Below are 72,089 nucleotides of genomic sequence, written 5' to 3' on the forward strand. Positions count from 1 at the left end.
GCGCTTTTGAGGGCTGGTCGATTTTTTGAGCCTAGAGGTCGTCCAGGTCGTCGTTTTGGAGGGTTTGTGGTGACTTTTTCAACTCCATTTGCAGGTAGCAGGATGGCTTCTGGAGTATTTGTTTGGTTATTGATTATTGAGGGTTCGTTAGGTGTTTCTTCTTTCTCTTGGGGCTCCGATTTCTCTTCTGGACGTCCTGTTGGGTTATATGAGAGTGCATCTGCGTATTGATCTCCGACGTTGGTCCGATGGCGACTTTGAAATGAAATTCGTTGATTTTTGATCGCCATTTTCGTTGTCTGTCTGTGAGATCGTGTGTATCTCGTAGCCAGGCTACGCAGGCTCTTTTTGTTTGAACGGTGAATCTTTTACCGTATAGATAAGGCCGGAACTGTTGGATGGCGTAGACTACGGCGAGGCATTCTTTTTCGTCTGTAGTGTAGCGTAGTTCTGCATCTCGTAGGATTCTGGATGTACAAGCTACGATTTTTCCATTTTTGTTGAGGTCTTCTGCTGAGTTAGTGGAGTCTGTTTCCTGGCTCAGGATACCTGCTATACCTTCTTCCGAAGAACTGATCGCTAAAACGAAGGGCTTGTCGAGATCTGGGTATGAAAGGGTTGAATTTTCACACAGGGCGTTTTTGATATCTTGATTGCCCTTTCAGCCTCTTCGGACCATTTAAAAGGTTTTGTTTTTCGAGTTAAATCGGTTAACGGTTTAGCTCGAACGGCGTAGTTGTCGATAAATCTGCGATAGTAGTTTGCCAGGCCGAGGAATTTTCTCATCTCTCGTTGATTACGTGGATTCGGAGCGTCTCGGATAGCTTGGATTTTCTTAGGATCAGGTTTCACTCCGTCTCGAGAGATTACGTGTCCGAGATAGTCGACTTCTGTGCATAGAAATTTGCATTTGTCTGGTTGAAGTGTGAGCCCTGCATCTCGGAGTACCTGGAATAATCGTCTGAGGCGTACTCCGTGTTCTTCTAGAGTCCTAGCATGGAGGATGATGTCGTCTAAATAGATTAATATCCACGGTAGGCAGTTTAGGGTTGAGTTCATCATCCTTTGGAAGGTGGCTGGGGCTCCTTCTAGTCCGAAGGGCATTCTTTCGTACTCGAAATGCCCGAACGGGGTGGAGAAGGCTGTTTTATGGGCGTCTTCGGGGTCCATTTTGATCTGGTGGAATCCACTGGCAAGGTCGAAGACGCTGAAGAGCAGAGAGTCTCCTAGCTGGTCCAAGATGCCGATTATGGAAGGTAGTGGATATGCATCTCCCACTGAGACTTTATTTAAGTCCCTGAAGTCGATTACCATTCTCTATTTCTTTGCCCCTGTTTTGGGGTCTGCTTTCTTCGGAACTACCCACACCGGAGAATTATAAGGAGATTTGGAATTTCCTATAATTCCCTGTTCCATTAAATTGTCGACTTGTCGCTGTATCTCGTCTTGATGTTGCTTGGGGAAGCGGTATTGTTTTACGTGGACTGGCTTGTCAGACGTAGTTGGAATTTTACAAGTCGCTCGGTTTGAGCATCCTAGTTTATCCCCAGGGAGATGAAAGATGTCGGTAAAGTCGTGTATTATTTCTGTAATTTGTTCACGTTGTTCTGTGTTAAGATCTTTTAGAGGAAATTTATTTAAAATTTCTGTTGCTCGTTGTTCAATTGTCTTAATATCCGCTGGACGGTCGTCTTGGGAGTCACTGGAGCTGTTGGGAGGATCTTCAACGTGAAATTCATAATCTTCGAGGATTTGTGGCTCCAGTTCGATGGTGACGGGTTCGTTAGTCGTATTAAACACCATACAGGTAGCTGTTTCGCCGTCTACAGTGACTAAGGCTTCGCCCATAAACAAGCCTACTGGAAGATCTATTCGCGGTAGATATCCGTGAGTTAGTCCTGAATTTTTGATGGGGACTGGAGCTATCATTTTTGTCCTGGGGGGCACGGTGAAGGTAGATGGCTCGTAGATGTCCAAGCTGAAAGGTATAGGTTCTAGTGGTCGAGCCATGACGGTGAGAGTTTGTTCGTAGTACGAGATCTCGGCTTTCTCGCGGTCTAGCCAGTCGTTTCCGATTATCCCCACTCCGGGGACCGGTAGGTCTTCTCGGCTTACTTGACACTGGACTGGTAGGCCAAAAATTTTCAATTCGACGGTACCGAGTGTTTGTACTGCTTCTCCGCTGATTCCTCTGGCGATGAGTCGGTTATTTGGATTGATGTAAGTTCCGGGTTGGAGTGCTGATTGATTGATGATGGTGACGTCTCCTCCTGTATCGATGATAAATCTCTGGTATTTTCCTAGCAGGACCGGACAGGATAAGTCGATCTTTGGGCCCCCGCCTACTGCGAGTAATTGAGACTCACAGGATCCTCTCTTGATGACAAAAGGTATCGGGCGGACCGGCTGACTTCTCAGTACCATCGTGTGCCAATAGAATGAGATGTTGGCTTGTTCTTTGGCGAGAAATTCGCTACCGAGGATGGCTACGTAGCCTCCTAGTCTGCGAGGTACTATCCGGAACGGGATGGACTTGTCAAACAGCGTGAGTGTGACGAGTCCAATGATCGGTTGTTTATTAGTTCCGATCCCCCCCACTTGTCCGAGATTGTCGTAAGTGAAAGTGGTGTCGTCAGCTAAGGCTTCGATGCTGATAAAATTATAGTTTGCTCCGGAATCAATCAGTATTTCACAGTTGTTGTTGAGAAATTTGGGATTTTTAACTGTGATTACTGGTCCTCGGCCGGTGACTAGGGCGATTCCGTCTACTGGTTGTATTGACGGTACATGGCTGCCGTCATTTGTTGAGGTAATTGGGGCTGGCTCGTCTTTACCTCGGTCTGACGAGCGCCCATCAAGTTTAAAGAAGGTTCTAAAGGGTCTTCTTCCTTCTTTAGATTTCTTTTTGGGCATCCTGGGCAGTTGCAAATCTCTGAGCTCTTAATGTGTCTTTCGAGTAGTACTGGTGATGACTCAGGATATATTTCTGTAGGTGTAACTGGAGGCGGCCCTTGCGGTGGCGTGGATTGTACTACTCCATGGGTTCTTGTTTGTGGGTATTGGGGGCGTTGAATTCTAGGGTAATATTCGGGTTTTTGAGATGAATACTGGGTTTTGGCTTGAGAGGAATATTGCGGATTATACTGAGGGTTGTATGGGAGGCGGGAGGTGTAGGGTTTATAAGAAGGATTATAATTTACGGAATAATTTGGATTCTGGTAAGTGTTTTGATATTTTTTTGGGTTATAATTAGGGTTTGTCGAGAACGCCATGGCTTGCGGTGCTTCGCAATCTGACTCTTCACAGTCGGCATTTCCACAAGGAGGTAACCCATACCAGGTCGCAGTTGGCTCTGAGTATCCTTCGTAGGAAGCTTCTTCTTCGGCGGCGAAATTCGGTGCGCCCTGCGAGTGATATGCAAAAGCAACTGGTTTTGGATTAGTATAGAGTTCAGTTTCCGGTTTGGTCCAGGGGTGTCCGTGAACCGGAGCGTGTGATTGTTGACCTTGATTGTTTTGAAAGTATCCTCGTGGACCGTTGTTACGAGGATAATGATTTCCGTGTCGGTCTTGAGGAAATTCTCGTTGAGAGGGCTTTGGATTTTGAAGCCTCATGTTGTTGTCGTACTTCAGCGCTTGGTCCTGGATTGACTCGAAAAGGGCGGTCAGAGTTGCATACTGACGAGTTGAGGCGAGGCATTTTAGGTAATCTGGCAGAGACTCGAAAAATAAATCGACTGCTAATCGGTGAGCTTGATTTGTGATTGCCTCGCGGTCGTCATCCGGGACTGCTGCTTGGATTTTCCGGAGGATGGACCGTAGTCGATAATAGAAGCTTTCTACTGCCTCATAAGTTCCTCTCTGGGCTGAGGTTAGTTTTGCGAGGTTTATGCGGAGAGGATCTCCCAGTCGGAAGTGACTGCGTAGAACGCTGACGAGTTCTTGTACGGTGTGGATTTCCATATCTTCGACGACGTTCCTTGCACGACCCTTCAGCTTCCGGAGGATGCGTCCGATGAAGGGTTGTTGGTTGTTTTCAGGCATCATGTGTAGCCAATCTTTTAAACGGTTGTCGAATTCTTCGTAACTGACATCTCCGTCTCCGGTGAAGGTGGGAAGAGCTTCTTCCATTTCTTTGGTGATTTTGTAATAATTTTTCTCAGGTTCTTCCCGTGTGAGATCAAACAATTTGACTCCAGGTCGATTGGCGTTGTTGGCTTCCTCTTCCTCTCTACGGCGTCGTTCAGCTTCTCTGGCTGCTGCGGCCGCTGCAGCTGCGGCTGCAGTTTGTTCTGGGTTAGGAGGTGCCATGATGATTGTTGTTTTCTCGACTGGGTAAGTATTTTAAACAGTCCGGATGGAGCTGGGACGTTGCTTATTATTTTGGGCTTCTTGGATGATGGTTCTTCGACCAGGCAATTCAACTGGATTACTGGGATTTGATTTATCCAGTTGATAACTTTCGTACGTGCGTTAATAGGGACTGATTCGTTCAGATCTGGTAACGGTCTTTCCTCTATATTCCTCGATGGAATTCGGATTTGTCGGGTTTTAATACAATTTTCCGGTTTATTAATGAGAGTAGCCTTCCTTTCTCTTATGACCGGGGTAGAGGAGTTGACAAACGTAGGATCTTCCCAATAGCGAGATTCTATTATGGGGCGGTGATAGATTTGGCCACTAAAGAAATCTGAATAGGCCTTTCTTATTTGAAATTTAAAACCGCTACGTGAATGTCGTACCATTAATTATTTTCTTTTGGGCGCTATAATTAGCACTCCAAGGTTTGATCAGAAAGGTAAATAGATTGAAAAAATTGAATTGAAAAAAATAATTTTGAAAAAATTAATTAATAATTTTGAATTTTTAAGACAAAAATTTTTTTTTTTTTTTTTTTTTTTTTTTGGTCAATTGATATTATAAAGTCTTGTCCTGTATAATTTTGAATCAAGATTTTCTATGATTTCTCGTTGCTCGATAGACAGCAGCGAGAAAGAAAACTTGAGTCGCAAAAATGTAAAGAGTTGATTTGCGGTTTGCTAAATCGGCAGATCAATCTCAAGAACAGTCTCGTTGCTCGATAGACAGCAGCAAGGTGTCTTAAAACCGATTTCCGTATCAAGGCACTGCCAGTATCGCAGCAGAACCTCGTAAGCAAATCGTAAGTTTTACTCAACACTAGGTTACAGCTGTTAGTATGATATAGTGACACACTGACCGAGATATCAACGTACTTCGCAAAAATTTCCGCGTCAGCAAAAGAAAGTATGTAAGTGTAAGAGTACAATGACAAATAAAGTGCAAGCGTTGTACTTTTCATCGAAGGGGAGAGACCCTGTTTGTTATATGAGGCAACGCCGGATATAACAGTAGGAATTTTCGGTAACTGAAAAAATAATTCGGACTGCCCAGACCGGGACTCGAACCCGAATCGTTTAGTTACGCGCAAAAGACTCTACCAGTTAAGCTATCCGAGACATTGTCTGTAACTACCATTCAGTCACCTAATAAGACCTACCGAGTAATAAACACCACCGTCCATTTTACGGTAAAGAGCCATAATTTATAGCTAAATTTGTCATTAAAGACAAAGGCTTTAGGCGAGGAAGTTTGCCCTCAGAATTCGCGTAAATTCGAAGAAAAATTCTGATTGGCTGTTGATTTGTTTATTGCAATTTCATACTCCGCGAGTTTATAATGTCAGAAAAAAATGCCAAATTCATGTGAGTCACACCTGTCAGAGTAGGTTATAGACGCAACACGTGGGTAAATACATTATATTGAGGTTACACATAAATATGTTTTGGATAATTAATATTCTAAACATGTAAAATAGAAAAAAAAACAGATTTTTTTAAAGAAATAAAAAGAAAGCTACAATGATTATTTTTCAGGTTGAATTCTTGACTCAATAAAAAAAAAATTCATAAAAAATAATTTTTTTTTTATTATTAAATTACTATAGCTCAAGCAGAAATTAAGCAATATCGAATTCACAATTTTTTGCTCGAATTAGATAAATTATTGAGAATTATAATTATAATTTCTTTTCCAAATTTTCGAATCATTTTTCAACTGATATGTTGATACACAATGATTAAATAGAAAAAAAATTCTCTTACCGGTGACGTTAGCTGAGTAGTCAAACGAAGGCGAACGACCTAAGTCACCGACCGAACGTGGGTTCGAATCCCAAGCTGGTTTTAGAAACAAGCTTAGATGAGATTTGACCCTTGCCGCTTAGGTTAAAATTTTCAAAATCCAAAAAGACCTCAACGTATCACTCCCAATAATTAAAGTTAGCGACATCACCACAACAGTGAAAACCAACTCCAAATAAACATTAAATAACTAAATGAAAATTCTCTATAATAAGATACTGTTTTATTTTTCACGTCAAACTACCGTCAACAAAGCAACCCGGCATCTTTGGATTGAATTTTGAAAGTAAAAAAAAATGTCAATTTGTTTTTGAATTTTTAGGGCATCGTTCAACTGATATGGAAACTGACAATAATCATAGAGAGAAAAATTATCTATAAAAAAGTTGTAACAGGGCTATTTACCCTGTGACGGTAAAACCGCACACACGTGATAATTATTCGACGCAGCACTGGCGCGTCTCGATCTTCGGGACCCATTAGCATTAAGTGGGGGAAATTTTGGGTTTCTTGGTCAGTTGAGTAGCTGCGGTGAGTTAGAAGTAGTGCAGTGCTCAGTTCAACAACATCAGCAGCCAAAAAGTCCAAGAAGGAAACCAGTTTTGAACAAAGAGTTTCCTCAGCACAAATTTAACCAGGTATTGAGACTTTCACATTTTTGATGAGCCAAGGGGGTCGTTTACCCGGCTCATCAATTTTACTACTTCTCATTTATTAATCAAATTATCGAAATCCTCCGGTAGTTATAAGCGGGAGTGTTAAGTTAGTTGTAAGTGAGTGGTGTACGTGCAAAGGCACGAGTTGTTATTCTATTTTGTTGTTAAATAAATACCGGTTATTTTTGTTAAATAGAAATTAATTTATTTCAGACCACCTTCTTCCACTCTCTCTCCTTGTAGGTTATAAGCTCAGCTCTGGTTTCCGGTTCCAGAAACCGAGATACAAAATCCTGGTGGCGCCTTTGTTAATTTAGAATCATTTATTTATTCTATTGCTTGTATTTAGATTATTAAAGGGGCCAATGAGCGGGAATAAAACACCCGTTACACTGGCGCCCAATATTGAAAAACCCCATGAGAGAGAAGGAAGGCCTGGGAATAAATAAATTTTTATTTAATTATTTAAAATTTAAAAATTAAATAAATTTCAGTCATTAGCCGTTAGGAAAATTTTAGTTGAGAAAAAAAAAAAGTTACTTGAGTCTTGAAAAAGTGATACTTGAGTTTATTGAATTTTATTTAAAAATTTTTTTTTTTAAGTATTTATCTTTTTCTTAATTTTATAATTAAGAAATTAAAATTTATTATAACCGGAAGTGTCATCGATACCCAATAGCTTGTGGTAGTACTACTACGTGTCACAGCTATTCAGGGAATTAAAAATTTACATTAACAAAGACAACATACCCAATAGCTGTGGTAATATTAACTATGAGTCACAGCTATTCAGGGGATTAAAATTATCTACAACAAAGAAAGTATCCGCATTAGCTTGTGGTAGATTTTTCTACGAGTCACAGCTACTCAGGGGATTATAGATAATAATAATAATTACCAAATAAAACTCGATAGCACTAAACACCTTGTAATAAAAATTTTTCTACGCAGTAAAGTCGAAAAGTTACTCGAACAAAATTTTACACGACGCTACCGAGGTTAGTGACGTCAGCACCTTTGTCTAGTTCGGAAAATTTTTTTTTTGGCATTGTCTTCGCGCGCTTGGTAACAACGCGTTAGTGAAGCATTCTTCACTTATTATAAAATTTAATTCGCTTACTAAAATTTTTCTTTCTTTTAAAATAAAATAATACAATAATTTTCCTTATTTTAATCTTTTGAGTATTTCGGTAAATTAAAATTAAATTTTCTAGTTATTATCTAAATACAATTGCAATAATTTAATTTAAATATTGAAATAATTATTTATAATTATTATAAACTTAAATTTCTCCTGCATAACATTAATTTTTTTCTCGAGATTTATTTTTGGAAATTTTTATTTTGAAATTTAATTCCGAAATTGTTCGAAATTTAATTAGAAAATTAATTTTTGAAAATTATTTTAAACATTTCTTTTTGGGATTTATTTTTTCCGAAATTTTTTTTTTTTAGAAAATTATTTTTCAAAATTTTATTTTAACGAATTAAGAATTTAAATGCTTTAGGAATCTATTTTGAATTTTGTTTTAGTAGATTATATTTTTTATATTTTTTTGAATAATTATTATTCAAAAAGATTTCAGAATTTTTTTTAAGAAATTTAGCTTTCGAAATTTAATTACAAATTCTATTTTGATAATTATTTGGAAATTTATTTAGATTTGAATATTTTCCTGAAACTTATTTTGGAAATTTAATTTTGAAATTAAATTGATAAATTATTTTCAATATTATGTAGAAATTTAATTTATGTAATTTATTATTTTTTTTGAAATTCATTGGAATTTTTTTTGTAGATTTAAATTAAAATTTTTTTTTTGTAGATTCTATTTTACAGAAATCTTATTCGATAATTTACAAATTTTAGAATTTTTTTTTACTTCATGTAATTATTTGTGGACAATTTATTTTCGAAATTTAATTGTTTTTTTTTGAATTTTATTTTTTTTGAAATTTATTTAGTAACTTAAATTGTTTCAAAATTTATTTTGGATATTTACTTTTTTGAAATTATATTAAAGAAATAGAATATTTTGAAATTTATTTTTCGGAATTTAATCTATAATTGAAATTTATTAGAAATTTAATTTTTTGAAATTTATTTTTGAATTCTGTTCGAAAATTTTATTTATTTTAAGGAAATTGTATTTGAAATTTATTCAGAAATTTTATTTTTTTGATAATTTATTTTTGTGAAATCTATTTTTATTGATTTATTTTGAAAATTATTTTGAAATTCTTTTGGAATATAGTCTAGATTATATTTTGGAACTTTTTTTTTTTTTTTTTTTCTTTATTTATTTAGTAGTCGCATAAACAGCATGGTCATGAGCGACTTCAAAATTACAACAATGATAAATGATTATATTTATATTTTAAATACACATAGACAATACTAAATGGGTATTTTAAGCAACTATACATGGTTTATTTAAGATTTCAAATCATATTGTATCTGGTGAACCAATAATAGTAATTATTTGGCCTATATTTAGAATTTATGGCTAGCTTATATTTTTGTGAGAATTTTGAATAACTTTAATGTTTTTATCACATCCTGGAGGTACTTCTCGTCGCTCAGGCACTTGGGCAGGTCCATTGGGGTGGTGTTGAGTGGGCATTCGGCCAGTATGTGGTGTACAGTTATTGGTGCATTGCATTTTGGACATTTAGTACAGGTCTCTCGTGCCATCAGGTGGTTATGAGTAATATAGGTGTGCCCTATTCTTAGGTGGGTGATTATGGTTTGGATTTTGCGATTTGGTGACTTTGGAGGTATTTCCCATACATTAGCTCTTACTTGGTGTAAGAGTGATTCTGAGCTCATCCAGTTTCCATTCCATCTGGCCCATATGTAATCATTGACTACTTTTTTAAACTCGTCAGGTGTGGCTTGTTTATTTGTTGTTAAGGTCCCTTCTGTTAGGGCTTTTTTTGCCGCCTGGTCTGCTTCTTCATTGCCCTGGAGACCTTGATGAGATGGTAGCCATGCTAGTATCGTGTGGTATTGTCTGTACTTTAGTTGGTGCAGTTTACTTTGGATTTTTATTATTCTGGGGTCTTTGTTAGTGGTATTTGAAATGGCGTCGAGTGCTGATTTTGAATCAGTTAAAATTATGGCTTTTTGGATGTTGTTCTCGGTTATATGGTCGATTGCTTTTTTGATTGCTATTACTTCGCAAGAAAAGATGTTAGTAAAATCTGGTAGACGGTACATGTAGGTTTGGTCGTCATGGATAATTGCACAACCTTTTTTTCCATTTTTTACTGAGCCATCGGTGTATAGTTTGCAGTATCCATTGTATTTATCATACATTTCTGTAGTGAGGTTGCTATAGGTTTGTTTAGTTGTGAGGTCTTTGCCGAATGAATTATTGTACACATGGAGATCAATTAGGGGCTCAACCAGTTCCCATGGTGGAATTGGGTGTATCGTACGCTTGTGGACTGCTATATTGGTGAACATTGGATCATTGATGATGTTATTAAGTCGGTCACCTACTGGAAGGTAGTTTTTCTTCGTTTGTCTAATTTCTGCTTGTATTGTTGTTGGATTTGGAGTGTGGAATGGATTATTTGAGTGACATGGGCTGTGGGCCATATATTTGAGAGTTAGTGCTGTTCTTCTCAGGTCTAATGGAAGTTCCTGGCTTTCAGCAAGGATGCTTAGTCTTGGACTGGTGCGAAATGCACCGGTTGCTATTCTCAACGCCGTAGTTTGGATAGAGTCCAGCGGTTTGAGTGTGCTTTTTGTAGCTGAGCCGTAGATTGTTGCTGCATAGTCCAGTTTGGAGCGGATCACTGCTTTGTATGTTGTAATTAGTACTTCTTTGGATGCCCCACGGTTGTTTGCTGCTAGTGTTTTTAGAATATTTAGTCTTCTTTTACATTGGACCTGGAGGTCTTGTACATAGGGTTTCCATGTAAGTTTGGGATCAAATGTTATTCCAAGTAGTTTCAGTCTGGTCGTTTTTGGGAGCTCTGTGTCTCCCAGTACGAGTTTTGTTATTGGGGTTTTTCTTAGTCTCGAGAATACCATGTATTCAGATTTCGAGGTTGAGAATTTAAATCCTGTTAACTTACAGCATTCGGTTATTCTGTTGAGGCCGTCCTGAAGAATTGCTATATTTGAATTGATTCCACCGGTGCATAGAAGAGAGATGTCGTCAGCAAACGCTCTGGTTTTGATAGGTTTAGGCATCATCGATATTATGGGGTTAATAGCTATTAAGAAGAGTGTCACGCTTAAGACTGATCCTTGTGGGAAGCCACTGGTTAGTTCTAGCAGTTGGGAGAGAGTTGTTCCAATGCGTACTTGTATTTTTCTGTTGGTGAGGAAATTTTTTATAAAATGGATTATATGGCCATTAAACCCTTGTTCAATTAATAGCTCCATAACTCGGTAGGCCCAGGCCATGTCGTATGCTTTCTCGATGTCGAGAGAGACCACTATTGCTTGTAGATTATTTGATAAGGCGTTACTGATGTCCGATTGAATTTGGTTGAGGTGGTCTGAGGTGGATCTGAAGTTGCGGAATCCATATTGATTGTTGGATATGAAATCTTGTGCTTCTAAGGCCCATTTGAGCCGGCAGTTAATTATTTTTTCAAAAATTTTACATGTACAGCAAGTTAAGGAGATAGGGCGGTAGTTGGATGCGTTGGAGTGGTCTTTATTTGGCTTGGCTATTGGGATAACTATTGCTTGTTTCCAAATACTAGGGAATGTATGTGTTGTCCAGATTTTATTGTAAAGCTTCAGCAGGTATTGTAGTCCGTTTTCAGGTAGATTTTTTATCAGCGCTGCTGGTATGTTGTCTGGTCCTGGCGTGTCTTTTTTACATTGCCTAAGGGCTATTTTAAGGTCATTCGTGTTGAACTCCTTATTTATTGATATCATGTGTTGTGTTGGCTCTTTATTGGTTGTAATTAGTTCGTCTATGGTAGTATCGTTTTCTTTATTGTGTTTATACTCAAGAAATTCCTCGGTATGGTTGTTGTCGCTGGAGTTATTCGCAAAGGTATTTGCTAAGATGTCAGCGATGTCCGAGCTTGTTGCGGTGATTTCATTGTTTCCATTTTTTAATGGTGTTACGTGGAATTTGGTTGTTTTACCTTGGAATTTTTTATAAAAATTCCAAAAGGTGGTGATGGAGGTGTTGCAATTAAAGGAGGTGAGTAGGTTTTGCCAGGATGATTGGTAGCTTTCTTTGATGGTTCTTCGGCACTTTGCTCTTGCTTTTTTGTAAGTTATTTTATTGTCTTCATTAGGTTGTTTTTTTAATCGGTTGAAAGCTTTTTTTTTCTCTTTTAATGCATTACTGCAATTTTGGTTCCACCATGGTATCTGTTTTTTGTATTTGACGTTTCCACAGGTGGTTTTAGGTATTGCTGTTACAGCGGCTTTGTTGATGGCGTTCATGAATTCGTCAAGTATTGAGTCAATGGGATCTGTGGAAGCACAGGGGTCGATGATATTATTTATAAGTTCTTGAGCTGCTGATTTATATGACAGCCAGTTTGCTTTTTTAAGATTCCATTTTGATGTGGTAGGGTTTGGTTCGTAGCTTAGGTCAGTGATCAGTTTTATGTTGATTGGGTAGTGGTCGCTGTCGTACAGATTGTTTAGGGCCACCCATTCAATTTTACTAGCTATTGTTGGGCTACACAGTGAGAGATCGATGCAGCTATCTGTTCCAGATCTTACTGAGAAGTGAGTCGGGCTACCGTCATTTAGTAATAAGAGATCGGTGTCATCAATTAGTTGTTCTGTTATTTTCCCTCTTTGGTCTGTGAAGTTTGATCCCCACAGGCGGTTGTGACTATTGAAGTCTCCTAAGAGCATGTAAGGTTCTGGTAAGCTGTTTATAATCTTGGTGATTTCTACTGGGTTTAAAGGTTGACTATTTGGTAAGTAAATGTTGCATATTGAGATTTTAGTTGGTGATTTAATTGTAATAGCTATTGCTTCAATTGGTGTATTTAGGGGTATTTCCTCGGCTGTCATATTTTCTTTAACATATATAGCGACCCCGCCGCTTGAATTTATATAATCTGAGCGGTTTTTTTGAAATTTAGTATATCCTTTCAGAGTGCCATTTGATTTATCATTGAAATTGGTTTCTTGGAGGCATAGGATGTTAGAAAGGGAATCGTTTTGTAACATTTTTAGGTGCTCAAATCTTGTGAAGAACCCATTTATGTTCCACTGAATTATATTTAGATGTTGATGAGTGTTGGCCATTTAACGTGATTTATAATGTAGCGTGGGCTTCCTCAGTTTCAGTAGTGTTAGCATCTGATGCCTGGGAGTCATAGTTGGATTCGGTGTCATCGGCAAGTTTTGTCCCAAGTTTTTTCATTACACAACTGAATCTGTATTTTGCCCTTTGGCTCTGTAGTCGTTCATAAAGGTCTGTTAGCATGATTATTAATTGAGTGGGTTCTACCATATAGTCTGCTGCTGCTGTTTTCGGATGAACTTTGTTTATTACTTTGTCCATGAAGTTACATAGCTGTAAGTAAGACAGTGGATATTTGTGTGCATTGTTTTTTATTTCATTTTCGAGTTCGTTTAGTATCAGTGGGTCTTTGGAATTTTCATTGGATTTATTTTTCTTTGTTTTCCTTCTTTCTACATTGCTCAGCCGCTTCGATATCCTAGTCTAAGAGCCGGTGGGAGATCGACCTTCACCGATCTGATAACCAGATGAGACATATTTTTTATCAAATATAATTTATAAACAAATATGCCTATAATTACTTGCCTATCTGAAAGTGCTCATGGCTATTTTTAATTAAATTAACTTTAATCGATTTTTTTTCATCACTTTCATTCTTTTGATAACCAAATGAATTTTATTTCATTGTTAGTTTTTAACACACAGAATATGCCTCAGTAGGCTTGCCTACTCATTTTTGTGTATAGCTACCTGGCAAGCCAATGTGAACAGGTAAGTCAATATAGGTGACTCCATCGTTCTGCTAACTTATCGAAAGTTATATCAAATTTTAGATTATTTTATTACAAAATCAGTCATATAGACTTGCCTGCAAAAAATCATACTTAAAGCACTATTGCCTAGCTAAAAACTTTTAGAGTTTTAGCCATCTGATAGGTGCGAGAGAGAAAGTAGAGCGTCCGAAGTCTATGTGGTAGAACAGGACACAACATAGCAGCTGCAAGCTACCTGACCGTTGAATGTATCCGAGTGCGCATGCTCGTGTATAGTCAAAAATCATTTATTAGTGACAACACGTGCTAAATAAATATTTGAATTTCATTTTTTATGTATTTTTTATACTTTTGTAATAAATGGTTCTAACATGTACCTGAAGATCCGATCGTTTTTTATGGACGAAAATAAAAAAAAAACTTTTTTTGCTTTTGAAACTGAAAATAGTTTTCGGCTCCAAAAATACAAATAGCCCTAAAAATGATATATTGACCCCTCTAAAAGCAAAACTACCCTCACAGCCACCCCGAAGACTTCAGAATTTTTTCAAAACTTCTAAAAATCCTTGCGAGGGTCCTTGAGGCTGCCGATTTTTAGAGCACTTTTAGTACCCCCTACATAATACAAAAATCATTGAGCCGACACCTCCGGAACTACCCTTCCAGCCATCACTCAAAGACCCATTATGAATTGAAATGTAGAAAAAATCCTTTCAAGGGTCCTTGGAGGCTGCCGATTTTTAGAGCAGCCTGATTATTTTATATATTGTGGGGTAGAAGTGCTCTTAAAAATCGGCAGCCCTAAAGACTTATGAATTGAAAGGATTTTTTCTACATTTTTTTTCAATTCATAAGTCTTTAGGGTGGCTGGAAGAGTAGTTCTGGGGGTGTTAGCGGCCTGATTATTTTTTATATATTGTGGGGGGATACTAGGAGTACTCTAAAAAATCGGCAGCCTCCAAGGACCCTTGAAAGGATTTTTTCTACATTTTTTTTCAATTTATGAGTCTTTAGGGTGGCTGGAAGGGTAGTTCCGGGGGTGTTAGCGGCCTGATGATTTTTTATATTTTGTAGAGGGGTACAAGGAGTACTCTAAAAAATCGGTAGCCTCCAAGGACCCTTCGAAGGATTTTTTTTGAAATTTTAATAAAAACCTCTAAGTCTTCAGGGTGGCTGGAGGGGAGTTCCGGGGTGTTAGCAACCTGATTATTTTATATATATTGTAGGGGTGTACTAGGAGTGCTCTGAAAAATCGGCAGCCTCCAAGGACCCTTGAAAGGATTTTTTTTTAATTTTTGAAAAAAATTCATAAGTCTTTAGGGTGGCTGGAAGAGTAGTTCCGGGGGTGTTAGCGGCCTAATGATTTTTGTATTATGTGGAGGGGTACTAGGAGTGCTCTAAAAAATCGGCAGCCTCCAAGGACCCTTGGAAGGATTTTTTCGGAATTTTTGAAAAAAAATTAATTTTAAAATTAGTTTTTTTTTATTTATTCATTGATATATTAATGTAATAAAATATTAATATATTAACTTATTTATTTTTGAGTTTTGCATAGCTGTAAGTACGTATAGTGTGAAATAATATAAAAATTGTGATCGAAATTAGTTATAATAAATTGGAGTTCAAAATCAATGACAAGTGTAAATAAATGCTGTCTCTGTCACTCACATGTACACGAGCATGCGCACTCGGATACATTCAACGGTCAGGTAGCTTGCAGCTGCTATGTTGTGTCCTGTTCTACCACATAGACTTCGGACGCTCTACTTTCTCTCTCGCACCTATCAGATGGCTAAAACTCTAAAAGTTTTTAGCTAGGCAATAGTGCTTTAAGTATGATTTTTTGCAGGCAAGTCTATATGACTGATTTTGTAATAAAATAATCTAAAATTTGATATAACTTTCGATAAGTTAGCAGAACGATGGAGTCACCTATATTGACTTACCTGTTCACATTGGCTTGCCAGGTAGCTATACACAAAAATGAGTAGGCAAGCCTACTGAGGCATATTCTGTGTGTTAAAAACTAACAGTGAAATAAAATTCATTTGGTTATCAAAAGAATGAAAGTGATGAAAAAAAATCGATTAAAGTTAATTTAATTAAAAATAGCCATGAGCACTTTCAGATAGGCAAGTAATTATAGGCATATTTGTTTATAAATTATATTCGATAAAAAATATGTCTCATCTGGTTATCAGATCGGTGAAGGTCGATCTCCCACGGTCTCCTCTACTATCCCGAGCGTCCCCGCTGGTGTTTTGAAAGGTGTATTTTCATTTCCTACTGTGGAGAGAGTCGATTCGGTGTCAGAGTGTAAGCGTTTGTTAGCTGTTTTTTGAGTCTCGGGGGGTTCATCGATCTGCATTAGTTGATTGTCTTCGGGGGTGTTAGTCGACACGGTTGGTGTTTGAGGTTCTGTTATCATTACCTTATCTACACGGTCTGCTGTACTTGTTTTTTGCTTTCCTAGTATATTATCGGCTACTTTCTTTCTTAACTCGGGAAATTGTTTATTTACATTTATTTGAATGTTGTTTAAAATAGTTTCCTCCTTCTCGATATTTTCAGGGCAGTTTTTTGCCTGGTGGCCGATTTCGTTGCATGTAAAGCATTTTACATTTAAAGCATTTGTTAATTAATTAAAATTTGTTTTTTTTTCTTTTTCATAAATTATTTTTATTTTGAAATCTGTTTTATTCAGCAAATTTATTTTTCTCAAAATTTACTATTTTCAAATTTAAATAACTTATTGACAACTTGCATATTTTTTGGGAGATCATTTTAATTCATTTTTGTTTAATTGAATCATATTACCAAGGTTCAAAAAAAAAAACTTTTTACGGACAAAACAAATAATACTTTACAATGTTACCTCCAAGTGGACCAAGAACTAGGTCTCAAGGACTCGTTGAAGAGCCAGAAAGTGACTCTCGTCGAGTTTCTTTCGGAAGAGGCCGTGGTACAATGTCACCATTGACCACAGTGAACCCCGGAATCCACGTTGGACAAAGACCCTTGAGGGGGCGTACTCGTATACCCAGGTCAAGCGTAATGCCTGTACCTTCGGGGAAGTCGAGTCAATTACACCCGGATCTCAATCAACAAAGATCCGCGGGAAACAGGGTCACACATTCGAATATTGTCGAGGTCCTAGGAGGCTAGTTTGTAATATCTGCTATAAAGTAGGACATATGAGACAGACTTGTCCTTTAGCTGCTCTGGCGAATTTATAACCTCTATCAGAGTTAGTAAACACTGGGTCAATTTTACGACATCAAAAAAATAGTCAGTGGTAGCTCGTAGTTTCCCACGTGCCTTACCAAGATAAACTGAAGACTGAGGAAAAAGATTTGCATCATAGAGAGACATTCGAATACCAATCTGGGTTTATCCCCGAAAAGAGATGCGGGATTTATACCAATCTTTTCTCGTGGGCCAGATTCGGTGAATGATTATGGATTGTTAATTTTGTTACTGATGAAAATATAAGTTGTTAAAAAAAAAAAAAAAAAAAAATAAAGATGATCATCGCACAGCGATTTGTTGAACCACTCTGTACAGAGGAGATAATAAAAGTGAGTATTCTACTGGAAAACCCATCACTGGGTCTTTCAGTTACTATATTGGAATCTTGTATATTTTTCACGGAACAAAAATTTGAAGGAAAACTCAGAAACAGAACAAGCATCAGTTCCTGAGTGAGAATGAGACGTTGAAAACCAGTGCAAACCATCAGTTAGTCAACGAGTAGTCTCACCAACTATCAACACGTCTTTACAAACATAATGATACTATCAATGCTCCAAGAGACATTAGATAGAGATAGTGAGAGATCTTATATAAAATGAAAGAGTGTATGAAAATATTTAAACATCTAGTTGTTGGTGATCTACAAGAAGATCAGACCAAGGAAGGAGTGCTTCTTGCTAATCGCTTTACTGGTAAAGTAAGAGTGGAGCACGTTTCATAATTCACGTCAGACCGTTGGAGAACCATAATTGTGTATTTTACCCGACCTAGGTTATTTCTTGGTCCTGGGGATAGACTTCGAGGTGAAATTAAGGTGTACGAGGTACTAGTCTCGTGTCATCTAGTTTATCAAGAACCCGGAAAAGACAAGGAGCATTTGATTATTGTCTCAATTGTCAGCTCCGTGGTATAAAAACCAGATTTACAACTACAGTAGGAGCACCTAGCTGAAGTTTGGTGAGGGGAAGGCTGAGATGCTATCTCGAGCTCACGAAGCTGATGACCTGAAGTGTCCGTACTGTTCGAACTAAGGTGGGGTCGGAGACGTCTTTTAAGTCAGGGAGACTTCAACCAATGCTGAGTCATCAATTGAGCCCATGTCTGAGCCAAAACCAAGTCCAAGTCCACCGTGGCCTGTACCAGCATCACCTAGAAGTCTAAAAATTTTTCTTTTAAGTCTACAGAGTCGACAGGATATCAAAGCATTATACCCGGACATGTACTAAGGTGTCAAAGGGGGCCATACCTCGTCGACCACCGACAACGACGAATAAGCCTGCAAGTTCGTCCACTTACGTGAAGACCAGGGTCTTCACGAGGTCCCAACCACCAACGGCAACACCCAGGAGATGCTCTGTTTCTTCGGTACCCGCTCCTGCCCGCACACTACCTGTGACAACGGCCGAGCCCACACCCATGGAGGTGGAGGAGGCTGCAGCGCTCCCCACTAGGAGCCAACGTGCTGCTGACACTCAGGTAACCTCAACATCCACGTTTATGCTTCCGGAGTGTCCACCTCATCTGACACCAGCCTTCGCCGCCTACAAGGCGAGTTTATATAAGAAGGCACTGGAGCGGGCAGCCCGGACGGGAATTATGGAGACTGGCATCCCTCGTGCCGAGAAGATGCCAGAGCCACAACCCAGTGACGTTCCTATCCGTCGTAAGACGGGGAAGAAGAAGAAGAAGAAGAGGAAGAAGGGCGAGCTAAGAGGGCCTAACTGGTCCGAGATGGAGTTCGGCGGGAACAATGTACCACCGGTATCCGAGGACTCGGTCTCAAAAAATAGGTATGATCAAAGGCTTACTGGATAGAATGTCGAGGCTGAGTAGTAGTGACTTCTATGAAATTAATTTCAAGAAGATTCGGAATATGTTGTTGAAGAATAATTATGATTTGTCATTGGTGGATAGCGTTATTAATAGATTTAAAGAGAACTTAAAAAATAAAACATCTAGTTTGGGTAATATTAATAATAGCATTAAATATTGTCGGTTTCCTTATGTAGCAGAACTATCACAGAGAATAGATAGGTGTTTTATAGGAACAAATGTGAGATTAGCATTTTATAACATCTTATGAGCGAATTCCATCTATTCGAAGTTAAAAGATCCAGTAAGTAAACAACAACAAGCTGGAATAGTGTATAGAATACCTTGCTCATGTGGGTTGTGTTATGTTGGACAAACCAAACAATATTTAAATAATAGAGTAAAACAACATATATACGATTGTAAAAATATTAACGTAGCAAAAGAGAACAAAACGGCACTAGCAGCGCATTATTTTGATCAACATCATAATTTCACGTTTGAAAATGTAGAAATTTTAGACAAAGAAATTAATTGGTGGAAGCGTAATGTAAGTGAAATGATCTTTATCAAAATAAATGATACTGTGAATAAAAGAACTGACACTAATAATTTAAGTATTTTATATAATGATATATTAAGAGATTATAAATCTAAAAGAAGGAAATAATTTTAATTGTAATTGTGATTTGTATAATTTTTACATTGTAAGGAAGGTTGATATTTATTTTGTATTTATATTTAATTTGAATTTAATACTTAGCGCGTTTGGCGCTAGTATAGATGACAGATGTTTTTAGATTGTATAGTATGATTCATGTACCTAATGTTTTGGAGGCGGGCTAATTGGTGCCATGCAATTAACAATTTTTATAAGTGTCGTGTTGACTTTATTTCTGGAGTTTGTAATTAATTAATAAATTTACCAGTTTTATTAATTCTGTAAAGATTTATATGACTAAGGCAACTGTGCAATGTAAGATAGTGATTGTTAGAATTCGTATTATGGTAAATATTGTATTTGTAACAATTGTTATGTTATGTTGTTGGTTATTAACATGTGAAATTTTCAGATGTCTGAGGAAGGTCAAATAAATGACCGAAACGTCGCAGAAATAATAATGTAATTTGCTATTATGATCCTATCTTGTTCACAGTACTGAAGAATTTTTTAGGTCAATCTAGTCTAAACAAAGTTACGAGACATATTGAATTGAAATTTAAACAGTAAGAAATATTCCAAAATTTTTTTTTACACTTGCGCGGTATTATTAGTTTTATATGTAAATAGACGATAATTATAGAAAAAAAAATTCTCTATAAAAAAGTGCAGAGATGGTTTTACGTCAATCTAGCCTAGACCGAGTGGAGCGGCTATTTTGGCTACGATTTGAAAAATTAGTGAAAATTGTAAATTTTTTTTCCAAACTTCCAGCTAATAATAAGACTAATCCGCGAATAAATAAGAATAAATTTCATATATTAGCGGAACAGTATAATTATTAACTTAAAAATTGACTGAAAATTCACAATTTTCACGAAGATTTAAAATTCTGGTCAACGATGCAGCGTAACTTTGTCTAGGCTAGACTGAAGAGTGAAACATTTATGTACTTTTTTGTTGCAAATATTGATCTCTATAATTCTTATTAATTCACCAAGTAATTCAATTGTCAGCTAAAAAATTAGAGAAAAAATTTAAAATTTTTAGTAATTTTCCAAGTTCTGATCAAAGATGCTACGTAACTTTTTCTAGACTAGACTGAGGTAAGAAACATCTCAATACTTGTTCGTTGCAATTATTTTTCTCTAATTTTTCTCTATTAATAATTCATATTAATTCGCCAAGTAATTCAATTGTCAGTTAATAAATTTAATGAAAAATTAAAAAAATTTTACTAGTTTATTAAATTCTAGTCAAAGATGCCGCGTAACTTTGTTTAGCCTAGACGAAGGTAAGAAACATCTCAATACTTTTTTGTTGCTTTTGATTTTAGCTATAATTATCATTAATCCATCGAGCAATTTTATTGGGAGCTTAAAGATTTGATAAAAAATTATAAATATTTAGAAATTTTCCTAGTTCTGATCAATGATGCCACGTAACTTTGTCTACGCTAGACTGAGGTATGAAACATCTTAGTACTCTTTTATTGCAATTATTTTTCTCCATAATTCTTATTGATTTACCAAGCAATTCAATAGTCAGCTAAAAAACTTCAAATTTTTTGTAATTTTCCACGTTTTGGTCAAAGATGACGCGTAACTTCGTCTAGACTGGACTAAGGTAAGAAAAATCTTAATACTTTAATGTTGCAATTGTTTTTCTCTATAATTCTTATAAATTTGCCAAGCAATTCAATTGTCAGTTAAAAAATTTGAAAAATTTTACTTATTTTCAAAGTTATGGTTAAAGATAACGCGTAATTTTCTCTAGGCTAGACTCAGACATGAAACATCTCTAAAAAATCTAATAAAAAATATAAATCAGATACTTGTTCAGTGAATAGGCCCAGCTGCGATAAAGTCGCCCCTGGGGGACTCCCAATTTCACGAGCCGCACCTGTCACGATGCACACGCCACTTACGCAATTTTGGAGACTCACATAGCCACCCGCAAGCATGCCATACAGCAGGAGATTGAAGCCAAGGAAGCTGCTCAGACTCAACATCTGGCTATGCACAGCACCGCATTCATGGGAGGTTCTACAGGTACTGGGCTCCCAAAGATCAAGCTTCAGAGCTTCTCTGGAGACTTCAAACGCTGGGGATCCTTCAGTCAGCTATTCTCTGACATTGTCATCGACAATGCTCTTCTAAAGAACAGCCAGAAGATGCATTATCTTCAGACCTTTACCAAGGATTAGGCACATCAGCTCATTGGCAATATGTCATCTACTGACGAGTCATTTGAGCCCGCCTGGAACCTATTGAAGAGCCACTATTCCAATCCTCACCGCATCGTTTCATCGTATCTTGAAGATCTGTTGGTTGGTGAGTCAGTTCCCGCTCGATCAGCCGCTAAATTAGACGCTTTGCTACTATCCAACCAGAAGGCTTTGGATTCCATCAAGGCCCAGGGTGTTCCAGTTGAACACTGGGACCTGATGATAATTCATTTGACGCTCCGCCGCTTACCACCCGCTGTGAGAGAAGATTGGGAGAACAACCTTGGTCTTACTAATAAAATGCCGACCTACACGCAGCTCCACGAGTTCCTCAAGTCCAAGGTCAGAGCTTGGGAGAACCTGGAGGCTTCAGCTGAGAACCAGGAACACACTGACGGGCATAAACCCGGAATATCACGCAACAAGGATCACCAGAAGCCAAAAGCTTCTTACGCCGCTACTCAATACAAGGGTAAGCCCAGAAGGAATTGCCCGCTGTGCCCAGAGGAGCACTACATGTTGTTCTGTCCGATCTTCAAGGCCGCTACTGTTGAGGAGCGCATCAACATTGTTGAGAAATACCGCTTGTGTTACAACTGCTTAGGTCCACACCACGTCAAGCTTTATAGCACCACTACGAAGCTCCGCACAGTGTTCAACGGTTCTTGTGCAACATCTACAGTAATTTCATTGAACGACATTCTACACGCAGGACTCAAAACGCAAATTGACATCTTCGACGTAATGTTGAGAATTCGCTGCAAAAGGATTCTATTCGCTACTGACATCACCAAGATATTCAGTCAGATTGAGGTTGATTCGCTTGATTGGCCGCTTCAGTGCATTCTCTGGATCGATGAGAATGACCTAGTAGACGCTTACTGTCTCAAGACAGTCACCTACGGGACTGCTAGTGCACCTTTTGACGCTGTACGTGTGATCATTTAACTAGTCAAGGATGAAGGACACCGGTTTCCGCTAGCTGTTGCTTCAATGTTGGAAACACGCTACGTAGATGACATCTACGGTGGAGCAGAAAACGAACAAGATGCTATAAAGGTTGCAGTGCAAACAAAAGCACTGTGCGCGGCAGGCCGCTTTCCGCTCGCCAAATAGGCTAGTAATAGTCCAACGCTGCTCGCTGAAGTCGCTCCAGAAAAACATCTAGAAACACCGCTTAAAGAAATCAGTGATGCACCAGTAAAGGTCCTGGGAATGTACTGGAATTCACACACTGACGCTTTCCAGTTCAAGTACACGCTACCGCCAGAGACACCTAAGACAAAAAGAGCTATTTTGTCTGAAATCGCTAAGTTGTATGACCCGCTAGGACTTCTCGCACCAATTGTCGTCAAAGCCAAGATCTTCATTCAAGATCTGTGGCTAGATAGAGTCTCATGGGATGAACAATTGTCACCATCACTCATTTATAAATGGACTGGATACCGCGAGGATCTTCGAAACATCGAATCCATCCGCATTCCACGCTGGAATAATATTGCACCTGGAGCAACAATAGAATTGCACGGGTTCTCAGACGCTTCGCAGAATGCTATGGCTGCCGCTGTTTATTTGAGAGTCACTGACGCTGATGGGAACACAAAGGTCTCACTTTTGTGTTCAAAAACGCAAGTAGCACCGCTAAAGACCATGACACTTCCCCGCTTGGAATGATCTGCTGCATGGTTGCTAACACAACTGATACTTCATGTTTAAGAAGTTCAGTCGCTTGAAAATGTCAGGATCAATCTCTGGACTGACTCCGCCGTGACTCTCGCATGGATTAAAAGTCCAGCAACCCGCTGGAAGACATTCGTCCGCAATAGAGTGGGAAAAATCCAAGAATCGAGATGTCTCCTGGAAACTTATTCCAGGAAAACAAAACCCCGCTGACTGCGCTTCAAGAGGTATACCAACGCTAAAGCTAAAACAACACGCTCTCTAGTGGCATGGACCGACTTGGTTTCATGAACCAGAATCCTCTTGGCCCACTCTGGAGCCTCCAGCTGACAACGCAACCTATCGAGAAGAACGCCAAGGTCTGACTCTAGTAACTTGGAAAGCAAAAAACTGCCTGCTCCAACAATTACTATTGCATTACACGGCAGCTGTTTCCACTGCTACGGAAGCTCAGCATCTGGCATCGTGTCATCGACCGCTTCAAAAGAGTTCCACAATCTTCACTGGCCTACCCGCTTACTCCATCAGACCTGGAGCGCGCTAAATTGACCTTGATTAAGCTCATCGAAGGACAATACTTTGCTAGAGAGATTCACACACTTCAAGATGGTGATGGTCTGCCGAAAAATAACTGCATCACCAAGCTGACTCCGTTCATTGACCATCAGGGGGTCCTGAGAGTCGGTGGGCGCTTGAAAAACGCATTGCTGGACCCAGAAGAAAAGCATCCAGCGATCTTGCCAAGACAATCACCGCATACATCAATCCTGATTGATGATTCGCACCGCAAAATGCTTCACGGAGGTACTCAGCTTACGCTCGCTGACTTACGCAAGAGTGTCTGGATCATTGGAGGCCGTGTTCCAGTCAGATCATTCATATAACGCTGCGCTATCTGCACGAGACACCGTAGAGAACGCGCTCAACAGTGGATGGGTCAACTACCTGCTGCACGAGTGCAGCTAACTCGAGCTTTCCTGCATACAGGATTCGACTACGCTGGACCCATCACTCTGAGAACTTTACATCTAGAGCTAGTCACTGACTACACCGCTGCCGCCTTCATTGCCGCTTATCGCCGCTTTACTAGTCGCCGAGGTATCTGTCATACGCTATACTCAGACTGTGGAACCAACTTTGTAGGGGCAGATAAAGAGCAGAAACAACTATTCGCTGCAGGATCCCGCTCACTTCGAGAATTATCAAGGTTAATCGCTTAAGATGGCACGAACTGGAATTTCAATCCGCCTGGAGCTCCACATTTTGGAGGAAAATGGGAAGCCGCTGTGAAATCAATTAAGTTTCATCTTCGACGAACAGTCAGAGACTCGCTGTTGACGCTAGAGCAGTATTCAACGCTACTGGCTCAAATTGAAGCCATCTTGAATTCCAGACCGCTCACACCGCTAAATGAAGATCCTGCTGACCTGGAAGTACTGACACCAGGTCATTTCTTAATCGGACAGTCACTCAACGCAGTTCAGATTAGGAACAAGTCCAGCAAATGGTTCAACATTTCTGGAAACGCTATTATCAGGACTGCATCCACCGCTACCAGGCCATTTCAAAGTGGCATCATCAACGCAACGAGATCAAAGTGGGTTCAGTTGTACTGATCACCACTGAGGATCTGCCGCCAACCAAGTGGCCATTAGCCAGAGTCATCGCTCTCCATCCAGGTAAAGATGGACAAGTCCGCGTGGTAACTGTCAAGACAGTTAACACAGAGCTAGTACGTCCAATTACAAATCTCTGTGTCTTGCCGCTAACATATGAAGAAGAAGATCTTGTCGACGCAGCCGCCAAGCCGGGGGAGAACGTTCAGTGAACAGGCCCAGCCGCGATAAAGTCGCCCTTGGGGGACTCCCAATTTCACGAGCCGCACCTGTCTACCGCTAGTTCCAGCAGAAACTAACCGCCTATAAAAACTTAGCTTGACTGATCACGCCAAGTCTCGGTGGTGTGATTGGCTGATCGCTCCGCTGACATGCGCTATTAGCCTTCTTCCCCAAGTCAACGAGGAAGAAGACGCATCATTATTATTATCTTTCGCTTCCACGTTTTCGTTGCAACAAGTCGCCATTAGTGTTACTTTACTTTCGCTTTTTGCTAACAAACCGCATTTCGCTTATTTAATAAGTTAATTTGCTTAAATTAATTGTTATTAACCCGCTTTAGTTTGTTACAGATAAATTGTGTTATTTGTAAAAATAATTCTCCGCTTTTCCAGTGTCGGCAGTGTACTCAACCACGTGTCAACCGGCTTCATTTTATTAATCACGCAGTGCTTTATTTATCCGCTTTTATTTAAACAATCCACTAACATATTAAATAAATATTAAGTGTAATTTGTGTAAATAAATTTATAGTATTCATTTTAATAATATTTCCGCGTTTTAATTGAGATATCCAGACCAAAACCTGATCCTCCGCTTTCCCGCTATTTCAACATTTTACAATATTCATTGTCAAAGTCCTGGTCAAAGATGACGCGTAACTTTGTCTAGGCTAGACTTAGATATGAAATATCTCAGTATTTCATTTTGCAATAATTTTTGCTATAATTATCGTTAATCCATCGAGCAATTCAATTGTCAGCTAAGAAATTTAATAAAAAATTTGGAAAATTTTACTCATTTTACTCTTCAATTCTGGTCAAAGATGCCGCGTAACTTTATCTAGGCTATACTGAGGTAAAAAACATCACAATACTTTTTTTTGCAATTATTTTTCCCTATAATTCTTATTGATTTGCCAAGCAATTCAATTGTCAGCTAAAAAATTTGAGGAAAAATTTTTAATTTTTAGTAATCTTCCTAGTTCTAATCAAAGATGACGCGTAACTATATCTAGGCTAGACTGAGGTATCAAAAATCTCAATACTTCTCGATTGCAATTATTTTTCTCCATAATTCTTATTAATTAACCAAGCCATTTCATTGTCAGCTAAATATTTTGATGAAAAATTTAAAATTGATACTCATTTTCAAAGTTCTGATTAAAGATAACGCATAACTTTGTCTAGGCTAGACTCACGTATGAAACACTATATAACTTTATTGTTGAAAAAATATTTCTTATAATTATCATAAATCCGCGGGAAGTTTAATTGTCAGCAAAAAAATTTGATGAATAATTCAAAACTTTTAGTAATTTTTCACGTTCTGGTCAAAAATGACGCCTAACGTTGTCTAGGCTTGACTGAGGAAAGAAAAATATCAATACTTTTATGTTGCTTTCATTTTTCTCTATAATTCTTATTCATTCGCCGAGCAGTTCAATTTTTAGCTAAAAAATTTAATGAAAAATTTGAAAAATTTTACTCATTTCTTCAATTCTGATCGAAGATGACGCGTAACTTTGTCTAGGCTAGACTAAGGTATGAATCATCTCAGTACTTTCTTGTTGCATTTATTTTTCTCTATTATTCTTATCAATCCACCGAGCAATTCAATTGAAAGCGAAAAGATTTGATAAAAAATTGAAAATTTTTCGTAATTTTCCTAGTTCTGATCAATGACGACGCGTAACTTTATCTAGAATAGACTAAGGTAAGTAATATCTCAGTACTTCTTTGTTGCAATTATTTTTTCCTATAGTTCTTATCAATTTGCCAGGCAATTTAATTGTCAGCTAAAAAATTTGATGAAAAATTCAAAATTGATACTCATTTTCAAAGTTCTGGTCAAAGATGACGCGTAATTTTGTCTAGGCTAGACTAAAGTATGAATTATCTCAGTACTTTCTCGTTGCATTAATTATTCTCTATTATTCTTATCAATTCACTGAGCAATTCAATTGGAAGCTAAAAGATTTGATACAAAATTCAAAATTTTTAGTAATATTCCAAGTTCTGGTCAAAGATAACGCATAACTTTGTCCAGGATAGACTGAGATAAGAAACATCTCAGTACTTTTTTGTTGATTTTATTTCTCTCTGTAATTTTTATCACTCCGCCGAGCAAATCAATCATTAGCCAAAAAATTTGATGAAAAATTTACTTATTTTACTGATTTATTTGATTCTTGTCAAAGATGCCACGTAACTTTGTCTAGGCTAGTTTGAGATAAGAAACATCTTAGTACTTTTTTGGTGTGATAGTTTTTTTATACAATTATCATTCAACTTCGACAAAGTGAGACATACATCTATACATGCATACTAAAGAACTATCACGGCTAACAAATTTCGAAAAACACTTTTATATTCAACTGTACTCGGTTTGAAGTTGCCGCTCCTGAATTGTTATATGCTAGAAAAATTTTTTTACTATTATATGATTTCGACTGATCTGCTAAGTTCTATAACTCAATCTCCAGAATTAGAGGAATAAATATTTATTTCTCTATGAACTTCAATTATTTATCCAAGATTCATCTGTATCCTTATCTAGGCTGATTTTAAGAGAAATCATCGCAGTTACATTTTGTCAGAATGTGCTTCATTTCTAATTCTGACCTATTCGCAGAGCTGAACAGACAGTTATTATCAATATTAAAATAATAATTGATTTCTTGATAAACTTGAACCATTTGTTCAAGATTCGTGCGTATTCTTATGCAGGCTAATTTTAGAAGAAAACATCTCTATAATATCTTTTTCTTATGTGTTTTGTTTTTAATTTAGACCTGTCTGTTAAGCTGGATAACTAAATAATAACAAGTTTGAAAATAGAAATAAAAATTTTTCTTTTTAATTCCGAACTTTTTCTATGTTAAAAAAAAATCTTGAAAAATTTTGAAAGATTCCTTCAATGGAATAGAAAAAAAAGTGTGTGCGTGTAACCTTTACGCGCGATTGAAGTCAAACTTCTTTGGCGTTGACGTCATGTATCACTGAAATTATTGAATTTTGAATTGAATAATAAATATCACATTATAATTTAATTGTATTTGGCTCCCCGCCTTTATTAATCCCGCCAAAATTTCTCAGCAAAAATTTCTCACAATTATTTACAATTAACTAGAATTATTTCTAAAAAAAAAACATTAACATGGCCCTTTCATCATGGTTTCTGTGTGAAAAAATATTGTACAAGAAATTATTGCTGACAATTTTTGTCGCGAGAAATTTTTGCATGAAAAAAAGAGACGGTTACCGATATTTTGCATACTATTGTCAAGATAATTTAATGGAGATTAATTTGAGATTTTTCAAAAATTGATTTAGTTTACGATAAACGGAAAAAAACTTCAAAATAGGTCAAAAAATTGTTCTGTCCGTCATGTATGAAACTCTGAAAACACTATAACTTGCGAAAAAATGCATCAATTAAGTTAAATATTTTTTTTTTTAATTCCTTAGGATAATTGTAGGCCACCGAATGCGAATGTCAGGTAATTCAGTGTCATTCATGGACAATTAACAAAATAAAAAAGCCAGAACACTGTATATCTATATGGGGTATTCCATGCCAAATCGACCACTTTTGAACTCGACCCCTTTAAATTTTGCTGAAACATTTCCATTCTTTTCTACCCTTTGAAAAATACTTTTGAGAATTTTTTCAAATTTTTTTGGCCAACCCAAAAAAAGTTATGAATTTTTCAAAAAAACGGCTTTTTTATTTTCAAATAGCCATAACTTTTTTAGCCATCGACTTTTGGGTACCTTTTTTTTTTTAAAATTTTTGTTTTTAAATGAACTTTTTGAAAAAATATATCAGAAAATTAAATATCATCAATTCTTCAAAATAATCGGCTTTTTGACCAAAACCGTTATTTTTGGAAGTTCGACAGTTTTTTTTTTTTTTCTCAACAAAAATTTCATTTAATATGACAACTTTTCCCGTCCATCTCGGAGTGGCTCGGATTTTTTTTTAATTTTTTTTATTCAATTGACAAAAAATTGTCAATTTTTGAAAAATGGAAAAAAATTTTTTTTTTCTAAGTTATTTCTATAATAAAATAAATGTAATTTAAATGTTTTGTGGTATAATATCCTTAATTTATAAGCTTATAAAACGATAGTAAATACTAAGATTCAAATTTGAACATATGAGTAATATCGATAATCTAGGGTATGACAATTATGGACTTATCTATAGTCAGTATAGTAAAAAACTATACGCTAGTATGTTTCGATTCATAAGTAAGGCTGTCACGCTCATATCCAAACATAACCTGTTAACCTTTTGTGTGATGTGGTGAGAGATTTTTGTCATTCCATTTTTTAAATAAGAGAATTATTGTTATAGTTGATTTGACCTTGTTTGAAAAGATAATTATCTTACTTCTACTCATCTACAGTGATTGGAATAATTTCATCGAGACATAATGGCATCAAAAATATTTTTCGATCGTTGTTGTAATCCATTTGATTTAGAATCACATTTTAAAAAAAAAAGTTTACGTCCAGCGACTGACATCATGAAAGTCACGTTGGGATTAAGTGATAATTATTTATTATGCAGTTCGTGTCGAAACAAAGCTTTAAAATTGGTAAAGGAACAAACAAATACTAGTAATGATACTACCGTTGATGCAAGTGATCATGAAGATGATTCTAGTGATAACAATGAGAACAGTGATGGTGCTGACAGTGATAGTAAGACAACTGCCACAGATCTCCCGTTGTCCTCATCATTCCGTAAGTTTTTTTTAAATTATTTATACATAACTTGAATGCATTTTTAGCAGCTATACGATTCATTGTTTTTTTTAAGGTTCCTTGTCGTTTAATAGTGAACCCAAAGATTCACAATCAAGCTCGGCATCCCAAGTTAGTGCTGCAACTCAATTACCCAGTATAAACGATGCATTGCGACTATTAAATCAATCGCCAATTCCTTCAACAAATTGAATGATTATCAATTTTTGAGTAATAAAATAAATCAGACGTCTGAAAGCTTGAAAAAAATTTTGCTCTCAACTGCTGACGAAGGATCAATTGATGACGATGGTGAAAATTTTCGTTCATTAATTGAAAAGCTGCACGATAAATTCAATGATAAAGAAACAGAAAAAGTCTTTAAAGATACAAATCTTAACCTTGTTACCTGAAAAATGGGGTGAAAGACGTATTTGTAAAACTATGAATACATCAAGACATTTATCAAGAGTAGCAAAAAGTTGGTTGAAGAAAAGGTATACTTTCAACAGCTGAAACAACATTAGGTAGGTATAGCTTAAAATCAATGGCTCTAATACATCTGAAGATTGATTCACTTAACATTTTTTATAGGGACGACAATTACTGATCAAATATTATTGAAAAATTGCGAATTTTTACAACGATGATGAGTATAGTGCTTTGATGCCCGGCATGAAAGACTTTGTTTCAGTTCGAAATGATGATGGTAATCGGGTACACGTCCAAAAACGGCTTGTTCTGTCTAATTTAAAAGAACTTTACCAATGTTTCCGTGAAATAAACCCTGCAGAGAAAGTTGGATTTTCGAAATTTGCTTCGTTACGGCCGAAACATTGTGTGTTAGCAGGAGCAAGTGGAACGCATACTATCTGTGTATGTACTATCCATCAAAACTTAAAGTTGATGATGCTTGGTAATTATCCAATTTATTAATAATCATACGTGCCTAGATTTTCAGTTTACTCAATCACTTTTATTTCAGGTGCAAATGTTCATTCTTTAACGAGGAATACAGAAAAGTCGTTGAAACACTATAATGATTGCTTGGACATGATAATATGTGAGACTCTAACAGAAAAATGTTATTTGGGTGGATGTAACAAGTGTCCAGGGGGTAGATGAGTTGAGTAACATTTTACTGACATGTTTTGAGAATCATGAAATCGAGAATGTCACGTACAAGCGTTGGGTATCAAAACCAAGGTGCAGTTTAGAAACTTTTATACAGCCTACAGAAGAATTTATTGAAAACCTTTGTAGTGAATTGAAAGTTCTTCTACCTCACTCATTCATTGCAAAAGAACAAGCTAAGTTTTTAAAAACATTATAGGAAACACTAAAACCACTTTTTTTCATAATCCCGACAGGTTATCGGACCAGTACACGCTTTCACTGCGTACGTGATTTATTTATTAAAAATTGGGTGAAGTGATTGATCACAAGGTAAGAGTATTTATGAATATTTATTTAGAAAAGATATTCCGGAAAATTTATATACGAATATAAGACGTAATTATAGACGAACAAAAGCATGCATGCAAAGAAAATATAAAACGTAATGAATACGTTTTAATAGAAACTTAATTTAGATAACTTAGAAAGACTTGATAAATATTTATTTATTTAATTAAATAAGTTCGTAGATTTCTAAAAATATTTTTTAATATATTAGATGGTGACAAATAGATTTACTTTAAGTGGATCGACTCTTGTTTTATGATGAAATCGCTGGCGAGGCCGGTGGACGCTAAAAAATTCAAGATGTCGGCCAACAGCGTCATAATAACTATAGTACACGAGAATCACGTGTATTACAATAGTATGTTTAGATCTTGATTTCTAGAAGATGTTTTAAATTAAATTCTAAAAGTGAAGTATTAATTTTAATCGCTATAAAAATGTATTTTGACATGTCAATAATATTGATCAATATAAAATACATATTAAAGCTATTTTGGTAACTTTAGCTATGCGACGCTTGTGTTCAGCATCAAGTAGCTTATAGTTTGTGAGGTTGTTTGTTTGCATAATGTATCCCGAGTGTGTGCGTGATCAACCGTCTTCAACGTCGTTTTATTGCCGTGCGTAAAACTATACGTTGGAATAGGTGTGCATACTCGAGGTGGTGCTGTGTAAATGATCAATCTTGCGTTTCAAATTAAAGTGAATTGCTGTGCGTTTATTTTAATTTAGAAGCACGAAACAGAATCAATTAAGAAGAGTATCGGGTACTAGATGAATAGAATTTTAGAATATCAATAATAAGAGATAGATGATAAATTATTAATTAAATAATAAATTATTAATTAAATGTATAATTAATTAAATTTAAATTCTGTTTCATAAAATCCGAAATAGATGTCAGAGTCAGACAAAGCTCCACTGGTTAATTATGACAGTGAGGGAAGTTTTGAAAGGATTGAAGATCTTGAAGATGTTGAACAGAATCCTGAAAATATCGAACAAGAACCAGCAGTGAAAATTAAGACTGAGAAAAATGTGGACACTCTTCACAGTCTGTCACAGTTTCGCAAATGATTGATTCAACAAGCAGATGAAGGTAATCCAATATCATCAACAAAAACTGTTGACATTAAAGATGTCAAGGTGTCACTTGAAAGAATAAAAAACTTCTCAACTCCTGTCAAACCAGGCCAGTCAACGAGTAAGTAATGACTATAAAATAATTTAGAAGCTGTAAACATAATTAGAAGACACACTTTATGAAAGATGAAAGTGTTTAAGAGTAGTTAGATGAGGCCTATTTAAATGTATAAATATGTATAGATGTTAAGAAAATCCCAGATACTAATTAAGATTACATGTTTACAGGTACAGATGATGGTAAAGATGATGGTACAGATGATGATTTTAAAAACAAGAATAACAATACGAAGATTAAGATTAGAAGCAGTGAAAAGATGTTAATGCTTGGTAATACGGATTTAGAAGATATGAAGAGGTTTATGTTGGAGTCAAACAAGCAGACTCAAGAAATGGCAACATCAATTGGAAGAACAGCTAGGAGACTCGAGGAAGTCTCTTACGCAATGTTAGATGCCCTAAAGGTGATGACAAAAGGGTATAAAGCAGAGTTAGATCGCGAAAAGACTAAAGGAGAAGCAGCTAAGGTAAATAATTCACATAAATTTCCTGCTTTCCCAAATAAGAATGATTTAGAAGTTACAAATGGGATTCATACTATCTCTAGAGATTTGAATGTAATTAAAGATGCATTACTATCAAATCAAAGTAAGATTAACGTTAGAAGAGATTATAGATTAACTTAAAAATCAAACTATAATATCTGGTTTGATTATTTAAAATCAGAACTTACTAGTTGTGATTCATTAGATGTAATAGATGAGAATAGCAGTAATGATAATAACTAATCAAATTCGATGAATAATAAAAGAAAATGCCTTGTTAGAGATATTATTATTAATCATTTAGATGAAGATTATCACAAGAAAATTCTTGAGATTTCTGAACCCGTAGAAATTTTAAAAAGAATTAAAGAATGTAGAAAAGAACAGATAAACTTTACATCAAGTTCAGTTAGAAAAAGATTGTATTCAATTAAGATGAAAAAGAATGAGAAGGTCAATGATTTCTGTGAACGATTTGACCAGATCATTAGAGAATATGAATCTTGCGGAGATGGAGAAAAATTAACTGAGCAAGAAATTAGATCGGCGTTTTACCAAGCTATAACCCCTGTAACTCCCCAACTAATGTCCGCAGATTTTCTTAAGAGATCTCATTCAAAAGAGATGATGACATTGAATGAAATGAAATCTTTTATTCTACAGTTAGAAGCAGAAAAGAAGACCGGAGACGGAGAAGATACTGTCAAAGCACAGACAGCAAAATTTGACAGTAAGACAAAATGTTTCAGATGTGCTAAGACTGGACATAGAATCGAGGACTGTACATTGGCAAAAGATTTGTGGTTTTGCTATTTCTGCCAAGATTTTAAAAATCACAAGGGTAAAGATTGCGACGAGGGAAGACTCAAAAGTAAGATTTTAAATAATGATAATATCAAATCTAGAGGTAAAGTAGATAGACAAGGTTTTATTAAAGTTAGAAATAATGTGAATTCTAAGCCATATAATAATGATAGACGTTTTAAGAATTATAATAAGAATAATCAGCACTCAGCTCAAAATGCACTTAAACAAGAAAGTAGAAGTGCAAAAAGAGTGACTGATGAAAGACAAGGTAAGAAATTATTAAATGAAGTTTTAATAGATGAGATTAAATTTATTGCGGATTCAGGAGCAACAGATCACATAGTAAAAAATCGATTGATATTAAGCAATTTTGAAAAATGTGAAAATAAAGTAATTAAGAGTGCCAATAAGAATAAATCAGCTGATATTATAATAGATGGAAAAGGTGATCTTTTGTTCTACACGAATCAAGATAACAAGATAATTAAATTATCAAATGTTATTAGTGCTAAAGATATATCAGATAATTTATTATCATTAAGAAAATTAGTAGATAAAGGATTTAAGATTTATTTAGATGATAAGACTTTGAGAGTATTTAGTGAAAATTTAGAAGAAATAATACTAGAAGGAATATATGAACAACCCAACTGGATCTTGAACTTCAAAGTTAAGAATTACATCGACGATGAAAACAAATTAGATTGGGAATACAACGCTTATCGATGTAAAGCTGTAATGATTCAAGAAGATGATACCAATGAATCAGAAATAGATTTACAAAGGAAGGAGGGAGATTCAGAAAACGAAGAGGCCAAGGATTCTTCAATTAGGAGGGAGGAAGAAGTTACAACACCTCCAGAAATAGAACAACTTCCTGAAAATTCAAATGATGACATGTTTAATTGGGATTCTAGTTTAATTACTAGAAATACAATCAAGCTAGATGACATCGAGAGCATTAAGAATTTAGAAGAGCTATTTACATCAAATCCATTAGAGCAAGGGACAACAGAGTCAAGCAAAATAAATGAAGCTATGTTATGGCATGTCAGACTTGGTCATGCTTCATTAAATTATCTCAAGATGTTACAGAAGGTATACAGTAAATTAGAAAAAGTTAGATTTGATGATTCAATTTTAGATTGTGAAATATGTATTATGTCAAAGATGCAAAAACTACCATTTAAAGAAGTTAGAAGACGAGCATCAAGACCATTACAAATAATACATACGGACACGATGGGTCCAATAAAACCAATTTCACACCCAGGACACAAAAGATTTATTAATGTGTATATAGATGATTACTCAACATTAGCTAGAGCATATGGGTCATTCCACCAAATAAGAACATTTTTACGGGGCGACCCTCGCGGATTATGTTTAAAATTTATGGAGGTGTTCTCTATAATAAGAAATAAATTCCCTACAAGTTTCAGCCCTTAATATGCAGCGGTTCTGGAGTTATGATTTTTTGAAATTTTGACAAAAAATTTTTTTTAACTTTTTTATTAATTTTTTTGATGAGGAAAACTTTTTTATTAAAATCCACGAAAAATCTTATCTTGTCGGAAAAATTCTCAGCTTTTGAATGAAACTATCCATTTTATCATAAACACATCAGAAGACCCTTTGAAATCCAATTAAAGTGGAAAAATTGATTTTTCTCGGTGTGCAGTGCAAGGTACATCCAATTTGACATTTTTTAACTTCCCGCTACGAAAATCGAAGATTTTCAAAAATCGGGAAGTTATTGTTTTCACCCCGTTTTGCAAAAACCGAGTTTTCATCAGATCTCGACGTTTGAAGGTCGGTGAAGCTTCCCTGACTATCCCCGCGAGGTTGTCACGGCGTCTGTATGTGTGTGTGTGTGTGTGTGTGTGTGTGATTTTTTTTTTTATCTTAGGGGGGGGGGAATCCTTCTTACGGATTCCAGGCATAGCTGTTCGGCCTGGATATGTGGCGACTCGACGCAGCGTCATACTAAAACTCGACGCTAACGCCCCTACCCACTAAACCCTAAACCCCTTTTCTTCTTTCCTCTAATCCCTCATGGAAACCGCCGTCAGGCATTACTTCGTGAGGGGAGGATCTAGCTACTGCTATTCCTTCTGGTGGCTAAGGTGTTATTTTTCCTTCCTTCTAGTTTCTGTCATTTGCCCTTTTTCTTTCAATGGAACGCAGCTCTGTAAGCACTTCGGTGGTAAACGTGCTTGTGGCGTTCCAGGCAGCTTCGGATGACAGCATTTCTTCTACTATTGACTCTGGTGTGATTTTCTTGTTCAGGATCTTCTTTAACTCATCACGCTGTGGGTTAAAACGAGGGCACTCGAAGAAAACGTGCTCCGCATTTTCAGCAACTCTTGGGCAAGACGGACACTCTGGGCAATCATCGTGCTTAAAGCGATAAAGGTACTCCCGGAAACAGCCGTGTCCTGACAACATCTGGGTCAGATAGTAGTTGGCCTCGCCGTGATTCCGGTTAAGCCAAACGTTAATCCTTGGTATGAGACGGTGTGTCCATCTCCCTGTTGTCGCGGCGTCCCACTGCGATTGCCATCGTGCGATGCTGTTCTGCCGTTCTTCAGCTCTGAGTTCCTCTGCACTTAGTGTGGTTGACCTCTTTCGTTGGTAAAGGTTCCGTCTTTCCTCAGCTAGAACTCTAAGCGGCAGAGTTCCGGAAATGACACACACTGCTACTTCTGATATCGTGCGGAATGCACTGGCTAGTCTTACAGCGCTCAGTCAATATACTGGTCCAGCTTTTCTCCATGATTCTTGCAACTTCAGCGCGTCTGCCCAAATGGATATTCCATATGTGAGCACCGATGTGACAACTGATGATAGTAGTAGTCTCCTGCTCTGCTTTGGCCCTCCGACGTTCGGCATCAATCGTGCGAGACTAGCCCTCACTACAGACGCTTTGGCACTGACGTGTTCCACTTGCTGTTTAAAGTTGAGACGGGCATCGAGCATCACTCCCAGATATCGAATGAATGGTTGGGATGTGATTTCTTGGTCTCCGACGTTTAGATTGATCGTTTCCACCACTTTTCTGCTAGTGATAAGTACAGCCTCGGTCTTCTGTTTAGCCAGTTGTAAATTTACTGTGTCCATCCACTGGTTAATTCGCTCAAAGGTGATAGCGAACATATGTTTCATCTCATCAAGATGCTTGGCGACTATTACTACGGCTACGTCGTCCGCGTACGCTACCAGTTTGACGTTTCTTGGTAGTTTCAGTCTCAGCAATTCGTTGTACATGACATTCCAGAGAAGTGGACCGAGAACAGAACCCTGCGGTACACCTCCAGTAACATCATACTCCTTTGGACCATTCTTCGTGTCATATCTCAGGACTCTATCTGTGAAGTAGCTAGCGACTATCCTTCGTAGGTATCCTGATACGTTCATCTCTTGAAGGGCTTGCATGATGCAATCCCAGTTGGCGGAGTTAAAGGCATTTTTTATGTCTAAAGTTGCCACCAGGCAATATTTCTTCGTTCCCCCCTTCCATCTGGTACCGGCGATTGCGTCTTTGGCTATACCGACAACCAGGTTGATCGCGTCCAGGGTTGATCGTCCTTTCCGAAATCCGTACTGATTGTCTGCCAAGAGTGGATCGACAACTGCTTTTATCCTTTGGTGGATTATACGTTCTAGTATCTTACCGGCTGTATCCAGCATGCAGAGTGGACGATAAGATGACGGTTCTTCCGGTGGCTTTTTCCCTTTAGGAAGTAGTACCAGCCGTTGTTGTTTCCACTTCCGAGGAAAAATCCCTTCCTTCAAGCAGATGTTGTAGACGTCGAGGAATAACGCTGGCGCTGCTTTAATAAGTGTGTGTGTGTGTGTGTGTGTGTGTGTGTGTGTGTGTGTGTGTGTGTGTGTGTGTGTGTGTGTGTGTGTGTGTGTGTGTGTGTGTGTGTGTGTGTGTGTGTGAAAGTATGTGAACCGCTTATAACTTTTGAACGGCTTGACCGATTTCATCGCGGTTAGTGCCATTCGAAAGGGCTTGACCAAACTTAGATTTTGAAAACTATTTGGACTGATTCAGATCAATAGATTTTGAGAAATCTTCAAAAAACTAAAAAAAAAAATTTTTCAAATGTGGTTTTTTTGGAATAACTTTTAAACGGCTTAATAGTTCGATTTCAAAAACTAATCAGATTTTAACCTCAAAAAACCACGTCAATCACCACCAGTCCGGTCAAAATCGGTTGATTCGTTCGAGAGATATCGTGAACGAAAGAAAACTGAAAAAAGTGTTATTTCGGAATAACACCAAAATTCCTAGCGCGATCAATTCAAAATTTAAGATTCTTTGTGAGGCTTAAAAAACTGCGTCAAATGCTGCCAACCGCGTGAAAATCGGTTTATTCATTCAAAAGTTATTGCGGTTTAAAAATTCAAAAAATAGTGTCACCAAATCCCTATCAGACTTTTGAGCTCGAAGAGCTCAAAAGCATAGGAAAACAATGTCTTTGAGCTTGGAGAGCTCAAAATAACCCATAAATTGTATTTTTGAGCTCGAAGAGCTCAAAAACGCCATTGGTGCAATTTTAAGCGCCTAAGTATGGAATTAGCGGGAAGTTGCAGGGATGGCCTTCAGGGTCAACCGTTTTCCTAATTTTTTTCTGAAAGATCAGAGTTTTTTACACAAAATATATGGTTTTCACGATGTGCATATTTTTTGTTCAATAACAATTAAAATAAACGTTATATCGGCTAAGCGTTATACGATTATTCTGGATAGTAAAATAATTTTCTGTTAAATATTTAAAATTTCAAACTGCTCGTTAAAAAATTGAGTTTATACAATGCAGATGGCGCTCACGACTACGATTCCATTTTCTTATTTAGGATATAATTTTCCAAAATTTGCGAGAAATACTGATTGGATTATGGAAACTTAATCAATTTATAAAAATTTATTGAATAAATTGATGTGTAATAATCCAACGGAATCGTGCTTCTTCAGAAGTTGTAATAGATGTCCAAACAATGAAGAAATCATTAATTACTTTCATCCATCGTTTAAAGAATTTGATGTAAATGAAATCGAATTTAAAATGTGGACATCAACCGATCGATGTACCATTGTAAACGTTATTTCGGATTCCGATGACTTCATTGATACCTTAGCGACGCAACTTGAGAAACTTTTAAAACATGACTTTACAGTAAAAATACAAAGTCGGTTTTTCCCTAATGCGAAATTAAATTTGAAGAGTGCTGAATTAGCGGTAGTTTTTAACTTGGTAACAAATTGCGTTTGTTGTGCAGGAAGCTGCTCAAGGCTATCATTGGAATAATGACCAAGCTACTATATTTCAAATGGTGGTTTACTAAAACGAAAATGATACTATTAAGCATTTAGGCTCAGTTGGTATCTTAGATTGCCTTAAACATGACACAGTTTTGATTTATTTATTTCAAGAACAATTGATTTCTTTTTTAAAAGAAAAATTTATTGTTATTGAAAGGATTTTTTACTTCTCAGATGGAGCACCTCAGCAATTTAAAAATAAAAAAACATTTACTAATTTATGTTAATATTATGCTGACTTTCGAATCATCGTTGAGTGGCATTTTTTGCGACTGCCCATGGCAAAGGACCATGCGATGGGCTTGTAGGTCCAGTAAAACGACATGCTGCTAGAGCTTCATTACAAATGGAAAATAAAAAACATATACTGGCACCACAAGATTTGAATTCCTGGGCAATCAAGAATTTTACAGGCGTTGATTTTACTTTCATAACGAATGATGATTATTTAGACAAAAAAAAATGTGTTAGACGTACGATATTCTTTATCAAAAACGGTAAAGGGTACACAGACATGCACACTTTTACCGATAAATGATAAAATTGGATATGCTCTTATTAAAACTGTATCAACATCTGAAAAAAGTTCAAAAATAAAAGTATTTTAATTATAAAGATTTTACGTTTAATTTAATTGTGATTGAACAAAAAATATGCACATCGTGAAAACCATATATTTTGTGTAAAAACTCTTGTAAAAAAAAAAATTTTATTTTGTTGAAATTTTTTATGAAAATTATTTTTATTCTGAGTAATTTTTTTTTCTGAAATTATAATTATAAATATTATTATTATAAATATTATTAATATAAATATTATTATTATTATTATGTTATTAAATGCTCAGGGGGGTTGTCCCCGGAGTCCGATTCTCCGAGGGCCCAGCCTGAGCTCCATCCATTACTGCTGTACCACTCCGCACAACAAGGCGGTTAGTGATCACAGCAGGCCAAAGTCATTTTCCTAAGTAGACGGAGGGAACCTAGTATGACAGCCTTCTGCATCCTGACCGCCAAGAATTCAGCTTTTGATGAGCAAGCTGGAACTCTGGCAAGTGAGGATACAAAAGACTGTTTCATCCCTCCGAGGACGCCAACAATCAGGACGACGAGCTTGACACGGTAACCTGAGTAAAATTTGCCAATTTCAAACAGGAGATCCTGATATATCTGTCTTTTGTGCTCTTCTTTGGCTGAGATGTTGTATTCAGCCGGGGCCGAGAACTCAATGACATAAATATCACGAGTAGCCTTGTCGAAGAGCACAATATCAGGTTTGTTGTGATCTATCCGCCGAGTTGTTGCAAACGGCATGTTCCAATAAATTTTGCAACTGTCATTCTCAACAACCTGGGGAATATCTCCTGGTAGATAAGGCAGCACTGGTGTCATATCAATACTGTAGTAATGACGAAGATAGTAGTACAGTACTCTCAGGGCAGCGTTGTGACGCTGGATATATGTACCTCTCGCCAACACAGGACATGCCGACAAAGGTGCATGAGCGTCTCCGGATGTTGTTTACACATCCTACATGACGTGTCCAGAAGCTGCACCTGGAGCACCTTGCTACGGTATTCTAGAGTGTTAATGACACCATCTTGGCAGGCAAATATGAACCCTTCAGTCTCGGACATCAGGCCAGCTGACTTTAAGAAGGAAAACGTCAGCTGGGTGGACAAGCCATGATCACGCACGTGTTTGAAGAACACGCTGTGCATGGACTTGTCCATCAGTTCGCCTAGGAGTAGTTTTTCCTCGGCGTTCCTGATGACGCTCTTGAATTCCTCCTTTCGGAGTTCCATAAGAGCGTTTATCTCTCCAAGACCAAGGGTTCTTGCTGCATATATAGCTGCCTTATACAAGAACGACCCCTTATGCGCATTCTCATGTTTATGAACAATTTGCATAAGAAAGTCATCCTCATCTGCAGTGAAATTGACAACTTCGTGTGTTAAACCCAGGACTAAACGATCGTGAAGCCGCTCCAAGCTCTGCAAGCCTCTCCCACCGATCGACCGGGAGAGGTATAATCTGGCGACTGATGAATTGGGGTGCATGCTCCGGTTCATGTTGATAGTCTTACGGGTTCTGATGTCGAGATCTCGCAGATCCTTTCGGGCCCATTTTAAGACACCGAAAGAGTATAGTAAGACTGGGACAGCAAGCGTGTTAGTAGCGGAGACTTTATTTTTGCCGGAAAGTTCGGAGGACCAGATTTTCCGGAGTCTCCTAACATACTCGCTACGGAGAGTTGCTTGGACTTCGGAGACCGCATGCATGCGGTGCTCTTCCATTCCAAGATATCTATACAACTCTCCGGCATCTAATTGTCTTAAAACGCTCCCATCTACCAACTCGACATCATCACCCGTAACAGAGCACTTACCCCTCGCCAGATGTACGACCGCACACTTGTCCAACCCAAAAGACATTCCGACATCCCGCGTGTACTCTGCTACGATGTTAAGGGCCGCCTGTAGATGATCTTCATCAGCACTATACAGCTTCAGGTCATCCATATAAAGCAGATGGGTAATCGAGTATTTTCGATCACCTGGAGGCCCCACAGAGTACCCACGAGTTTTACGGAGAGCAACAGATATAGGCAGCAGTGAGATGCAAAACGCTGTTCATATATCTGTTGCCATACAGGTTCTATCTCCTGCAAAATACGGTTGTTTAAAATTTTTGTAAAAATTTTATAAACCGCATTCAAGCAGGTGATAGGCCTGTAATTCTTTGGGTCAGACAAGTCACCTTTTTTTGGTATCAGTACGGTTCGCCCTTCCACGAGCCAGTCTGGAATCGGTTCGTCAGCTCTAATGTACGATGTAAATATACGGGCCAGATGGAGGTGGGTAGAAGTAAACTTCTTCCACCAAAAGACATTTATGCCATCTGGTCCCGGGGCAGCCCAATTTTTGCTGCCATTTAGAGCTGAACGAACTTCATTCACACTGACTGCAGGGCTCTCTTCATCAGCATTCTGTCTACGGTGTTCCTGACAGAATGCTTTAAAGTCGTCCAGAGCTGGAGTATTGGCGTTCACGTTTGGTTGATCTCCATACAACTCAGTCCAAAAAGCTTCCACCCGCTCAGGTGTTGGATAATTCCCGGTAACATCGGTCTTTGGTGTCAGAAAGCGTGAAGGGCTGGATCGAAACAACGAGTTGTCGACCAACCGCTTCAGCCTTTTCTCTAGTGACTTTTGGCAGTCACTAGAGCCCGCAATTTATTGAGAGACTCTTCCTTGATGACAAGAAGAGTACTCTTATTCAGTGTGTGATGACGCCACCGAAGTTCAGCAGCAATGCGCCGAATTCGGGGCGTGTATGCTCTTTGAGTTGTTTCAAACTCAATCACACACTGAATGCGGGAGATCTGTTTCCGGGATCTGTCAATTTTGAGTCCAAGTTGTGAGATGCGCTGTCTCAACCTTGCCTCGATCGAGAGACAATGTCTCTCTCTCGGAAAAGCCGAAACTGCTGCACCATACACAACCTGGCTCACAGTGAGCAGGGTGGAATCCTCCAGGATGTTTGCACGGAGATCTTCATTTACCGCTTCTAGCTGTTGTTGGGAGTAAGTTATACTTTTAGATATACTTACTTGCCGTCCTATAAAGGGATTGTTGTCATCCAAGGAGGAACGGCGTCGCTCTTGATGTAATTGCGCCGGAAAGGAAAGTCTATTAGACTGCCTTCTATCCGGCACAAGCGATCTTCTATTACGCCGAAGATAAGCGGCATAATTACGCAGGTGTTTAGGCGTAAAATGCTCTAGCTCCGGATGCATATCACTCCAAAGAGTGTGCATCCGGGCCATATAACCGCTCACCCCCGGCTCGCTACGTTGGTAGCACACCAAGAGGTCGACTCGTAGTTCCTCCGTCCACTTAAAGTAAGTCCTTAAAGCGCCAGGGTCGTCATCGTTCATCGGGTCCGGCGTGCTCCTCCCACCTGATGAATGGTCCTCATCCGAAAAGGACCGGTTGTGGGGAGCACTTCTGAGATTACGTCTTGTTGTAACTCAGTATTTCAATGCAGTGGGTAGTTGGCCCACTGCATCGGCTACGTCGTTCGCCTACAGACCTGGTGTTATGGTCTGCGTTTCCCGCGATGCGCCGCTTGGAGGCCACGTAGCAAGCACCGCTATTATTATTATTATTATTATTATTATTATTATTATTATTATTATAATTATTATTTTTATAATTATAAATAACAGAAAATTTTTTACTAGAATCGTAAATTTACAAGCATGTATGGAAAACACACATTCCATGCTTGTAAAGAAGAACTTTCTTATAAACTCCGCCGTCCATCTTACGGCATGTAACAAATTTTACTACCCTAACTTTTTTCAGAAAAAAAAGTCAAATTGGATGTACCTTGCACCGCACACCGAGAAAAATCAATTTTTCCACTTTTCAAAGGGTCTTCTGATGTGTTTATGATAAAATGAATATTTTCATTCAAAAGCTGAGAATTTTTCCGACAAGATAAGATTTTTCGTGGATTTTAATAAAAAAGTTTTCCTCATCAGAAAAATTAATAAAAAAGTTAAAAAAAATTTTTTGTCAAAATTTCAAAAAATCATAACTCCAGAACCGCTGCATATTAAGGGCTGAAACTTGTAGGGAATTTATTTCTTATTATAGAGAACACCTCCATAAATTTTAAACATAATCCGCGAGGGTCGCCCCGTAAAAATGTTCTTATTTGGTGGAATGACCCATATGCAGTAAAGACTAAAGATAAATCAGGAGAAACATTAGAAAAATTTCTTATATCTACAAGAAATTTACTTGGCAGAGATGAAAAAGTATGCTACGTTAGATCGGATAAAGGAACAGAATTCACTGGTGGAAAATTTCTAGAGGTTTTAAGAAAAGAAAAGATAGAATTAGAATTAATACCGCCTTATACCCCTGAAAACAATGGAGTATCTAAAAGATTCAACGCTACGTTGCAGAGAAAAGTCAGAACCTATATGTTAGATTCTAGTTTACCCAAGACTATGTGGGAGTTAGCAGTAGATGCAGCTGTTCACTCATACAATCGAACACCACATAAATCTATAGATTATGATGTACCATTGATGAAATTCAATAAGAATAAAAATTCTCATTTTGATAAAATTATAAGATTTGGATGTATTGGATATATTAGAATTTCAAAACCAGAGCTCAAGTTCAGCGAGAGAGCAATCAAAGCAGTCATGGTGGGATATAAACTCACAGGATACTTGTTATGGCACCCAAGTACTGGAAAATTTCTAGAGTCACGACATGTTAGATTCAATGAAAAATTAGTGTACAAAGATGTATATAAGAATAAACAAACAGAAGAAACTGAAGATGAAATTAGTTGGAAGTCAGATGAAAATGTACCAAATAATTTAGAAAACAAAATCAACGAAGAAAAGGAGAAACTGGAACAAAGAAAAAGAGGAAGACCCCGTAAAAATCCACTAGATGTTAAAAACTTAAATGAAAAGAAGAATTCATCAGAAGAAATTAGACCATGTACTAGAGGTGAGATGAAAATAATATTAGAATCTGAAAAGGATAGAGATAGAAAATTGATTGAAGACATAAGCTTTTCAAGAAGCGCTAATGTGTCTGAACATCAATCTAAGAAAGATGAACAAGAATTAATAAGCTGTTTAATTACTTCTTTAAACAAAGAACCTATCAATTATGATGAGGCAAGCAACTCAAATGATAGATGTCAATGATGAAGGCTATCAAAGATGAACTGGACTTAATAACTAAAAATGACATCTGGGAATTCGTAGATTTGGAAGAAGCAAGTAAAACTGGAGGAAAATTAAATATCATTGATTCAAGATGGGTATTTAAAAAGAAAGTAGAAGTAAATAAAGATGTACTTTATAAAGCACGACTAGTATGTCGAGGTTTTAAAGATAATAATGATTATGATTTAAAAGATACATATTCACCAGTATCTAGACTATCAATCATACGAGCATTACTTTCAATAGTAAATAAATATGATCTAGAAATTTGTCAATATGATGTGAAAACGGCATTTCTTTATGGAAATTTAGATGAAGACATTTATATGAAGATAACAGAAGGTCTAGATGTAGATGAAAAGACAAAACAAACAAAGATAATTAAATTAAAGAAATCTCTGTAAGGATTAAAAGTAAGTCCTAAGAAGTGGAATATAAAATTCAATCAAGTGGTAAAAGAAATTGGTCTCGAGAATGACCTACATGAACCATGTTTATATACTTGGAGGAAAAATGGAACTGTAGCTGTACTGCTAATTTATGTAGATGACATTTTAGCTGCTAGCAATGATCCAAAGAAGTTAGATAAAATTGGAAACCATTTATGCAAGAATTTTGAGATGAAAGTTCTTGGTGAACCCAAGAAATTTCTTGGAATTGAGATAGAAAGAAATAGAGAAGAGAAATACATTGTATTAAATCAAAGCAGTTATATAGAAAGCATTTTAGACAAATTTAAGATGACTGACTGTAATCTTCCGAACACCCCAATGGTTACTAGACAAGCTGAAAATAGACGTAAAAGAAGAAATTTGGAAGAGTTAGAATCATCTGAACGTGAACAATCATCAATCACTAGAAAAGCTCCATACAGAGAAGCAATTGGAAGTCTTATGTACTTAGCAAATGGAACTAGACCCGATATTTCTTTTGCTGTACATTACTTGGCTAGAAAACAACTAAGTGCTACCGAAGATGACTGGAAAGATGTAAAAAGAATCTTGAGATATTTGAAAGGTACAGTAAATTTAAACCTGAAATATACAGGTAACTCAAATGAATTAGAAGCTTTTTCAGATGCTAGTTTTAGAGATAATGATGACTCCACGTCATCAGGAGGATACATTATTAGATTGTATGGTGACGTAATTGCTTGGAGAAGTCACAAACAAAATTACGTTACATTGTCAACTTGTCAAGCAGAATATTTGGCAATGAATGATGCTTGTCAAGAGATAATATCTCTAGATAAAGCAATTAGATTTGTGATTGGAAAGACACTATTTCCTACTATTATCTGGTGTGATAACAAGTCAGCAGACGACTGTACTAAGAAGGATAGAAGTCATAAACTTAAGATGTTCGATAACAGTGTAAATAAAATTAGATTAGAATTATTAGAACGAGAGAAAACAGGTAATAGAAAACACATGGCACAAACCCATGGTGATTTCATTAAACAATGTGTTAATGAAAATAGAATAAGAGTGTGCTGGATTTCTACAAAAGAAAATCTGGCTGATATATTAACTAAGCCATTACCTGCAGAACCTTTTAGATACTTAAGAGATAAATTATTAGACTAAACAATTAGAAGTATATTAGAAGTTATTTAGAATTAATTATAATTATTATTTCAATATGTTACAGAAAAACTTAACGACAGAAAGAAGTAGAGCAGTGGAAGCTGGACATAAGAAAATGGAGGGACTGTTGAGAAGACAAGATTTTCAAGTCCACTTTCCTAATTATTATTTATTATTCATATTATATTTTATTTTTATATTTGCCTCTCAAAGCGACAACTAGCTTATGATTATTATTCTCATTGAGACGGCGTCGGTCTACGCGAAGCCTAGCTGCGCATACGACTCACTCTCTGGCTTGCTCGCCGTGGCTCGCACATGTTGCTTGGACCCTTGTCGGTATTACGTACTACTGCGTAGTTACAACTCAAGTACTTTTCTTAATATTGTTAACTATATAATACGGATATTATTTTGATATCAAAGATTGTTTAGAAGTGTTTTATATTTATCAGAAGAATAAATAAACTTAGATTCAGTTTAAATAAAACCTTGTGTTCCACTTTTATTCATAATCCCGACAAATTCCGATAAAAATTCTTTGTAAAACTATTTATCAGTGTGGATTACGTCCGAGAAAATTTAGTTAATTTTATAAAGAATATTCTGAGAATTGATTTAATGTACTGAGTATTAAACTCGTGGAAATTTGGAAATAAGAAAGAAGCGTCGGTTTTAAGCCGGAATTTTAAGAAGTAAATTATGAATTGTGAGAATAATTTATGGTCTTTTTTTATTGCGAGCTAATGACTGAATAATTTTGGAAAAATTTAACGTTGTAAATTTTGAAGTTTAATTTTTGTAAATACGGAAATAAAAAGTAAAGTAGGGTCAGTGAGTGTGTGAAGATGCGTGGGTAATGTGTGTGAAGATCGTGCGGGTTGTGTGAGGCATTTCTAGAGCGTGTGTGCCAAGTGGACAACGCGACGTAGTTAGAAGCCGTTGTATAGACGCCAAGTGGGGTACAACGGTAGTAAGTTAGAAGCCGTGGTATAGACGCCAAATGGGGTACCACGGTAGTAAGATAGAAACTGCAGTAAAGACGCTCAAGGGAGGGTACTGCAGGATTAAGTTTAGTTTTAGGCAGGTGTGGGAGACCGTTCGTTCAGAAAAAGCCCAACTAGTTGTAACCAGGGTGTGGGAGACCGTCCGTTAGAACATCCCAGCTAGTCATTGTATCGTCGTTTGGAAAAAGGGTCGTTTGTAAATATCGTTTATTTCGCACTCAATTCTCCGCATCGTTAGGTAATAAGTTGTTAGTTTATAAGTGAGCTGAATTGTCAGCAAATTTGTTAAAGTTGATTTGTTATTAATAAAAGTCCGGATATTGTTAAATAAAAGTTTATTCATTCCAGATCACCTTCCTCCACTCTCTCTCCCTGTAGATTATAAGCTCAGCTCCGGTTTCCGGTTCCAGGAACCGTGTTGAAAAATCCTGGTGGCCCCCTTGTTAATTTAGAGTCATTTTCTAAATCATTTTCTAGAATCATTTTCTAGAATCATTTTCTAGTACTACCGATATTGCGAATTCTATCACTACTCCTGGTGCTGCAACTGCTACTAGCCCTAGCACGAGCTATACTGCAAATTCTACTACTACTACTGGTGCTGCAATTGATGCTGACACTAGCACTACCGATATTGTGAATTCTATGACTAAGGCTGGCGCTGCGACTGCAACTAGCCCTAGCACGAGCTATACTGTGAACTCAACTATTACCACTACTGGTGCTGCAATTGATGCTGACACTAGCAGTACCGATATTGCGAATTGTATCACTACTCCTGGTGCTGCAACTGCTACTAGTCCTAGCACGAGCTATACTGCGAATTCTACTACTGCTACTGGTGCTGCAATCGATGTTGATACTAGCACTACCGATATTGCGAATTCTATTCCTACTCTTGGTGCTGCAACTGCTACTAGCCCTCGCACGAGCTATACTGCGAATGCTACTACTAATACTGGTGCTGCAATCGATGCTGACACTAGCACTAACAATATTGCGAATTCTATGACTACCGCTGGCGCTGCGACTACTACTAGCCCTAGCACGAGCTATACTGAGAATTCTACTACTACTACTGGTGCTGCAATCGATTCTGTCACTAGCACTACCGTAACTGCTAGTTCTACTACTACAACAGGTGCTACTTCAGCTAATGCTAGCCCTGATGTCACTGATGCTACTTCAGATTCTGGCACTACGACTGCTCCTGCAGCTACGAATGCAGTAATTGCTTCTACTTCTAACACTACCATAACTCGAATAACTATGCCTGGTAATGACGTGGTTGAGTTGCGGGAAAAAAGTAAAGTTTATGTTAGATTTAATGACTTAAGAGACGTTATGCGTTTTAAAAATAATCCAAAAGAGATGACGCGATGGTTGTTGTTAAGTATATATGGTTCGGAGCAGCTAAAACAGATAAGTGTTAGTGGAAAACATCAAGTTCCTATTTCTTCCGATGTACTTGATGCTGTTGAAAGTAAATTATTATTGATAATTATATTTTTATAACATTTTTATTTTAAGCAATATGTATATACAACAACTTATGATCTTATAACTTTTTTTCAGAGTTCACATTGAAAAATACTGACACAGAGGAACAATTAACTAATCATGAATTTATAAGCTGTGTCACGCTCCAATTGTATAATTTAAAAAATCCAAAAAAATCAAATTTAGAAAAGCCACCAATGAATTGAGAAAAAAAATTTTTTTAAATTTGGTTTTATTTTTTAAAATTAATAAATTCAATATTTTTGCCATTTGGCCATTGCCTTGGCATTAAATCATAAATAAATAAATAAATAAAATAAATATAGGTAGTCCATATACGTTTTTCATTCTAAAATAACATATTTCTTTTAATTGAGGTGATGACAGCTTGGATACAATTACATAATATTTTTTTTATAAGTGACTTAAAATGATTAATCGGAAATACATGATAAAGCTAGAAATGAATAATTTTAAAATAACTTTTGCAATAGTAAAAGGATGTTCATAGCTATTTAGAATTATCGAGCAGTCGAATTGATTGATTATTATGCTGCCAAAAAAAAATATTTATAGATAATTATATATATTTATATATAAATTGGTTATATATGATTATATATGAAAAATGGCTAAATATAATCATATCTAATCATACATAATTATGTATAATTATATATAACTATAAATAATTATAAATAAAAATATTTAAGTATATATGGGGTATTCCATGCCAAATCGACCACTTTTGAACTCGACCCCTTTAAATTTTGCTGAAACATTTCCATTCTTTTCTACCCTTTGAAAAACACTTTTGAGAATTTTTTCAAATTTTTTTGGCCAACCCAAAAAAAGTTATGAATTTTTCAAAAAAACGGCTTTTTTATTTTCAAATAGCCATAACTTTTTTAGCCATCGACTTTTGGGTACCTTTTTTTTTTTTTAAATTTTTGTTTTTAAATGAACTTTTTGAAAAAATATATCAGAAAATTAAATATCATCAATTCTTCAAAATAATCGGCTTTTTTTGACCAAAACCGTTATTTTTTCGAAGTTCGACAGTTTTTTTTTTTTCTCAAAAACTTCAATTAATATGACAACTTTTCCCGTCCATCTCGGAGTGGGTCGGATTTTTTTTTAATTTTTTTTATTCAATTGAAAAAAAATTGTCAATTTTTGAAAAATGGAAAAAAATTTTTTTTTTCTAAGTTATTTCTATAATAAAATAAATGTAATTTAAATGTTTTGTGGTATAATATCCTTATTATATATATTTTATATATAGCAAATATATTTATTACATCTAATTAATTATTGGATTAATTTTATGGATAGAGTATTTAATATGGTCCTACGCAATTCTCTGTAACTAAAAAAAATGCAAAAAAAAATATCTAGTTATAATTTTACGGCTATAACACCAGTGGTCAACCATCCAACTATTAACCCTGCTCAATGCTGCTTAACTTTGGTGATCTCCGTGCGTCTTGAAGTTTCTGTCTGCTATGCTGCTGTCTTAGATGATAGTGATTCTATGATCTAGATAATATATTATATAAGTTTATCATAAATATAATATAAATATTGATTTTATAATATATTTGGATAGTCATAATTCATAATTTATTTATTTTAACGAATCTCATTATAATATAACACTTATTTAAATAATAAAATAAATAATGATTTTACTATTAGGTAGTAGCAGAGCAGACCAAAACATCTCATAGAAAATGTAACAAATTTTGTATTTCAGAATTATTTAAACGTAATTATAAACATCATTTTACACTTTTTGTGATTACGAAAAAAAAATTTTTTTCAAAGAAAAAATTTTTATATATGTTAATTATATATAAGCATATATAATTATGTATACTTATATATAATTATGCATGGGGATATATATAATCTTGCATGGCTGTATATTACTCCATAAATAGTCATATATAATTATAAATGATTATATATGACCTCCTATACAAGTCCATATATAATCATGTATGATTATATATAATTATATATAATAACTTCTTAGCTTAATCTTAATTAAAAATAAAAAATTTTTAACTATTAGATATATTCACCCGAAGATGGTAATGAGTGCTCATACCGACAATAATGTGGTGAAAAATGAATTTAATAAATAAAAATTTAATGAAAATTAAATAAGTCTAACATCACTTTGGATCGGGGAAGTTGGCTTTGAAATATAGAACTCTTTAATTAGTAAAATCACCGATCTTCAGAAAAAATGAAAAATTATATATAATTATACACTAGTCACAAAAATTAAGGGATATAAAAGAAATTCCAAATTTTTGGGTGATTTTCAACAAGCTGTAACTCCGAGGAAAATGGTCGTATAGAAAAAATAAAAAAAGCAAATTGTAGCTCCAAGTGTCTAGTTTTTAGACATGACCATGAAAATTTTTTGTCATGTCCAAGTCTGGAGAAATCCTAAGAAAACTACCAAAAAAAAATTTTTCCAAATTTTTTCTCGTCTAAAAAAAGGTCTACGGGCTTAAAAAAAATTTTTTTCATTGTTTCTTTATAAAGCTCTTTTGGAATATTTAATACCCTTTGATTTGACGTAATTAAAAAGAATGTACGATGATTTGCCGCAGAGTTTTCGTCAATCAAAGCGAAAAAGTTCTTTTTAACTTTGATAATCAATAACTCTGGAAATAATAATCGTATAGGAAATCTAAGGAGGGTTTCAAAAACCAAACAATATTCCCTATAAGAAACTGTAAACGGCTTTCGAAAAAAGAAAATTCTCATTAAGATGATCCTCTCCACATTCCTTTCTTAATCCTTTCCTACGAATATCCTGTTACGTGAATGTGGAACGCTTCACGTAATAATTACCGTTACTTCAATTTTTTCCCGCTTCACAGCATTATTTATATTTGTAAAAATGCTTGCCGTAAGATGGACAGTGTGGCTTAATGTATATAGAATAAGCGAAAGGAAATTTATTATAGACCGGATAGCTCAAATGGTAGAGTAGCCGAAATGTCTTCGGAAGGTTCTGGGTTCGAGTCCCAGTCCGAGCTATCTAATAATTTTCTCGCATATTCTATAAACTCACATTAAGATGATCCTAATTACCGTAACTCCTATTCTTTCCCGCTTCACAGCATTATTTATATTTATACGGAACGGTCACCGCAAGAGTGTGTAACAGAACAGTTAATCTCTTTAATCAAAAAAATAAAGATTTAAAAAAAAAAAATTAGGAAAACGGTTGACCCTAAAGGCCATCCCTGCAACTTCCCGCTACCTCCATACCTAAAGGTTCAACGATTCACTTATTTTTTAAACTCTTCGAGCTCAAAAATATAACTTTCGTATAAGTTTGAGCTCTCCAAGCTCAAATAAATCGCTGTTCTGTGCTTTTGAGCTCTTCGAGCTCAAAACGCTAATGGAAGTTTTGTAGAACACTATTTTTTGAATTTTCAAACCGCAATAACTTTTGAATAAATTAACCGATTTTCTCGCGGTTTACGGCATTCAACGCAGTTTTTAAAGTTCTTTAAAAATTTCTAAGCGTAAACTGGTCAGACTGAGAATTTTATAGAAATTCTGAAAAAAACATTTTTTTCCATTTTTTTCGACAACGATATCTCACGAACCAATCAACCGATTTTGACCGGGCTGTTGGCAATCGACGTGGTTTTTTGAGTTTAAGAGCTGATTAGTTTTTGAAATCGATCGGTTTTAATATAAATTCTAAAAATTAATATCAGAATTCTAGGAGCATAGAAACTCTTCAGAACGCCGCTTCTTTCGATCGAATCAGATAATCCGTTCAAAAGTTATCTGAGATTTACATACATACACACACACACACACACACACACACACACACACACGGAGCGCGTTAACCGGTGGATGGACGCAGTGAACCTGCAACTGGCGCAACACAAGACTGAGGCAGTGCTTATTACTAGCAGAAAAGTGGTAGAGACCATTAAGCTGAAAGTCGGCGAACAAGAAATCACATCACAACCTTATATCCGATATTTGGGAGTGATGCTTGATGCCCGACTCAACTCCAAGCAGCAAGTGGAACATGTCAGTGCCAAAGCGTCAGTAGTGAGGGCTAGTCTCGCACGACTGATGCCGAACGTCGGAGGCCCAAAGCAGAGCAGGAGGCTATTATTGTCATCAGTAGTCACATCGGTGCTTACTTACGAAATATCCATTTGGGCCAACGCACTAAAGACGCAAGAATCATGGAGAAAGGCTGGACCATTATATAGACTGAGTGCCCTACGAGTAGCTAGCGCATTCCGCACAATATCAGAGGAAGCAGTGTGTATTACTTCCGGTACTCTGCCTCTCAGAGTCCTAGCTGAGGAAAGACGGTACCTATATCAACGAAAAAGGTCAACCACACTGATCCCTGAAGAACTTAGAGGGAAAAACGGCAACACAGCATCGCAAGATGGCAACAGGAGTGGAATGCTGCAGAGAAAGGTCGGTGGACGTACCGTCTCATACCTCGGATTGATGTGTGGTTCAACCGGAGTCACGGTGAGATCAACTATTATTTAACGCAGATGTTATCAGAACACGGATGTTACCGGAAGTATCTTCACCGCTTTAAGCACGATGATACCCCAGAGTGCCCGTTCTGTCCAGGGGTCAATGAAAATGCGGAGCATGTTTTCTTTGTGTGTCCACGTTTCAACCAACAGCGCGATGAGTTAGAGAAGATTCTGAAACAGAGAACCCAACCAGAGTCAACAGTAGAAGCAATGTTGTCGTCAGAAGCTGCCTGGAACGCCACAAGCACTTTTGCTACAAAAGTTCTTACAGAGTTGCGATCCATTGAGAGGAAAAGAGCGAAAGACAGAATCTAGAGAGAAAAAATAACATCTTAGCCACCAGAAGGAAGAGCGGCAGCTAATTCCTCCCCCCGCGAAGAAATGCCTTAGGGTGGTACTGTAACAGGGTAATTTACCCTGTATCGGTAAAACCGATCACGCATGATAATTATTCGACGCAGCACTGGCGCGTCTCGGTCTTCGGGACCCAGTAGCGTTAAGTAGGGGTAAGTCTGAGGTTTCTTGGCTGATCGCGTAGCTGTGGTGAGTTAGAAGTAGTGCAGTGCTTACTTTAACAATATCAGCAGCCAAAAAGTCCAAGAAGGAAGCCAGTTTTAAACAAAGAGTTTCCTCAGCACAAATTTAACCAGGTATTGAGACTTTAAAATTTTTGATGAGCCAAGGGGGTCGTATACCCGGCTCATCAATTTTATTACTTCTCATTATTAATTAAATTTTGATAATTCATTTGTTTATAATAATTTGCTCAATAATAATAAATTATTTTAATTGATTTGATTCGTTAGCATTGTGAGCATTCCTCTTGGGGGGATTTTATACCCGAGGAATGTTCTAGACCTCTTGGGTTTAGGAGTCGTGAGGAATTAAATTATTGATTCGGCCGGTTAATAATAATTAACATCCTAGATTGGCTTAAATAAATTCATTTTTATTTATAAAATAATAATTAATTTCTGAACCCCGAGAATAATTCCAATCGGCAGCTCACGATCGGGTAAGCGTCGCTCGTATACCCGAGGTCAAAGATAGCTACGCACTAACGAATATCGGTGTTCATTTTGAGCGCGCAAATTCCTGACAATTATTTCACGTGATAATTCATTAGTAAGAATAATTGAATTATTATTATTTAATATTATTTGTTACAAGAAAGTATCATTTATTTAATATAATTTATTGAGAATTGGCTACTAAACTTCGACGCAATTAAGATTGGATACCCGTAGATAATTTTTTGTGAATTTATTTTACATTGAGATAATTTGTTTTATTAATTATTTATAAATCGGAAAATTCCACGTGGTCATTTATACATTGAACTATTGAACACTGAAATTATTATTTTATTGGAATTATTTATAAAAATATTTAACAGCGTGGATTAAGTCCCAGAAAATTAGTCAGAATTTTATAAAGAAATATTCTTAAGAATTTATTCAAAATTTAAGAAATAAATTACGAGTTGAATTGAAACAAATTTATGCGTCGATATTGTTCCTAAAGATTTATTTAATGTTGAGTATTAAACTCGTGTTTCAAGTTTAATAATAATATAATTCAAGCATCGGTTTTTAGAGTAGATTTTTTTGAGAATTGAATTATTAGTTGTGAAAATGGTTTACGATTTATTTGCGAGCTAATGACTGAAAATTTTAGAAAAAATTAATGTTGTAATTTTTGGAGTTTAATTTTATAAGTCATAAATAAAAGTTAAGTAGAGCCAGTGTGTGTGTGTGTGTGTGTGTGTGTGTGTGTGTGTGTGTGTGTGTGTGAGCAACTTATGTGTGTGAAGATCGTGCGGGATATGTGTGTATGAGTGTGTACATTCTCTACTTGTTGATGTTTTGCCGAGTAGAGTAGTTCGTACAGTCTAAGAGCGTGAGGGTCCAGTGGACAGCGCGACTTAGTTAGAAACTGCGGTATAGACGCTCCATAAGAGGGTACCGTCAGGATTAAGAATTTTGATAGAGCGTGAGGGTCCGTTGGACAGCGCGATTTAGTTAGAAACTGCAGTATAGACGCTCCATATGAGAGTACTGTAGGATTAAGAATTTTTGTACCGATCTCTACTTGTTGATGTTTTGCCGAGTAGAGTTATTTACATACCTTAGAAGCCGTTGTATAGACGCCAAGTTGGGGTACAGCGGTAGTAAGCTAGAAACTGCAGTATAGACGCTCCTTATGAGGGTACTGTAGGATAAGGAATTTTGGTTAGTTATAAGGAATTTACACATCGCCCTCGTATACGATAGCCTCTGTACGAGATGCTTCGCTGGCTACTTAGGTTAAGTGGAGGCGTCGGTTTTAACCCGGAATCCTCGGTAGTAATAAGTCGTTGTGTTAAGTTAGTTCTAAGTGAGTCAGTGTACGTGCGAGTGAACAAGTTATTATTTTATTTTGTTGTTAATAAATTTTTGGTACCATTGTTAATTAAAAATTTATTCATTTCAGATCACCTTCCTCCACTCTCTCTCCCTGTAGATAAGCTCAGCTCTGGTTCCGGTTCCGGGAACCGCGATTAAAAATCCCGGTGGTGCCCTTTTATTAATTAATTTAGATTCATTAGTTAGTTTTATTATTTCAATTAATCAATTTAAGGCGCCAATTGAGCGGAATAAACACCTTTTACAGTACCATGGGGGATCAGAGGATAGAAGAGAAAGGGGTTTAGGGTTTAGTGGGTAGGAGCGTCAGCGTCGAGTTTTAGTATGACGCTGCGTTGAGTCGCCACATATCCAGGCCAAACAGCTATGCCTGGAATCCGTAAAAAGGATTCCCCCCCCCCTAAGGAAAAAAAAAACACACACACACTCACACACAGACACACATACATACATACATACATACAGACACGGTGACGTCACCGCGGAAATAGTCAGGAAAGCTTCCTAGGACCTCAAAACGTCGAGATCTGATGAAAACTTGATTTACGAAAAACGGAGTGAAAACAATAACTTCCCGATTTTGGAAAATCTTCGATTTTCATAGCGGGAAGTTGAAAATTTTTAACTTCCCGCTAAGAAAATTGTAAATTTTCGAAAATCGGGAAGTTATTGTTTTCACTCCGTTTTTCGTAAATCAAGTTTTCATCAGATCTCGACGTTTTGAGGTCACAGGAAGCTTCCCTGACTATCCCCGCGAGGTTGTCATGGCGTCTGTATGTGTGTGTGTGTGTGTGTGTGTGTGTGTGTGTGAGTGTGTGTGTGTGTGTGTGTGTGTGTGTGTGTTTTTTTCCCTTTAGGGGAATCCTTTACGGATTCTAGGCATAGTTGTTTGGCCTGGATATGTGGCGACCTCGACGCAGCGTCATACTAAAACTCGACGCTAACGCCCCTACCCACTAAACCCTAAACCCCTTTCTTCTATCCTCTGATCCCCCGTGGTACCCCTGTAAGCCTTTTCTTCGCGGGGGGAGGAATTAGCTGCCGCTCTTCCTTCTGGTGGCTAAGATGTTATTTCTTCCTTCTAGATTCTGTCTTTTGCTCTTTTTCTCTCGATGGAACGCAGCTCTGTAAGCACTTCTGTGGCAAAAGTGTTCGTTGCATTCCAGGCAGCTTCTGAAGACAGCATTGCTTCTACGACTGACTCTGGTTGACTTCTCCTCTTCAAGATCCTCTCCAGCTCCTCACGTTGTGGATTAAAACGCGAGCACTCGAAAAAAACGTGCTCCGCATCTTCAGTGACTCCAGGGCAGGACGGGCACTCCGGAGAATCGTCATGCCTAAAGCGGTGAAGATAAGCCCGAAAACAGCCATGTCCTGACAACATCTGCGTTAGGTAGTAGTTGACCTCCCCGTGTTTCCGGTTCAGCCAAATGTCGATCTTTGGTATGAGACGATGCGTCCATCTACCCTTCTCTGCGGCATCCCACTGAGATTGCCATCGTGCGATGCTGTGCTGTCTTTGTTCCGTTCTGAGTTCTTCTGCGCTCAGTGTTGTTGACCTCTTTCGTTGGTAAAGGTTCCTTCTTTCTTCAGCTAGGACTCTGAGAGGTAGGGTTCCAGAAATTACGCACACTGCTTCCTCAGATATTGTGCGGAAGGCGCAAGCTACTCTTAGGGCACTCAGGCGATATACTGGTCCAGCCTTTCTCCATGCTTCTTGTAATTCTAGCGCATCGGCCCAAATGGATATTCCGTACGTAAGCACTGATGTGACTACAGTTGCCAACAATAGTCTCCTGCTCTGCTTTGGGCCTCCGACGTTAGGCATCAATCGTGCGAGGCTTGCCCTTACTACTGACGCTTTGGCACTGACGTGTTCCACTTGCTGTTTAAAGTTGAGACGGGCATCAAGCATCACTCCCAAATATCGGATATAAGGTTGTGATGTGATTTCTTGTTCGCCGACTCTAAGATTGATGGTCTCTAACACTTTCCTGCTGGTAATAAGCACTGCCTCAGTCTTATGTTTCGCCAGTTGAAGATTCATTGTGTCCATCCACTGGTTTACTTGCTGGAATGCTAGATCAAACATGTGGTGAATCTCGTCCAGGTGTTTAGCGACAATCACTACGGCCACGTCGTCCGCATACGCTACAAGTTTAATATTTCTTGGGATCTTTAGCCTTAGAAGTCCGTCATACATGATATTCCACAGCAGTGGGCCAAGAACAGAGCCCTGCGGAACACCTCCGGTGATTTCGTACTCTTTCGGACCGTCCTTTGTGTCATATCTGAGGACTCTATCCGTGAAGTAGCTAGCTACTATTTTACTTAGGTATCCTGGCACGTTCTTCTTTTGAAGAGCTTGCATAATGCAGTCCCAGTTAGCAGAGTTGAAGGCGTTTTTGATGTCTAACGTCGCCACCAGGCAGTACTTCTTCGTACCACCCTTCCATCTGGTTCCTGCAATTGCCTCCTGGGCCGTAGTAACAACCAGATTGATCGCGTCCAGGGTTGATCGTCCTTTTCGGAATCCATACTGGTTGTTTGCCAGGAGTGGATCTGCAACTGCTTCTATTCTTTGATGAATTATGCGTTCGAATATCTTACCGGCTGTATCCAGCATACAAAGTGGACGGTAAGATGACGGCTCTTCTGGTGGCTGTTTTCCTTTAGGGAGTAGAACCAGTCGTTGTTGTTTCCATTTCCGAGGAAATGTCCCTTCCTTGAGGCACGTATTGTAAACTTTCAAGAATAACGTTGGTGCTGCCTTTATGGCTGTTTTCAAGGCAATATTAGGGATTCCGTCTAGTCCCGGCGCTTTGTTATTCCCTACGCGGTTACAAGCCTCCATTAGTTCTTCTTCCGTGACAGATGGAATGTCTTCAGGGTTTAGCTGCCTTAACTGGCCGGTGAATACCGGTTGTTGAGGAAACAGCACAGTAACAATCCTCTCTAGGAGCCGCGGACACGTAGGCGACGGCATTGGCTGGTATTTCAGGTGGGCCGTGACCACCTTGTACGGTTTGCCCCATGGGTCCTTCTCCACTTCTTCGACGAGTTCTTTCCAACAGCGTCTTTTATTATCCTTGATGGCTTTGTTTAGTTCCCGACGGGCCTTTTTATACTCTGCCACCAGTTCTGCAAGGTTAGGTCGACGGAAGCCACGCTGTGATATTCTTCTTTTCCTGAGGCATTCTTTACGAAGAGCGCTGATGTGATCGTTCCACCAGTGCACCGCGGGTCTTCTATTTATGCCTCGTTTTCGTGGCATACTGGCGTCACACGCTTCGGTCACTCTTTTCATAAGTTCTTTAGTCTGATCTTCTGCGCATCCAGCGGTGATCGGGCCATTATCCAAAGCAGTCGTCAGCGTACCCACGTCGAAAGATTGTACTCTCCACCGAATGTGGTTAGGTAACCTACTAGTTCCTCTAGTATCCTGGTCATTTGATATCTCCCAGAGAATCGCGTTGTGGTCACTGGCAGTGTAGATATCCAGCACCTTCCAGTTGAGGTTACCTCTCGCGAGGCTGCTACTGACGAACGTGAGGTCTACGATGGAACTTGCGTCTCCTTTGGTGTAGGTTGGTGTGTCACCACTGTTGAGTAAGACTACGTCTAATGCAGTAAAAGCCTCAAGTAACGCTTTACCTCGTGCGTTAGTTAGCTTGCTACCCCAGTCTACTGCCCAGGAGTTAAAGTCGCCGGCTATCGCGACTGGATGATGCTGCTTCGCGTCCTCTGTCAGTCGATCCAGAAAGTTAGTGAAGTCAACAATAGAGAGGCTAGGTGGTGCGTAGCAGCTATAGAAGCGAACGCCATCTACTGATACTGCTACAAAGCCGGCATTGCAATTATTAACTACGCTCTGGAATGGGAGCTTGCCACAGGACCAAATGACGGCCCTAGTGGTCGTGTCCGTTTCCCATAATTTGCCTTTAAGGCATTTATATGGCTCAGCTATTAGTACAAGGTCAGGCCCTAGTTCACGCACTGTCTGCAGAAGCAAGTCATGTGCAGCCTCACAATGATTGAGGTTGAGCTGCAGTATCTTCATGTTCTTTTGTTTATTAACCTCTGAAGCGCCTCTTGGAATACCGGGCATTTGTGGTTGCCGGCGTAGTGGGCAGAGTTCTCTGCGCTTTGGTTTTCAGCGCATAATGCACATTTGGCTGGATTCTTACAACCAGCGATCTTGTGCCCCTCTTGTCCGCACCTGATGCAAAGCTTAGATCGGTCTACGCTACTTTTGCACTGAAATCCATGATGCCCGAAGTGCCAGCACTTGAAGCATTGGGTTGGTCTTCTCGTGGCTCTAATTCGGCAGTTTACCCAGCCGATACGGATTTTACCGCTTCCTTCCAATATCTTCCGCGCTGCAGCTGCTGGTAGAGTCACTACGGCAGTCTGGGTACCTCTGTAGGCCTTTCGGATCTTAATTGCCTCTAGCGATACCTCGCAGGATTCTCCGGTTGCCATCTGCAAGGCGGCTTGAATGTCTTCCCTGGTTGTAGTGTCATCAAGGTCTCGGATTTCGACGTCTTCCTGTGGACCTTTGCAGATCACTTTGGCCTCTTCTTGTAGGATGCCCTCGATGGTTTTCTGTAAAGCTTGGCCTTTATCGGAGCTCTTCCTAGAGAGCGTAATCAGCATGTTTCCGGCCCTAGTTTTATGGATCTTATCCACCGTAGTACGGACCTGCTCGTCAGGGACATCATTTTTTATTTTACGCAAAATCTCAGCGTACTTCGCCGGCTCAGCTGGGCGGATGATCAGTGCGTCTGGCCTGATCCACTTTCGCGATTTCTTCCGTTTAGGTTCAGGACGGGGCTCCTCGGGAAATTGCTTTGGGAGCTGTTCTTTCCTTTGCCTTCTTTGTTCTTTCTTGGACTGGACTTTCTGCCAAGCAATCGCTTTTGTCCGTTCGTCCCTTTGCATTGTCGCTCTTTGTGGAGGGCTTTGTCTCAGGTCCTTCTTCTTGGTGACTTGGCTGCACGTTGGGTCTGGAGAGGATCGATCTTTCCTTTTTCCAGTCTTCGTGACAGTTTCTCGTTTGTCTTCGATGACCGATTCACCGTCACCTTCGGCTCCGGTATCCATTGCTTCGTTGTGTGTGTGTGTGTGTGTGTGTGTGTGTGTGTGTGTGTGTGTGTGTGTGAAAGTATGTGAACCGCTTATAATTTTTGAACGGCTTGACCGATTTCATCGCGGTTGGTGCCATTCGTAAGGGCTTGACCAAACTTAGATTTTGAAAACTATTTAAACCGATTCAAATCAATAGATTTTGAGAAATCTTCAAAAAACTGAAAAAAAAAATTTTTTTCAAATGTGGTTTTTTTGGAATAACTTTTAAACGGCTTAATAGTTCAATTCCAAAAACTAATCAGCTTTTAACCTCAAAAAATCACATCGATCGCCATCAGTCCGGTCAAAATCGGTTCATTCATTCGAGAGATATCGTGAACGAAAGAAAACCGAAAAAAGTGTTTTTTCGGAATAACTCCAAAATTCCTAGCGCGATCAATTCAAAATTTAAGATTCTTTGTGAGGCTTGAAAAACTGCGTCGAATGCTTCTAACCGCGTAGAAATCAGTTTATTCATTCAAAAGTTATTGTGGTTTAAAAATTCAAAAAATAGTGTTTTATCAAATCTCTATCAGACTTTTGAGCTCGAAGAGCTTTAAAGGATAGGAAAGCAATCTCTTTGAGCTCGGAGAGCTCAAAATAACCCATAAATTGTATTTTTGAGCTCGAAGAGCTCAAAAACGTCATTGGTGCAATTTTGAGCGCCTAAGTATGAAATTAGCGGGAAGTTGCAGGGATGGCCTTCAGGGTCAACCGTTTTCCTAATTTCTTTTCATCGAAAAAATGGAGAAAAATCGCAAAATTGCTCAAATGGTGATTTTTGAAAAAACACAGAAATTGAAGCTTCGGGGCACTATGAAAAAAAAATCGCAGCGCTTTGAATTTTTGAGGGATTTTAGGGGACACTTTGAGATTGAAAAAATACCGACTATATCCTTCGTTCATCCATTTAATCCAAAGTTATACCAAGTTAACCAAATATCCGTCCGAGTTTTCAATTCCAAAAAAAAGGAATGTGGAGAGGATCATCTTAATGTGAGTTTTTTTTTTAAAAGCCATTTACAGTTTCTTATAGGAAATATCGTGTAGTTTTCAAAACCTTCCTTCGATTTCCTATAAGATTATTATTTCCAGAGTTATTAATTATCAAAGTCAAAAAGAACTTTTTTGCTTCGATTGACGATAACTCTGCGACAAATCATCGTACAGGCTTTTTGATTACGTCAAATTGAAGGGTATTAAATATTCTAACAGAGCTTCATAAAGAAACAATGGAAAAAATTTTTTTGAAGCTCGTAGACCTTTTTTTAGACGAGAAAAAATTTGGACAAATTTTTTTTCGGTAGTTTTCTTAGGAAAATTTCAATCTATAGCTATTAATACTTTGAAACATGGCCAGAATGCTTTTTTGGCGTTTTTGAGCTGTTAAGAATAAATTTCATTAAATTATACCCCCACATGTCCGTGCGTGGGCGTAAAATGAAAAGAAATTGTACCTTTTAATCTATAGCAGCTAAAGGATTGAAACTTGGCCAGATTGATTTTTTTGGAGTTTTTGAGCTGTAAAGAATGAATTTTATGAAATGCCACCCTCACAAATCCTTGCGTGGGCGTTAATTAAAAAATTATAAAATTCAATTCCTAAAGGATAATAAGAAGGCATTAAATATAAAAAAAATTAAAAATTTTTATATAAGGTAAAAGCCCTAATAGATGATCATGTACCATTATATGATCACTCTATGTATTTGTATGCCTATATTTGTGAATATAGATATACAAATACACGTATATTGTACGCCACGCGAAGCGGGCGGGTAACGGCTAGTAATTATATATAATCTTATATACAATTCCATATATAATCATGTATGATTATATATAATCATGTATGATTATATATAATCATGTATGATTATATATAATCATGTATGATTATATATAATTATATATGATTATATATAATTGTATACAATTATATAAGTGATTCCATATATAATAGGATGCTTTTTTTTCAACTATTTTTTTTTCTGTCCCATCGTGAATTTTTGTTGCAAGTACTTAAAAAAAAAATACCCTGAAAGTTTAGGCCCTTAATATTAATAAGACCTCGACCCAGGTGTTTAAAGATTTCCCCTTAAAAAAACACAGAAACTCTGATTTTTTTATGTTTAAATTTCTATAGCTCAGTGGCATTTTATAGCATCGCTTCGACTATGAACGAGTTTTTTTAGAATTGAATGCTCTACAAAAGTGTCTATTGCGGCCAAGCCGTAACTCGAACCGGCGAGGTAGTACAAGCCTCTAAACTTGATTTTTCCATGAAATTCTCGTTTTTTCGCAATTATCTCGTGAATGACAAGAGCTATAGAAAAAATGGAAATACCAAACTTGTAGGAAATTCAATTTCCTACAAAAAAGGTCTTTAGCACCAAGTCGCTAAAATAAAAATTTTCAGAGATATTTAATGATAAATTTTTTGTGATTTCAAATTTTTATCGAAAATCACGTCAATCTATAGAAAATGTTTTTTTTTATTATCCATCACTACTTTCTTAACTAATTACTTTTTTTTTTAAAGATGGAACGATAAAAAAATATAAATAGTCGAAAATATGTTAGTATCGATTGTAAAAGAGAAGGTTTTACATTTATAGATAAATTGACAGGTTAGAAATTTTTGTAATTTATAAGATTAGGTTAGCAAAAACTAAAATATGTAACGAGAAGAAAGAGGTGAAATGTACGTGAGTAATCTAGTACTGATCATTTCTTTTGTTTACTCTAATACCCCACTCCTCTCAGCGCAATAATCAGACTTTGGCTTGACCTTGATTGAGCTTACTTAATTTTCCGCTTAATTATAGCGCTTTTTTCAATTACGAAAAAATTCCACTGAGTAGGTCCCCCCTTTCCCCTATCCGTTCTTTCCCAACTCCCTTAAAATTTGCTTTGATATGGCTCTTTACCGTAAGATGGACGGTGGCGTTGTTTGCTCGGTGGGTCTTATATACGTGACTGAATAAAGTAGTCAGTACTTGTCTCGGATAGCTTAACTGGTAGAGCCCTTGGCGCGTAACCGAGAGATCTGGGTTCGATTCCCAGTCTGGGCTGTCTGATTATTTTTTCAATTACAGAAAAATTCCCACTGAGTAGGTCCCCCCTTTCCCCTATCCGTTCTTTCCCAACTCCCTTAAAATTTGCTTTGGTATGGCCAATTTGATATTGAAATATAAAATTGGCCAATATCAAATTGGCCATACCAAAGCAAATTTTAAGGGAGTTGGGAAAGAACGGATAGGGGAAAGGGGGGACCTACTCAGTGGGAATTTTTCTGTAATTGAAAAAATAATCAGACAGCCCAGACTGGGAATCGAACCCTGATCTCTCGGTTACGCGCCAAGGGCTCTACCAGTTAAGCTATCCGAGACAAGTACTGACTACTTATTATGATGATAATATCTTTAATCTCTACTACTTAACACTGGTGTCGCGAGGGTACTAAACAAAGCTTCGTGTGCACTAACCTCATAGCGTCGATTGTTTGTAGTCAACGTTGCATTACGTATTTCAGTTCAATATTATCATTATTAACAATGTCTGAACAAATTGGTGAAAAAATCTACAATTATTTAATTGAATTTGAAATAAAGACAATTAATAAAAATAAATTACCTTTATATCGCGATGTATTGAGCTTGTTTATGTACAAACATCATTCTTTGAAACAAACTGTTCGAAATAGTTCATCAGATGTTCTTAGTGAGGTTAATGCTGTTTGGGCCGGCTTTTTAATTCCGACTATTCGTCCTCAGCACAGTAAGAAAAAGCTAGAAAAGCTTCATGCCGAGTATATTATTATTAAAAAACATCGACACAGAACAAAAAAAAATCAAAAGCTGAACAAGCCAATGTCAAGAAGTTTTGCGAAAAACTTGATAAATTGTTTGATATTTATAATTGTGCTGCCGTGAAAAACTTGCCAGAAGGAGCTAGAAACTTTTCATTCGAGAGTCAAGGTAAGAATTGTAATAAACGTTCACCAGTAGCCTATGCTTCACCAGAAATGATTTCTGATAATCAGTCAGCTATGGAACAAGATGTAGTTGATGAAGATAACGTCAACATTAAGATAGAAACAGGTTAGTTTCTAAATATCAACTTGGGGTTTTTTAATTAATAAAAGAATTATAAATACTTCAAAAAATTGGTAATTTTTCAGAATCGCGGTTCTGCCTATTTTTAAATATTCGATTTTTGATGAAATTTAAGAAAAAAATTAAATAATTGGTCAAAGAAAATTGATTTCATGTTCCAAAAACGGTGGAGCCGTGATTTTTAACAATTGCCAAAATATTTTTCATTTTTAAAGATCTTTTCTCACTTGTTTCTAACTATTATGTTTAACAATTAAGCTCTAAAAATTTTCCACTTCAGATTTAAAATTATCTCAACAAAAAGTCTTGACCAGTTTTTCCAGTAACGTATCGAGTTCTAGTGAATTAAAACGAATTTGCTCTGATTTTGAATATGAAATTCCTGCTTCGAAAATGAAAAAGCTTAACATTTTTACTTCTGAACTCGTATCAGCACTTGATCGCACTCAAACCAGCGATAGAAATGCGATGTTTATTATAGCAGCTGTTATTAAAAGTCTGGGTCTCGATGTCAAGAAATATAATTTAAGTTACTCCTCAATTTGTAATGCGCGCATTTTAAAACGTGAAGAAATTGTTGATACCATAAAGAAGAAGAAAGAAGATGACGAATCTCTTGTAGTTCACTGGGATGGTAAGAAACTTCCTAGAGGACATGGTACATTGAAAGCAGAACGACTGGCGATACATATTTCTGGAACACATACTTCAAGAATTCTAGAAGCTCCGTTTCTTTCTGATGGCACTGAATCGAGTCAAGCTTCAGCCATATTCAACACATTAACTGAGAATCCTTAACCCATTCTTAACCCGAGAATATATTTTTAATCATTATAAAAAGCTTTTTTCTACTTTACGCTTTCTATTCTAATAAACAAATTATGCTTCAATTTCAAAAAGCTAATAGCTGAGTCAAGTCTTCCAAAATGATTAACAAAGATTTGCTAAGTTTTTTTTTTTGTTTATGTAATGTTTCAAATGTGTCCGGCGAATTAAAGCAAGAAAGATTTTTGAAAGCAAAAGCTTTTATAAATAATTAATTTGACAAATTCAATTTTAGATTTCGTTGTTTAATTTAAATTTAATAATAAAAATAAACTTCAGGTAATGTAAATGGCGCTTGTGCTATATTTGAAAAAATGATTGGTCGTGATTTGTTGTATCTAGCTTGTCGCCATCATACATCGGAATTAATGTTGAAAAATGTGGCAGAAGTAGCTTGGCCAGTTACGTATGGTCCATCTGTACCAACTTTCAAAAGATTTCGAGATCATTGGAAAAAAATTGATACATCAGCGTACGAAATTGGCATCAATGACGAACTTAAACAGATATTTTAAACGATAAAAAACAAGATATACTGGATTTCATTGAAGATCAGTTAAAGGTTTGCTTATAAGTACTTTCATACTTTCGATTCCATTTATTCAATACCTAAAAACAGGGATAATTTTACGGTTTTTTAAATGATCAATTTATTTACTCTGTATTAATTTTAAATTATTTATTCTTTTATCTAATTAGAATCATCATCCACGAGATGACTACAAAGAGGTTTTGACGCTGAGTCGTATATTTTTGGGTGGCGGAGAAAGTCATGAAGTTCAATTTACAGCTCCAGGTGCTTGTCATCATGCAAGATGGCTTTCAAAAGCTCTCTACTGTTTTAAAATTTATATGTTTCGCAGACAATTCAAAATTTTAATCAAAGAAGTGGATAACTTACGTAAGATATGTGTTTTTATCGTATTATTCTATGTTAAAATCTTGTGCATGGCTCCGAATGCGATAAAAGCACCCAATTCAGATTTGGAATTAGTCAAAAATCTCATTCAATATAGAGACATTCATCCTGATGTAATAAATGCAGCATTGGATAAATTATGCAGGCATTTATGATATTTACATGAGCAGCTTGTTGGATTTGCTCTTTTTGATAAAACAGTTTCACGAGAAGAAAAATTAAAAATTGTAGAGAAAATTAATAGCACAATAGTCATTGAAAAAGCTAGTAAACGTTACACAGTGGGCTATAGTGCAATAACTTCAATGATAGATGAAAACATTAGTGATTTTGTAACCAAAAATTCATTATTTATTTTTGAACAATTTAATCTTTCTTATGGATTTTTAAATTCAGAACCAAATACATGGGTAACTAATTACGAGTATCAACAGTGTCTTAAAATATTTTGCAACTTGAAGGTAGTGAATGATATTGCCGAGCGAGGAGTAGCACTAGCTAATAATTCAATCAAGGTTTGACCAATAATGAACAGGAGAGGCAAAAAATTTTTCAGACCGTCCAAAAACATCGCTCAGAGCACCCTTCATGTACGAAATCACAATACAGTCGAACAGAAGTAAAATAAAAAATTTCTTGTTATCATACTTATTAATAAGATTTTTATATTTGACATATTTCTGAATAAAAAAAAGTATATTTATTATAATTTGACATGATTTTCGATAAAAATTTTAAATTACAAAAACTTTATCTTTAAATATCTCCGGAAATATTGATTTTAGCGACTGAGTGCTTAGGACTTTTTTGTAGAAAATTAAATTTCCTATGAGTTTGTTGCTTGCATTTTTTCTGTAGCTCTTGTCATTCACGAGATAACTGCGAAAAAATGCGAATTTCATGGAAAAATCAAGTTTAGAGGCCTGTTCTACCTCGCCGGTTCGAGTTACGGCTTAGCTGCAATATACGCTTTTGTAGAACATTCAATTCTGAAAAAAAACCCGTCCATAGTCGAAGCGATGCTATGAAATGCCACTGAGCTATAGAAACTTAAGCATATAAAAATCAGAGTTTCTGTGTTTTTTTAAGGGGAAATCTTTAAACACCTGGGTCGGGGTCAATATTAATATTAAGTGCCCAAACTTTCAGGGTATTTTTTTTGGGTACTTGCAACAAAATTTCACAATGGGACAAGAAAAAATAGTTGAAAAAAAAAACACCCTAATATATAATCATATATAATTATATATGATTATATACAATTATATATGATTATATAGAAAAATTTTTTCTTGGGTGGAGATCGTCGTATAAGTGAACTAATTTTTTTTTTATGTGAAGCTCGGACTGGGATTCGAACCCAGAACCTTCCGAAGACATGTCGGCTACTCTACCATTTGAGCTATCCGGTCTATACTAAATTTCCTTTCCCTTATTCTATATACATTAAGCCACACCGTCCATCTTACGGTAAGCATTTTTACAAATATAAATAATGCTGTGAAGCGGGAAAGAATAGGAGTTACGGTAATTATTACGTGAAGCGTTCCACATTCACGTAACAGGATATTGGTAGGAAAGGATTGAGAAAGGAATGAAGAGAGGATCATCTTAATGTGAGTTTATAGAATATGCGAGAAAAAATTATTAGATAGTTCGGACTGGGATTCGAATCCAGAACCTTTCGAAGACATGTCGGCTACTATACCATTTGAGCTATCCGGTCTATACTAAATTTCCTTTCGTTTATTCTATATACATTAAGCCACACCGTCCATCTTACGGCAAGCATTTTTACAAATATAAATAATGCTGTGAAGCGAGAAAAAATCCTAACATAATGGTGTCGTCATTTTAGTGGTGATCTCGCTGGCAATCGTGACTGTGATCTCGCCGATAGTTTTGCTACTAGTCTTGATGATAATCTTGCTCACAGTCATGCTAGTGATATTGCGAGGAGCATTCAAATTTCTGTCAAGGTTCAATTTTTGTTTGAGATAAGTGCTAACGAACTGTTACCTACGCATGCTCACTTTGAGATCCACACAGGTGATCTTGGAGAGTGACAAAGAGAAAAAATCATTGTCTTGAACGGGTGAGAGAGCTTTCAAAATATCTGTTACATTTGAATTTTCTTCTGATATCAGCCAAAAGGGTAATTTGAAATCCAGCAAGATTGCGAGCATGACTCCTAGCAAGATCACGAGTATTCCGTGGTGTAGATCATTTCCAATTGATTTACTCCCTTGTGAGTAAAATTCTTTTCAAAAAGAAATTTGTTCAGATAAATGAGAATCAGAAGGAAAAGGTATTTATTATTCGTAATGGTTGATAGTGTCACGTGTCTAAGCTCGTTCATGTATGCACTGCCTATCTCTATCGTGGATAAATCCTTTAATCTTATATAGCCCGTTTTTTCGAGAAAACAAGCTGTTGTTAAAAATGATTAAGTTTTAAGAGGAAAACAAATTAACGCTCCGGATGAGCTCAAAATGTCAAGTGTCTAGGCCCATTCAGATATATATTGCCTATCTTTACGTAGATAGAACCTACGGTCCAATATGGCAGTGCCCGTTTTTCTCAAAAACCGGCTGTAGTTGAATACGAATCAATACCAAAAGGAGAACGAATTTTTTCATCAGAATGGTTGAGAGTGTCAATTGCCTAGATCCATGCAAGTATTTATTGCCTATCCTTACGGAAATAGTGTGTAAGCAGGTCCAATATGGGAGTGCCTGTTTTTCTCAAAAAAAGTGCAGTTAATTAAAACAAATGAATGCCAGAAGCAGAATGAATTCCTTTTCCCGGGATAGTTGAGAGTGACATTTGTTTCAGACCTATTCGGGTATTTACTGCCCATCCTTACCTAAATATTGCCCAGGGTACAATAAGTAGTACTCGTTTTTCTCAAAAAACGGGCAGTCATTAAAATTAAATAGGAACCGGAAGAACAAATCTCTTACAGAAGATTCCTACCAAATTTGGAGTCGATAGAAACTATAGTTTAAGAACGGGAATTTTTCATTGTTAACGCCGTCGTAAACCCCTTTGGGGGAGGAATTTAATAAAATCCATTCTTAGCTGAACTTGACAGGAAAATTATACCGGAAGATTTCTACCAAATTTAAAGTATATAAAAGTTACAGTTTGGAAATTGAAATTGAAAATTCTAACACTCACCCCCGCAATCGCTATTGAAGGTAGAATTTATTGAAATCCTCATTTAGATCACTTCTACATCACACATAGAAGACTTTCACCGAATTTGGAGTTTGTAGCAGCTATAGCTCGGAAATTTAAAATTGTAATTGTTAACACCCACCCCCGAAATCCATATTTGGTTATCATTAAATACGCTCTTTGATCATTTCTACCTCAAATATAGCAGATTCTTACCCAATTTAGAGCCTATGGGAGCTTTAGCTTAGAAATTTAAAATTTTCATTGTTAGCACCCACCCCCGCAATCCATATTTGGAGGAGGTTGTTATAAAATCCACTATTAGATCATTTCTGGATCACATATAAATGATTCCTACCAAATTTGAAACCTATAGGAGCTATAGATCATAGATAATTTCTACATCACATATAGGAGATTCCTACTAAATTTGGAGTAGATAGGAGCTATAGTTTAAAAATGGGAATTTTCCATTGCCAACGCCCCCGCGACCCCCCTTGTGGATGGAATTTCGTAAAATCCGTTCTTAGCTGACCTCTACTCGGCGAAAGAAATATTCCTACAAAATTTCAAATCTCTACGCCTTATGGTTCCAGAGATATCGTGATGAGTCAATATATAGGTGGAAATCTCATATATATATATATATATATATATATATATATATATATATATATATATATATATATATATATATATATATATATATATATATATATAGATTAATTGATGTTCCCAGTAATAATTTAACTTGAAAGTATTATTTTTTTATAAAAATATCACTTAAATCACTTTTTCAATATAATTTTTTTGACAGTTGCTTGTTTACGTTTTTTTAATTGTGACATATGAATGAAATATTAAAGTGAACAATTCATTTGTTTTGAAGATAACTTCAAAGCTTTCAATAATAATAAATAAATAAATAACTAAATAATAAAAAAATATAAATTTTAACCAAATAAATATAAATAAACAAATAAAGTATAAATATAAATAATTAAATATATGTTCACCCATTAAAATCATTATATATTTAAAAAAAAATTTATTTAAAAAGAATTGATTTAAAATATGAACATAAATAATTTAAATTTAGAAGTGTTAATTATACATGGAAATAAAGCTTTTCATCCAGACAATTGGTCTCACGAAGTGAAGAAACAGATAATTGGTAAGTAAAAAATAATTAATTAATGTAAACATTATTATATTATTTTATTAAAATTTTTATTTTCTATTTTTTTAGTTAGTTAAAAAAACTTGTGATCATCAATCATAATTTATTATTTTTTTTTTTATAGACTACGTCGACCAAGTCAATGGGATCTACATTGTTGGCTGCACAACCATAACTAAAGTTTTTTTAAGAGATGGGCGAATTCACGAAGCCATTGGGTTTAAAGAATCTCATCAAGAATCATTCGCTGCAGCGTACGATGATGCGCGAAATGTAATTGTCATTTTTTTATTTAAATATTTTTTACAGTATAATATACAAATATGAATTTTACATACACTAACTTTTTTTATCTTCATTATAGGCATCTTTCCGCCGAGCACTTCACGACACATTTAAATTTTTTAAAGAATTTCAGGACATAATTGAAAAATTAAATGAAGAAAAATTAAAGAGGCTTGCAAAGCAGCAAGAATTGCAAATAAAATGGAAAAAGTTAAAATCATAATTATTAAAAATATCAATTCAATTTGATTGTGTAATTCTATAAAGATTTGAATTTTTTTTTAATAATAATAATCTTGATCAAAAAACAAAGAATATTGGGATCTGTATTTTTTATAAATGTAACAACAAAA

The 72,089-nt window shown here is 36.7% G+C and overlaps 2 protein-coding genes across 4 annotated transcripts; both read left to right on the forward strand.

Annotated features, from left to right (window-relative positions):
• Positions 1-29,374: 29,374 nt before the first annotated feature.
• On the forward strand, positions 29,375-30,362 carry LOC123275355. The gene is made up of 2 exons (XM_044743438.1): positions 29,375-29,995; positions 30,072-30,362. The coding sequence occupies exons 1-2, from the start codon at positions 29,683-29,685 to the stop codon at positions 30,206-30,208; spliced, it is 450 nt and encodes a 149-aa protein (XP_044599373.1). The 5' UTR covers positions 29,375-29,682; the 3' UTR covers positions 30,209-30,362.
• Positions 30,363-30,626: 264 nt separating this feature from the next.
• On the forward strand, positions 30,627-47,984 carry LOC123275356. Of its 3 annotated transcripts, none has more exons than XM_044743440.1 (7): positions 30,627-30,911; positions 30,981-31,441; positions 31,671-31,867; positions 32,357-32,663; positions 32,831-33,129; positions 33,811-34,018; positions 46,699-47,984. In XM_044743440.1, exons 5-7 carry the CDS (start codon positions 32,920-32,922, stop codon positions 46,722-46,724), a joined length of 444 nt encoding a protein of 147 aa, XP_044599375.1. In that variant the 5' UTR covers positions 30,627-30,911; positions 30,981-31,441; positions 31,671-31,867; positions 32,357-32,663; positions 32,831-32,919; the 3' UTR covers positions 46,725-47,984. The 3 variants fall into 3 exon arrangements, with proteins under 3 accessions (XP_044599375.1, XP_044599376.1, XP_044599374.1); XM_044743441.1 differs by lacking the exon at positions 31,671-31,867 and having other exon boundaries at positions 30,981-31,201; positions 31,366-31,441; XM_044743439.1 differs by lacking the exon at positions 31,671-31,867.
• Positions 47,985-72,089: the final 24,105 nt, after the last annotated feature.

Source organism: Cotesia glomerata, linkage group LG1 (assembly GCF_020080835.1).
Source record: "Cotesia glomerata isolate CgM1 linkage group LG1, MPM_Cglom_v2.3, whole genome shotgun sequence".
In the NCBI taxonomy this organism is placed as follows: Eukaryota; Metazoa; Arthropoda; class Insecta; order Hymenoptera; family Braconidae; genus Cotesia; species Cotesia glomerata.

What these genes read in the sequence shown, in the direction of transcription:
- LOC123275356 (XM_044743440.1), top strand. Translation starts at nt 32,920, where the DNA reads ATGTTAATGCTTGGTAATACGGATTTAGAAGATATGAAGAGGTTTATG. An exon ending in CTAAAGGAGAAGCAGCTAAG is followed by an intron (nt 33,130 to 33,810) that starts GTAAATAATTCA and finishes TTTATTCTACAG; the next exon opens with TTAGAAGCAGAAAAGAAGAC. An exon ending in CGACGAGGGAAGACTCAAAA is followed by an intron (nt 34,019 to 46,698) that starts GTAAGATTTTAA and finishes AATATGTTACAG; the next exon opens with AAAAACTTAACGACAGAAAG.
- LOC123275355 (XM_044743438.1), top strand. Translation starts at nt 29,683, where the DNA reads ATGGCATCAAAAATATTTTTCGATCGTTGTTGTAATCCATTTGATTTA. An exon ending in CCCGTTGTCCTCATCATTCC is followed by an intron (nt 29,996 to 30,071) that starts GTAAGTTTTTTT and finishes GTTTTTTTTAAG; the next exon opens with GTTCCTTGTCGTTTAATAGT.